General features: G+C 47.2%; 2 protein-coding genes across 4 annotated transcripts; both read left to right on the top strand.

Moving 5' to 3' along the window:
• Window positions 1–21,151: 21,151 nt before the first annotated feature.
• Window positions 21,152–33,947, top strand: RNPEP (arginyl aminopeptidase). 2 transcript variants are annotated; one of them, XM_083510866.1, is made up of 11 exons: window positions 21,152–21,660; window positions 23,523–23,663; window positions 24,301–24,449; window positions 25,001–25,117; window positions 26,224–26,459; window positions 27,718–27,831; window positions 28,023–28,135; window positions 29,310–29,418; window positions 30,599–30,823; window positions 31,851–31,993; window positions 33,474–33,947. In XM_083510866.1, exons 1-11 carry the CDS (start codon window positions 21,265–21,267, stop codon window positions 33,627–33,629), a joined length of 1,899 nt encoding a protein of 632 aa, XP_083366992.1. In that variant the 5' UTR covers window positions 21,152–21,264; the 3' UTR covers window positions 33,630–33,947. The 2 variants fall into 2 exon arrangements, with proteins under 2 accessions (XP_083366992.1, XP_083366993.1); XM_083510867.1 differs by lacking the exon at window positions 23,523–23,663 and adding an exon at window positions 23,333–23,473 and having other exon boundaries at window positions 21,250–21,660.
• A 1,909-nt stretch (window positions 33,948–35,856) lies between these two features.
• On the top strand, window positions 35,857–54,468 carry ELF3 (E74 like ETS transcription factor 3). 2 transcript variants are annotated; one of them, XM_083510869.1, is made up of 9 exons: window positions 35,857–36,045; window positions 47,563–47,733; window positions 49,103–49,324; window positions 49,898–49,987; window positions 50,101–50,223; window positions 50,483–50,575; window positions 51,487–51,597; window positions 52,147–52,342; window positions 53,323–54,468. In XM_083510869.1, exons 1-9 carry the CDS (start codon window positions 35,997–35,999, stop codon window positions 53,432–53,434), a joined length of 1,167 nt encoding a protein of 388 aa, XP_083366995.1. In that variant the 5' UTR covers window positions 35,857–35,996; the 3' UTR covers window positions 53,435–54,468. The 2 variants fall into 2 exon arrangements, with proteins under 2 accessions (XP_083366995.1, XP_083366994.1); XM_083510868.1 differs by lacking the exon at window positions 35,857–36,045 and adding an exon at window positions 45,993–46,137.
• Window positions 54,469–70,614: the final 16,146 nt, after the last annotated feature.

Here is a 70,614-nt window from a genome sequence, read left to right as displayed (position 1 = left end):
ATGCACAGATGTGATTTCTGGTGTCGCGCTGCGCCGGTCCAGCACACGGAGGATCTCCACGGGAGTGATCCAGCCCATGCCTGGTAAGCCTTGCTGACCCCTGGGTTAGAGGCAAATCTTCCATCCGCTAAAGCCACATCTGGCTAAAATTTGGCCAGCCTATCACGCTCAGGACTGGTCCCATCACCTCCTGGCAAATAGAAGGGGAAGAAATGGAGGCAGTGAGAGATTTTACTTTCTTGGGCTCCATGATCACTGCAGATGGTGACAGCAGTCACGAAATTAAAGAACGCCTGCTTCTTGGGAGAAAAGCAATGACAAACCTAGACAGCATCTTAAAAAGCAGAGACATCGCCTTGCCAACAAAGGTCTGTATAGTTAAAGCTATGGTTTTCCCAGTAGTGATGTATGGAAGTGAGAGCTGGACCATAAAGACGACTGATTGCTGAAAAATTGATGCTTTTGAATTGCAGTGCTGGAGGAGACTCTAGAGAGTCCCATGGACTGCAAGAAGATCAAACCTATCCATTCTGAAGGAGATCAGCCCTGAGTGCTCACTGGAAGGACAGATCGTGAAGCTGAGGCTCCAATACTTTGGCCACCTCATGAGAAGAGAAGACTCCCTGGAAAAGACCCTGATGTTGGGAAAGATGGAGGGCACAAGGAGAAGGGGACGACAGAGGACGAGATGGTTGGACAGTGTTCTCGAAGCTACAAACATGAGTTTGATCAAACTGCGGGAGGCAGTGGAAGACAGAAGTGCCTGGTGTGCTCTGGTCCATGGGGTCACGAAGAGTCGGACACGACTAAACGACTAAACAACAACAAAATCACGCTCAGGAGGACATAATCCATGGTGAATGCTTTAGTTTAGGATGACTGAGGTGCTGCCTCGCCAGTCTCAGTCTGCCTTCAGCCAGCCCCCACCTGCCTGCCTTCATACACACAACCAGCCTATGGGGCGGCCCCAGCTGTCAGCATCCTCTTCCCTAAAGTGTTGCCCTTGTAAAACTCAGAAGGTCAGAGGATGAGGACAAAGTTGGAAATAGTTGTCTCCATCTGTCTTTATCTCTGGCTCCCCCTACTGTTGGTCTCCCTGCATTCCACCCCACTGCCTGTTTCTGAATGTCAGTCCTGACATTTCCTGACCAGGGAAGAAGTTGCTGTGCCGCACTGCAGGCTCACCCACTTCAGGTTAAGCATTCCAGGTACCACATGACCGGAAGTGATTTATTCATTTATTTTAAGGAGACACAAATGTCTGGGGTAGCGCAGTCGGCAAAGCGTTATTTATTTTAGTATTTGTTTATTCAATTTATATACCGCCCTACCTCACAAGCTCTCAGGGCGATACACATGATAAAAATACAGGGTAATTTTGAGATTCTTAATCTCAGGGTCATGAGTTCAAGGTCCAAATTGGGCAAAAGATTTATGCATTGCAGGGGGTTGGACTAGATGACCCTCAGGGTCCCTTCCCAACCCAACAATTCTATGATTCTCTGTCTTCCTGAATACCATGCCCTTTGACCCAGTAAGTCCTTTCCCTGAATTTAAGATGAAGATGCACTCACTCAGCGGGAAAGGAGGTGCACTCTGCACATGCTCAGGGGCACTGCTTCACATATTTAGAACTGAGCTCTGGCTTTAAAAGTAGGCAGAGGGGCTTGGCCCAGGCTCTGATTAAACTGTGACTACAATGGCATGAGAACTGGCTAATCTCAGCCCACAGGCAAAGTTGGTTTCTTCTGCAATAGAGCTTCAATGATATTATCAGATTGAACTATTGGTTTCCTGTTCTCTGACTGTGTGCACGTGATCAGCTTAAAATAAGTGAGGTTGCTTTTTATGTGCTACATTTCAAACCACAGTTGCATGTAGCTGTGCACATCAGCACGGTTTGATGTGTATCTAAGTTACCCACTGTTTGGGAGAGAGGAAACAGCAACACATCGTATTTCGTAGTAGGATATATGTGGATTGTGGCTCATGTTGCATGTACGTGACTTCCCAAACCATCAGTGGGAGAGCACTGGGCACAGAGTAAACAGGAGCCTCTGACTCCTGATGCTCAAATCTTGCCTTTCCTGACTCTTTGGGCACTTGCAGGCTGTCTCCATTTCCAAGTGGGATTCAGTCACATTCCACATTCCATGCAATTTAAGTTTATTTGTCACAATTGCACAACACGCCCGCTCCCCCTCAGAAGTGAAGTGGAAAGTGTTCAGGTTGTGCTTGGGAGTTTCCTGCAGGCATCTGATTGGCCCCTGTGGGAACAGGACGCTCGACTAGATAGGCCCATGGCCTTGATCCCTGTTGTTACAGAGTGTGAATACAGTTAAATCACCTCCGTCTAGACCAGGGGTCTACAACCTTTAAGACAAAAAGAGCCACTTGGACCCGTTTCCGAAGAAAAAAAAAACTGGGAGCCGCAAAACTCGTCATTATAAAAATAACTTTTTTGTCACTTTTTTATTATTTCTTTGTTTGACCCCTCAGAATTACTCCTCCTCATAGAAATAAACGTTAAATTAACAAGTTACCTTTTTGTGTGTGTGTGTGTGTTCTTCACTCCCCTTCAAAACAGTGACCAGCGTACATGCCCCCTTTCAATGCAGTGACCAGCGTACATGCCCCTTACAATGTAGCGGGCGGGAAGGTGACGTCGGGACGGTGCGTGACTAACGCACGCACCGCCCCTATGCGACGTCACAGCCAGTACAGCGCCCACCACAGTGGGGAGTGTCGGGGCGCACAATGCGCCTCCTCCCCTCGCTAGTATCCGCCCTGGAGCCGCAGCAAAGGTGTAAAAGAGCCACATGCAGCTCCGGAGCCGTGGGTTGCAGACCCCTGGTCTAGATCATGATGCCTCACTTTTGTTACACACAGTGGCTAACCTATAGCCCTCCAGATATGGTTAGATTCTCACCAGCCCCACCTTGCCTCCAGGGGCGATCAGCATTGAAGCCCAGCAATATCTTCAAGGCCACAGTTTTGCCATCCCTGGTTTGACCACTAGGCAATACCACCTTTTCAAATCCAAAGGCAGGAAGCAGGAGTGTGGACGTCCTGCTTTGTTAGACCTTCAGCTTCATATTCTTCTACCTTTGATAGAGAAAATATAAACCAACAGTTTAATAATAAAAGCAAGAGAACAGCAAAGGCCACAAATGAGATGGGGGGGGGGGTGAGCCTTGATATCTAAACCAGATGCACCTCATTCATCACCATAATGTGGTCTCTGCTGACTCCAGCAAATAAGAGAGAGGCGGAATGATCCCTTCCCTAGAACAACTCAAGGTGTGGTTACAGTGACATCTGCTGGCAGCCTATGCTAAATGCAGTAGTCACAACTTGGTTGTTGGGGGAGAGGGTTCAAACTGGCTGCAGAAACTTTTAAGGGTGGCACAGGCTGAAATCCTGAAGGAGCGTCTCCACCCACATCATTCAGCGTGGACACTGAGGTCCAGCTCTGAGGGCCTTCTGGCGGTTCCCTCACTGCGAAAAGCCAGGTTACAGGGAACCAAGCAGAGGGCCTTCTCAGTAGTGGTGCCTGCCCTGTGGAACGCCCTCCCAGCAGATGTCAAGGCAATAAACAACTATTTTACTTTTAAAAGACAACTGAAGGTGGCCCTGTTTAGAGAAGTTTTTAATGTCTGACGCTGTATTGTTTTTAAGATTTGGTTGGAAGCCGCCCAGAGTGGCTGGGGAAACCTAGCCAGATGGGCGGGATATAAATTATTATTATTATTATTATTATTATTATTATTATTATTATTATTATCCTCACTCGACTTCCCTTTGAATTCAGTGGGGGTTACTTGCGAGTAGAAAGTTAGGATTTCAGCCCTTCTTTCAAACATTAGAACCTGCGGCAAACTAATCCTAACTTCACCTATAGACTGATGGGATCTCAGCTGGCAGTGACTGGCCGGGAAAGAGATCTTGGGGTTTGTGGTGGAGAGCTCAGTTAAATTTAGGAAAATGTCCAACATGCAGTTGCAGTGAAAAGGACCTGCTAGGGATCAAAGCAAATAAACCTGCCAGGATCGTAATGCAAATCTATGAAGAGATCATATTTGGAAGACTATGCATTCACTTCTGGTTGCCACACTTTTTTAAAAAAAACAACCACCCACAACACCAAGATATTTCAGAGCTGGAAAAGGTGCAGAAAAAGACCACCAAAAGGATCAAAGGGCTGGAAGCATTGTATGCTTCTACTACGCAAGGAAATATTATAATGTTTGAGGCTATCTGGTTTAGAAAAAATGCAAGTAAGTTATACATAAGGGAGATGTATAAAATTATGCAGTGTGGAGAAGGTAGACATAAAAGCATTTACCTCTCTCATCCAAGCTATACAGTGGTACCTCGGGTTACATACGCTTCAGGTTACAGACTCCGCTAACCCAGAAATAGTACCTCGGGTTAAGAACTTTGCTTCAGGATGAGAACAGAAATCGTGCCCCGGCGGTGCGGCAGCAGCGGGAGGCCCCATTAGCTGAAGTGGTGCTTTCAGGTTAAGAACAGTTTCAGGTTAAGAACAGACCTCTGGAACGAATTAAGTTCTTAACCCGAGGTACCACTGTACTAGGTATTGGAATCAACCACCAAAGTTGAATGGTGGGATATTCAGGACAGACAAAAGAAAACATTTTGTCACACAGCAGATAGTTCAGGTATGGAATTTGCTACAAAAGACGCAATCATGTCGTCCGTCCCCGTCCCCCCCCGTCCCCCGGCAATCATTAGGTTTTTTTAAAAGGGGATTAGATAAATTCATGGTGGATAAGGCTATTGCCACTATTAAAATACATCTTTTATTGTTAAACATGGTTTTAGTAAGTTGGCAACCCTGATCTAGGGCCAACTTGCGTATTTGGCAACCTGGCAAGTTAATGTTTGTTAGAAACATTTATTGTTGGCATCCATCTCTCTTGGGAGACAATGGAAGTGTTTGTCTTCAGGAGTGAAGTTGAACCACTGGAACTTTGCAGCGTCTGCTGTGGCTGTAGAGACCGATGCGGGAGAGACATGTTTTGTTGCAGCTGGGGCAGATGAAGGTGTCCAGTTGTGCTGCTGCAGATGGACCATGGCATTTAATCCCTCTGTACTTGTCCCAGCTGTCATTCCTCCTCTGGTCACTGCTATGGATACACGGCCTGACTGTCTGTCTCCAGGTACAGTTGGCTTAACTTTGCCATCTATGCTTATGATATATTCATTTATGATGCTTTTTAAAAAAACATCAAAGCTCTTTATTCTACTCTAGCCTTTTAAAAGTCAGGTAGTGCAGTTGGAACATTTTAGCTTTCAATAGATATATTCAGCCTTGAAGCCGTAGTAACTTGTTGGAAACAAAAGATAATAGTTGGAGCTCTGCGAGTTGCTTGGCAACCAGAACAGAACACTTACATTTGTGTGTGTGTATGTGTGTGAGAGTAACGTTCTTTACAGGAGTTCAGGGCTGAATTAGGTGAGGTATGAGATGTAAGCATTGAGCTGGAACTTGCAACCCATGATCGCCTTCAGACGAAGATTAGGCATGGACAAATTTAATGATATTTGGAATGTATTTGTCAAAACCATAGAGACACATGGATTGACATATATTTGTGGGAAACAGTAAGTTTATCCATCTACATATATACCATATAGTTTTATTTAATTTAATTTTATGGTTATTTTGTTATTGCTGCTTTCCTCTGTCTTTTAAAATGTTTTTAATGCATTTTCTCCCCCTTCTATTCTTTCTTTTTTCTTCTTTACTTTAATTTACGATAATAATCTCAATAAAATCATAAATATATAAAAAAGAATCGAGTTTTAAAGCTTACAGAAACTTGATTTAAATGTTACAAAAAAATAAACAATACAATTTTCTCAGTTATACATTTCTCTTCTTACATATACTGATCCGACTATAATGCTCTAGAACGTATCTTTGCCCAAAACCAGCGCTTTTCACCTTAAAATCAAAATGAACTCTGTCCTCCTCTGTTTCTGGCTTGCTTGCATGTTGGGCAATGCCCAGAGGAGATCTGTGTCTTCTTGCAAAACAACTCATGACTCTGAGTGAAGAGGGCTACTTCATTAACCTAAGTAAACACTCTGAAATTCTATCCAAAAACCCATGACTCAGTCATGAAACCTAGCCCACCCCATCTTTGCAATGGAAAAATACAAGCCTTCATCATACATGTTTCACAGTAACTTAAAATACAACACAATTACAATTATGGACCATTTTATGTAACATTAAATAACTTCAACACCAGCTGGTGCATGGGTAGGCAAACTAAGGCCCGGGGGAAAGATTTGGCCCAATTGTCTTCTAAATGTGGCCCACAGGCGGTCCAGGAATCAGCTTGTTTTTACATCAGTAGAATGTGTCCTTTTATTTAAAATGCATCTCTGGGTTATTTGTGGGGTCTGCCTGGTGTTTTTACATGAGTAGAATGTGTGCTTTTATTTTAAATTAATCTCTGGGTTATTTATGGGGCACAGGAATTCATTCATTCTGTTAACGGAAAATTCAAGGGTCCTCTTGGGCAAATGAAGACACCGACCAGAGCAAGTCAGAGCAAAACAGCAGCCAGTAGGCTCGGTCTTTATTTAGAAAGACTGTCGCGACAGGACTCCCACCGCCCACAAGGTGAAGCAAAATGGAAGCCCCGAACAAAGGGAGACCCCAACTTTTATTACCTGCTAATCCCCTAAGCTACACCCTCAGAATTACATCATATTTACATCATGATTATATTAAAAATAGGAGGAGTTGGGGAGGGGCCGCACAGGTAACCCGAGTGTCCTGACACCTGGCCGGAGCCCTCTTCCCCCTCCCCGCATGGGTCATATACGAAAACAAAAGGAAGAGGGCGAAGTTTCCTGCCCCCTGAGGAGAGTCCGATCACAGTCTTTTGTGTGTGTCTGCGCGGAATACACCAAGATATGCAGTTCATTGTGTCTTTGATAGCCTCCTGTCTGAGCCCATCACTGATGGCTATCAAGGTGGTCACGTCCAGCAGGAAGGAACACAGAGTACGTGACTGCTCGGTTAAGGGATTATGGCCGCTTGATTTCGGACCACCCCCCTTCGATAGTCCTCGTAATATCCAGCAGAATAAAAGTGGTCCGGTGAAAATCCGAAGTACGGCTGATTTTTAGTGAATTTATAAAGAATATTGGTTTTGAAGTTCAAAGCACTTTCGCCTTCAGGAAGCGGCTTGCTACAATTTGATTAGATCAGTCACGGTCAATTGAACTCGGAAACTTTGTATTGAGAGCTGTCAAGGTAAAGAGGAGAGCGGCAGCAGCCTGCAGTACCCGCGTGGCCGCCGCAAGGGGCGCTGTTCGATAATGCTGATTGGCTGAGGCGGGCGCCGATTGACAGCAGAATTCGGTCGGCCGGTCTACTCTTAATAAAGATAGGGCGATGCAGAGCGCTATAGCAGGAGGCTGTCAAGCCAGCGCTTCCTTATTTACGGAAGGCTTTAAGGGATGTTCCTCTAAAAGGGACATCTCCAGGGTCAGGAAGAGGGAATGCATGCGTGTGTGAGTGTGGTGCTTGTGTAACACGTGTCAGTGAGTTGGGGGGGGGGTTTTCCGGCGACAGTTCCCCCCTTCGGAGATAAGATTGCGAAGGTAGGAAAACCGCGCAATCCTTTTCTCCGCATAATTAATAGAGGCTTGACATGTCATACCTAGAGTCCAGGGTCCGGAGGTGGTGCAAGGGTCTCATCTCGATGGGAGTTGATTGAGTTTCTGATGCCGGTGGTCCGTAGATGGTGGTCGATCGCGGATGAAGGATAGGAAGACAAGAGCCGCAAGTTTGACAGCACATCGGGAAGCAGTGGATCATGCAGCAGAAGAAAGCAATGCAGATGGTAACAGTGATCAATATTAAGAGGCCGTTCCCCAGAAGTTGCTTTATCCAAGTCGACCCAGGTAGCCAGTTCCAGAGATGGGTGTCTGATAGGCCCTCGTGTTGGATATCCCTGAGTTTATCGGTCAGTTTGTAGATGTTATTAAGGTGCCCTGTGATGTTCAAGGTCTGATCAGTGACGTGCGTGCAGCATTCGGTTCCTATGAGGGCACAAACTCCTCCAGTCGAGGCGAGTACGTAGTCCAAAGCAAGGCGGTTTTGGATCGAATTCTGCCTGACCTCTGTTAATTCGGTTAAGATGGATTGGGTAGCTGCATTGGATTCTTCCATAAAGTTCAGCAGTATGTCAGTCAGTTTGAGGATATCGACGTGGTTGGAGCCGGCTCCATAAGCGGGGAAGAGGGCCCGACCGTAAGTTTCCCCGTTGGCTGCAACATCGGAGAGTTCTGACAAGTCTTTCGCTCTCTTGTTGCGCCTCTTTCCGGGGGGGAGGTCTTGGGTAACACGGACTCCAGGTAAAATTAGTCCAAGGTAACAGGTGCCACGGGAGTGAGGGCTGGCCCATGTATAGCCGCGGTGGCCGCAAATCCAGAACAGCCCCTGCAGGCACGAGTCTATGCGCCCAGTATGGAAGGTGCGGAAGAAACACTGGGAAATCGGGGAAGGGTCCCAGGAGTCTGGCAAGTTCATCACACGTTTCCAAGCGGACAGTAAGGTAGAGTGGGTGGAAGGGTTGCCTTGGTGCCATAGGGTAATCCTGCCGCTTAAGGTGATATCAAGGGTATACTTACAGGTGCTCTCGCCGATAACTTTGTCGTTGCCACTGAACTTCCGGCAGAGGTCGCCTGTTGTGGGTCCTGTCAGGTAGATGTATTGGTGGGTTAAATTGACAGCGGTCAGGTTCCAGGACCGTACATCAGCGGAAAGATGTTGTTCCAAGGTGAGGGGCACTCCAAGGAATGGTATGCCACTGTGGAGGTGTGAAGGAGCGTTGGCGCAGATCCAGCATTCGTTGGTGGTTGTTTGTTTTGCAATTTGGGAAATCAGTTTCACATAGGTGTTGGAATGCCAGGTGGACAAGAGGTCGTTGTTGTTGGGGTCCTGGGACGTTGACAGTTCCCCCCTTTGTCGAGGTGCAGTGCCCGCAGGATGAAGGGGGTCTTGGCGCAACAAGTAGGTCAAGTTTGTGGCAAGGCCTCCACATCTCTGGGGGCCGGTGGTGTCCCATTCTGCTGTAGGGGTTACGGAGTAATGCCATCCTTCTAGGTACATTTTGCCGTCCCAATTGGAGGCTAATCCAATATCCCAGACGCAGCAGTACCTTCGGAGGCAGATGCCTTGTAAAATGGTTTGGCGGGGAGCAGAATCTACCCTTTGACAGTAGAATCCGTGGATCAGACGGTCCGTGGGGTGGTTTTGGTCAGTATAGACTGACTTACCACCACTAGTATCGAGGACAGTCCAGTTCAGCGATTGTTGTGGTGTACCATCGGAGAAAAGTACGTAAGAGCCATTGAGGCATTGGGCACGGTTCCAAGGTCCGTCTCTGGTGAGTATGAATTTGCCCAGGGGTCGGAAGGATGGTGAGCGAACAAAGAGTTCCCAGGTTTGGTGTGCGGAGAGGATCGGTGAAACGGAGTGCCGAAGGAGAACGCGAGTCTCTGGCAGGCAGAATTCGAAATCCCCAAGGCGGTCTAATGTTCCTCTTTTTACCATATCAACGATGCCAAAGTCCAGGTATTTGTATTCAGTTTGTAATCCAGGGCAAGAAGCATGTGTGATCGTGGAGTTCTGGGAAAAGGTGGTGGTGAAATGGAGGAGGAGTAGGATGGGTATGGTGGTTGCCATAGTAGAGCTGCCAAATGAGGGGCGGTGGGCGGTGAAGCTGTCAAACTGCAGAGCTGTCAAATGGGGAGCGGCGAGCTGTCAAATGGGGAGCGGCGGGCGGTGAAGCTGTCAAAAACCGCAGAGCTGTCAAATGGGGAGCGGCGGGCGGTGGAGCTGTCAAACTGCAGAGCTGTCAAATGGGGAGCGGCGGGTGGTGAAGCTGTCAAGCGGCAGAGCTGTCAAATGGGGAGCGGCGGGCGGTGGAGCTGTCAAGCGGCAGAGCTGTCAAATGGGGAGCGGCGGGCGGTGGAGCTGTCAAGCGGCAGAGCTGTCAAATGGGGAGCGGTGTTACCTTGCGGAGTTTCAGGCGGATGGGGGGTTTATCTTTCTGGCTAGGTGTAGTGATGAGTTCGGAAGACCAAAGTGTTGATGTGAGAGGTGAGTCAGGTCCGGTCTGTTGGGCCCGATTCGTGCCCCGATCTGGTCCGGTCTGTTGGGCCCGATTCGTGCCCCGATCTGGTCCGGTCTGTTGGGCTCGATTCGTGCCCCGATCTGGTCCGGTCTGTTGGGCCCGATTCGTGCCCCGATCTGGTCCGGTCTGTTGGTTCTCTTCGTTGCAGTTGTCGTCGTCTGCTGGTTGGCGTGGGATGTGGTAGGGCGACTCGTCTGGTGTGGGTTCAGGTGGCAAAGCCGGCTTGCAGCGGGTGTGGTGCAACCAGGCTGTCTTTTCCGCTACCTTAACAGAAGTTGGAGTGGTTAACAGTACTTGGTAGGGGCCCTCCCAGGTGGGCTGTAGGGGTACCTTGTGATATGTTTTTGCTAATATCCAGTCCCCTGGTAGGTATGAGTGGATGTTTTCATCTAGAGGGATGTTTTGGCTTGAGGCAGCATATCTGTGGAGGCGAGTGAGTTGCTTCTGTAGGTGCATCACATATTGTGTTAGTTCTGACTCGCCTACCTCTAACTCGGATGTTGGAAATTGAGTATTATATATAGGGGAGGGCCTACCAAAAAGTATTTCATAGGGGGATAAGTTTAAATTTCCCCGGGGACAAGCTCTGAGATTATGTAAAACTAAGGGGAGAGCGTTGATCCACTTGATTCCGGAGTCTTTACAAAGCTTTCCTAGTTGTGACTTCAGCTGTTGATTCATTCTTTCAACCTGCCCTGAGGATGGGGGATGGTATGGGGTGTGCAGTTTCCATTTGATCCCTAGGGCTTTGGCGACTTGCTGAACTATCTCTGAGGTAAAGTGGGAGCCCCTGTCGCTGTCTATATGTCTCGGCACCCCGAAGCGTGGTATTATTTCGTGCAGCAAAGTCTTTGCAACCATTTGGGCATTAGCTCGGCGAGCTGGGAGGCATTCCACCCATCCGGTCAATTGGTCAATAATGACGAGGGCATGTTTATAGCCTTGACAAGGGGGCAAATCTATGAAATCAATTTGTAGACTCTCAAAAGGGACAAAAGCCCATGGTCTGGCTCCCGGTGGACTTCTGGCAGTATGCTTAGGATTAAAGGTTTGACAAGTGTGACAGTTCTTTACTGCTGTTTTCGCGGCAAGGGCTAGTCCAGGGGCATACCAGCAGCGCTGTATTGAGTCTATAAGCTTGTCCCTTCCCCAATGGGTGCACTGATGTAAAATCCTTACGTGTTTGGGCACCCATAATCTGGGCATTATAAGTCTCTTGTCGGGAAGGTACCAAATGCCGTTCTCAAAGACGGCTCCGTGTTCTTCCCACCCTTTTATTTCCTCGGGGGTGGCGGTTTTATACATTTGGTCAAAGTTTATGTCAGATGGAACTTGGGGACCCTGGAATTCATTATCCGGAGACAGTGGTTGGAGGGCTGCTTCTTGTGCCATATGATCTGCGCATCGGTTCCCTGTGGATACTGGATCTTTCCCCTTTGTGTGAGCTTTACAGTGGACTACCGCTATTTCCTCAGGGAGGTGTATGGAGTCCATAAGGCGCTGTACTAGGGGTGCGTGGGCGATCTTAGTGCCCGCGGCAGTTAGGAAGCCTCTCTGCAGCCAGATTTGTCCAGTTGCGTGAACTAGGCTGAAGCAGTATTTGGAGTCTGTATAGATCGTGACTCTTTTTCCTGCCGCTAATTCACATGCTCGAATTAAAGCGATGAGTTCGGCCGCCTGTGCACTATACTTGGCGTGGACAGGACGCGCTTCCAAGACATCTGTGTCACTAACAACCGCGTATCCGCTCTTTCGCTGCCCCCCTACTATTCTAGAACTCCCGTCCGTGTACAGTACTAAGTGAGGGTTATCCAAAGGGACATAGTCAAGGTCTTCTCGTGGTTTCTCGGCATGTCGGACTACTTGGCTACAGTCGTGGTGTGGGGTACCGTCGTCGGGAAGGGGAAGGAGGGTTGCGGGATTTAGGGAATTCACTCTTTTTATGGTGACGTTTGATGGACTGAGGAGGATGGCCTCATACCTATTCAGTCTCTGTATCGTGAAGCGTTGGCAGCCTTGCAGGCTAAGGAGGGTGGCCACAGCATGGGGAACGTTTACGGTCAATTCATGTCCCAAAACAGTTTCTTGGGCTTTTTCTAAGAGTAGTGCTGCTGCTGCCACTGCCCTAAGGCATCCCACATTCCCCAATACCGTAGTGTCTAGCTGAAGACTATAGTAAGCAACGGGCCTGTTCTTTCCTTGAAATGGTTGGGTCAGGACTCCAGAGGCTACTCCTTTGTTTTCGTGGACAAACAAGGAAAAGGGTAATCTGTAGTCTGGAAGTCCGAGGGCAGGCGAAGACCTTAGCTCGCGTTTGATTGATTCAAAGGCTTCGAGCGCCTCTGCAGTCCATTGCAATTGATCAGGGGCGCTATCGTGTGTCATTGCAGTGAGGGGCCGGGTGAACTCACCATAACGGGGAATCCATGCTCGGCAAAATCCACTCATTCCAATGAAACCCCTGAGTTGTCTCTTGGTTTTTGGAAGGGGTAGTCTCGTTATAGCCTCGATCCTATCGGTGGCGAGGGCACGGGTACCTTGTCCGAGGATGTGGCCAAGATATTTTACCTCCTTTTGACAGTACTGTATCTTCTTTGGGGATACTTTGTGGCCTTTATGTGCTAATATTGTCAGGAGAGCTATGGTATCTGATTTACAGGATTCCAAATCTCGCCCGCAGAGTAAAATGTCATCTACATAAAGTCTGAGAGCAGAGCCACCCGGAAGGTTCACATCAAGGAGATCTTGGTGTAATATAGAGGAGAAAATTGCTGGGGACTCTACGTATCCCTGGGGTAACCGGGTCCACGTTAATTGGCCTGTGTGCCAGGTAAAAGCAAAAAGAAACTGGCTTTCTGGGTCCACGGGGATGCTGAAGAAAGCGGAGCATAGGTCTATTACGGAATAAACTACAGTTCCCTCCGGGATGGTGCTTAAAAGGTGGTGTGGGTTTGCTACCACGGCATGTCTGGGGATAACGAAAGAATTGACTAATCGAAGGTCTTGTACCAAGCGCCATTTTACGGGGTTGGTATTTGGCTTTTTGACTGGAAGTAGGGGGGTATTGCATGGTGAGGCACAGGGAACTAGAACTCCCATTTTCAGAAATTCATCGATCATCGGAGTGAGGCCGTCGATTGCTTCGGGAGGTAGGGGATATTGCTTAGTGCAGGGAAAGGGTAGGTCTTTCCTATAGTTGACTTTTACTGGGGTTGCGGATTTTAGAAGTCCAACGGAGGTTGATTCAGTTCCCCATAGCCAAGAAGGGACACTATTTAGAAGTTCAGGAGGAAGATCAATGGGTTTGTTGTTAGCTTCTTGCAGGACTCCTTGGAAGTTGAATATGGAGTCGTTTGGCATATGTAAGTAAATTCCTTCCTGGCCGCATTGAATAGTAGCATTTAGTTTACATAGCAGATCCCTACCGAGGAGGTTGACTGGGCTGGAGGTTAATAGGAAAGTATGTTTAACTGACAACGGCCCAACGGAGACTTTTGCAGGTTTGGATAAGGGGCAATTTCGGGGAATCCCATCAAGCCCCATAACGGTCCTAGTTTCTTCGCTCGGGGGCAAATGGCTATTCGTTAGAGTTGAGTAGGTGGCCCCAGTGTCCAGGAGACAATCGTAGGACTGCCCATCAATTTGCATGGTGCACATGGGGTCAGTGGAGGATAATTGCAGGACCGGGCAGAGGAAAGGGAAGGAGGCGGGATCTGCTTCTAATTGTCAATGTGTCTGATACTCTTCAACCACCATTTCGCGAGTTGGATTTGCAGGTCGTCCTCCCTGCACAAAGGGGTTGGCAGCGTCATGGGGTTGGTTTCGTGGTCGCGGCAGGGGTAGCGAGGGTTCAGCGCTGGGTTGCGTTAGATTTGAGGATTGGATAGGTCCGTATGGAGGAGTAGGTTCCCTGAATCTGGGGGGGGCATTCTCTGGGTAGTATGGTCTGGGGTTCTTGTATTCGACCTTTCTGGTTCCCGTTCGAAGGGGGCAATTTCTCTTTATGTGCCCTACTTCTTCACAGTGGTAGCAAATGCGGTCTTCAAATAGTTCGGACCCCCCTGGTTTAAACCTTTGTTTCGGGGTAGGCATTGCGGCTGCATAAGCTAACACCCTCGGGGAATCAGGTTTTTGGTCCTTCCTTTTTCGTTCATCCCTCGAGTTGAAAACAGACTTTGCGATGGAGAGAATTTCACTTATGGTTTTTCCATCGTATCCTAAGTGAGAGTTTAGGGCCTTTCGAATGTCGGCCGTAGCTTGGTCTTTAAAAAACCCTTTTACTATTACCTCGTGTTGAGGGCTCTCCGGGTCAATTCCCCCCCAGGTCTTAATGGCGGAGACTAGTCTAGAGTAGTAATCAGAGGGGTGCTCATCTGGTCCTTGAAGGATAGCTTGGACCTTGGTCCAGTTTACTGTTCGCTGTCCCGCAGCTTTAATACCGTCTAGGATGGCCTTCTTAAAAAATTTTAAGCCCCAAATGCCATCCTCTGTGTTATAGTTCCAGTCTGGGTCGTTGATTAAAGTCTGGGCGGTCAGTGGGGCCATGTTGGTGGGGCGATCTGGCTGGTACCCTTCCCGGGCGAGAGCCTCTCCCGCCTTCGCCAATATCTCTCTTTTCTCTGCCTCGTTAAAGAGGGCTCCAAGCAGCATATGTACATCTGCCCAGGTGGGGTTATGGGTGGAGAAAATGGTGGCCACCTGGCGGTGGCATTTGTCGGGGTCGTCTCGTAGGGAGGGCATCTTGTCGGACCAGTTCATTAGGTCCGAGGTAAGGAAGGGCTGGTGAGTAAAGACCATGCGGGGGGGGTCTCCTGCCCTGACGGGGGGTATTGGTAAGGCCCGTAGTGGAAAGGCACCCTCCACCTCTCCGTTTTGCAGATTATCCCTGTTCCTGGTTCTACTGGAGACGGGTCCCTCTCCTCCTTCGGTTAAAAGTTGTCCATTGAGCAGGGGTCCGAGATTTAGATCTAATTGGTCTCTTGTTATGCTGGATGAGCTTGAGGAAGGGTCGGGGGTTGGTTGTGTATTTGGCGTGCTTTGGGAAGGTGTAGCGGCTGTAGGGCGCGATGTATTCTCCCTTGGCTCTGTGCCTCCCCCACCGGCTCCCCCGGCTCCTGTTCTATCCGCCGCCCCGGGTCTTGGTGGTGGAGGTGCTTGGGGTTCGGGGTAGTAGAAGGGGACGAGGGTCCTATCCAGCTGTTCTTCCTGAGCTCTGATCTCATCGTATGGGGGGGGTCCGGTTGTTTTTAAAACAGCCATTTGTCGAACAATTTGGGCTTGCTGCCGTTGAAATAGTTCGCGGGCTTCAGCGAAGGCATTTAGGTAGTACAGCTGCCGGGGCTTTTCGTCAGCCAGGTAAGTTTTAAGTGCCTGCATCTTCAGTAAGTTAAAGGAACCGTGGGGCGGCCACCTGGAAGCTGGTTCTAGATGGTGGGTGAAGGCAACCCACGAGGTGTTGCAAAGGTCCCTCAACTTGGACTTCGAAAGTCCCTTCCTCCCTCTCAATTCCTTCCAGTTTAAAAGGACAAATTGGAGGGGGGTGTCAGAGTCCTCCATCTGGCGGGAAGGCTTCGCGAAAGCCTTGTCGCCTGGAGGAGTCCAGTTGGAATGTTTAGAAGCCTGGGCTCCCATTCTTCCTATGTAAGGGTAGGGGTAGAAACACACACACACAGGGGAAGAAATGATGGGAAGGGGAAAAAAGAGGGGTAGAAAAATTCCTCAGTGTTTGGAATATCTTTGACTATCACAGCTTTCACCTATCTCCAAGTAGCAGTTCCAAGAAACCTTACACGCGTGTACAAACTACAGTCACGGGACTCCTGGCCCGACAACCTTTACCTCGGGACGCCTGGCCCGAAAACCTTTACCTCGGGACGCCTGGCCCGAAAACCTTTACCCCGGGACTCCTGGCCCGAAAACCTTTACCTCGGGACTCCTGGCCCGAAAACCTTTACCTCGGGACTCCTGGCCCGAAAACCTTTACCTCGGGACTCCTGGCCCGAAAACCTTTACCTCGGGACTCCTGGCCCGAAAACCTTTACCTCTACCTTCCGCGCTGCTTCACAGGACTAAACCCTAGTGTGGGGCCCCAAATTGTGAACCACCCACTTTTCTTTCCACGACAGCCTCCTGCCTAGCCTTGTGACTAAGTTCGGAATTCCCTACTGAACGCTTGCGCAGTGCAATGCCAGATCGGGGTCCGAGAAAAATTCAAAGGTTGAAAGGAAACAAACGACCTTGCGTTCTCACGTACCCGGGTCATCCCTAACAAAGGTCGCCAGGCAGGAGGGGCGGCTTCGTTTGCATAGTTAAGATAGGGAAAAGTAAGAGAATATTTGAAAGACGTCAGGGAAATAGTAGAAGAGCCACGCTTTCCCGGACTCAATTCCAAGACGGAAAACGGGGGAGAAAAGGGAGAGAGGAAGAGATTAAGGCGTTCCTGGACGACTCCGAGAGGTTACGCCGGAAAAACCAGTAAAAGTACCACGATTTCCTTGGCCACTTTCCGAAGGGGAAATCGTGGGGAGAAGGAAAGGTTTCAGAAACGTTCCCGGCCGACTCCGAAGGGCAACGTCAGAAGTGAATGAAGAAAGTCTGGCTGCCGTGGAGATATTCCCTTTCCAACCCCCCTCCCTCTGTATTTCACTTCAAACCATACTCACGTTCGCAGATGTCCCCCGCAGATCCCGGGATCCTTCCTTAGCCGGCTTTACCTCGCCTTTGCTCTCTCTGGTTGGGCTTCTGGTGACGGTTGATTACCGCCCGCAAAGAGGAGGCAGGGAGAGGAAGAAGGATCCCTGGGCTAAGGTTGCCCAGTGGCGCCCGATCCCTTCTATCTCCCCTCTCACCTTTACAGGAGAACCAAGTGTCCCTTCGTGGTCGCCAACTGTTAACGGAAAATTCAAGGGTCCTCTTGGGCAAATGAAGACACCGACCAGAGCAAGTCAGAGCAAAACAGCAGCCAGTAGGCTCGGTCTTTATTTAGAAAGACTGTCGCGACAGGACTCCCACCGCCCACAAGGTGAAGCAAAATGGAAGCCCCGAACAAAGGGAGACCCCAACTTTTATTACCTGCTAATCCCCTAAGCTACACCCTCAGAATTACATCATATTTACATCATGATTATATTAAAAATAGGAGGAGTTGGGGAGGGGCCGCACAGGTAACCCGAGTGTCCTGACACCTGGCCGGAGCCCTCTTCCCCCTCCCCGCATGGGTCATATACGAAAACAAAAGGAAGAGGGCGAAGTTTCCTGCCCCCTGAGGAGAGTCCGATCACAGTCTTTTGTGTGTGTCTGCGCGGAATACACCAAGATATGCAGTTCATTGTGTCTTTGATAGCCTCCTGTCTGAGCCCATCACTGATGGCTATCAAGGTGGTCACGTCCAGCAGGAAGGAACACAGAGTACGTGACTGCTCGGTTAAGGGATTATGGCCGCTTGATTTCGGACCACCCCCCTTCGATAGTCCTCGTAATATCCAGCAGAATAAAAGTGGTCCGGTGAAAATCCGAAGTACGGCTGATTTTTAGTGAATTTATAAAGAATATTGGTTTTGAAGTTCAAAGCACTTTCGCCTTCAGGAAGCGGCTTGCTACAATTTGATTAGATCAGTCACGGTCAATTGAACTCGGAAACTTTGTATTGAGAGCTGTCAAGGTAAAGAGGAGAGCGGCAGCAGCCTGCAGTACCCGCGTGGCCGCCGCAAGGGGCGCTGTTCGATAATGCTGATTGGCTGAGGCGGGCGCCGATTGACAGCAGAATTCGGTCGGCCGGTCTACTCTTAATAAAGATAGGGCGATGCAGAGCGCTATAGCAGGAGGCTGTCAAGCCAGCGCTTCCTTATTTACGGAAGGCTTTAAGGGATGTTCCTCTAAAAGGGACATCTCCAGGGTCAGGAAGAGGGAATGCATGCGTGTGTGAGTGTGGTGCTTGTGTAACACGTGTCAGTGAGTTGGGGGGGGGGGTTTTCCGGCGACAATTCCCCCCCCCCCAAAAAAAATATAGACCGGCCCCCCACAAGGTCTGAGGGACAGTGGACTGGCCCCCTGCTGAAAATGTTTGCTGACCCCTGTGTGGCCAGTGATGATAGGATCTCTAGAAGCATCTCTTAAAGGTAAAGGTAAAGGGACCCCTGACCCTTTAGGTCAAGTCGTGACTGACTCTGGGGTTGCGGCGCTCATCTCGCTTTATTGGCCGAGGGAGCCGGCGTACAGCTTCCGGGTCATGTGGCCAGCATGACTAAATCGCTTCTGGCGAACAGAGCAGCGCACGGAAACGCCATTTACCTTCCCGCCGGAGCAGTACCTATTTATCTACTTGCACTTTGACATGCTTTTGAACTGCTAGGTTGGCAGGAGCAGGGACCAAGCAACAGCTCACCCCATTGCAGGGATTCGAACCATCGGCCTTCTGATTGGCAAGCCCTAGGCTCTGTGGTTTAACCCACAGCGCCACACACGCCCCAGAAGCTTCTCTTAGGTGCTTCTAAGTAGTTGCAATATCCCTCTTTTAGCAATGAAAGTACCTCCCAAATAAATCATTCTGAATGCTTCTGTGTACTGGAAATTGGATAAGCATGATCTCACCTGCTGCATGTTAAAGAGGAATGTGTGACGGATGAGGATTTCTTACTGTAGGTTTTGGAGAAAAAAATCCTAGCCTGCTTTGTAGGAAGTTGCTGGACGCTGCAAGCTGCTGAACACTACTTTGCTGATGAGTCATTCTGTGCATGATTTCAAGGAAAGCAGAAATGGACCCTGCCCAGGGTGAGAGCCTCAGAGACTTACCAGGCGCTGGCTGTGGAGACATTTTCTGCCACGGCTGCACAGCTCCATGTTAATGTCCAGAACTATGTCAAGAAGATCTTGGGGATTAAGGAAACTAAGAGGAAAATCACAATTCTAAAGCTGTCCATTGTTTATCAACTCTATTTCCAGGTTTCATGGGTTAGGGGCAAGGCCCCGCCCTCTTCAGAGTCCTAAAGGACTTTGTTCAAATGCTGGTAATTTGGGGGGCTTCCCAGAAGTGCAGCCCCCTCACAGATACTCTGCTGGATTAAACCTTTTCAGGTTTTTATGAGTTGTAAATGAAAGAAAGAAATCTTGTCTATCTAATTTTATCTCCAGGTATCCAAAATGTGACAAATAAAAAAATAATTAAAATAAATGAGTAACATTTAATCTCCAAGGCTGGGTAAATTAATCTGAGAGACAGTAACTAGTTCAAGGTCACCCAGTGAGCTTCAAGACTAAGCGGGGATTAGAACCCTGAACTCCCAGATCCTGCTCTAACACTCTAACCAGAACACCTTCCTGGCTCTGTTGTATCTCTGTTGCTTTCCAATACTTCACCTAATCCTTGGAACAGTTACCATATAGCAGATGTGGGGTACCTTAGAACAGCCAGCTGTTACTTGACTAAAGGTAAAGGTACCCCTGCCCGAACGGGCCAGTCTTGACAGACTCTGGGGTTTGTGCGCCCATCTCACTCAAGAGGCCGGGGGCCAGCGCTGTCCGGAGACACTTCCGGGTCACGTGGCCAGCGTGACAAGCTGCATCTGGCGAGCCAGCGCAGCACATGGAACGCCGTTTACCTTCCCGCTGGTAAGCGGTACCTATTTATCTACTTGCACCCGGGGGTGCTTTCAAACTGCTAGGTTGGCAGGCGCTGGGACCGAGCAGCGGGAGCGCACCCCGCCGCGGGGATTCGAACCGCCGACCTTTCGATCGGCAAGCCCTAGGCGCTGAGGCTTTCACCCACAGCGCCACCCGCGTCCCTGTTACTTGACTACATCTCCCATTATCCCTGGCCATTGACCATGCTCGCTGGGGCTGATGGGAGTTGTAGTTCAGCAAATATCTGGAGGGCCAAAGGTTCCACATGCCTGCTATGTAAGGTTAGTAATTTATGAAACGTAATTATTTTTTCATATAGGTAAAAACATGAAATCATGCATTATATTGATAAAGCACCTAGAATCACTAGGTGCTGTACACACACACACACACACACACACACAGTGCTTTTTTCTGGGGGACACAGGGGTACGCATACCCCTAAACATTTTGAGAATCTTTGTACTTTTGTCCATTTACTGTATTTATTTTCCCCGATTTGAACTATAAAATGGTGGTTTTCTTGAGTCAGAATGAGAGTACCCCTAAACATTTTTTAAAGGAAAAAAAGCACTCTGTGTGTGTGTGTGTGTGTGTGTGTGTGTGTGTGTGTCTGTGTATGTTTCAGTGTCCGTACCTAGGTCAGTGATAAGGAACATCAGGCTTGAACCCAAATATGTCATTTCAGGCCCCCGCTTCTATCCCTGCAGCAGTGGTGTAGCATGGGTTGTCAGCACCCGGGGCAAGGCAAGTAATTTGTGCCCCCTAACCCGTGGATTTTAGCACTCGAGTCTCTTCCGCGCCCCCCCCCCCAGATGTTGCGCCCGGTGCGGCCAGCCCCCCTGCACCCCCCACGCTACGCCACTGCCCTGCAGGCCACACCTCCTCAGACACACCTTCTTTCACCAGGCCAAGCACCTGCAGTATTGGCTTGGCTTTGCGTCCTCCTGTCTGCTTATTTTTCCACATAAGATAGAAGCTTGAGCGTACATGTAAATTACATCTTTGCTTTTACTACTTGGAAAGAGGGGCTACGCTTCTGCCCACTACTCTATAATTATTAGTAGTACTGCAATAGTTGGGCTTTCTTCAAAGCAACAGGTGTCACTACTTTTTTGAAATGTTTATTGATTTTGAATTTAGCTGCGAAAAGTTAGTAGGATATACAGATCAATGAAAAGGAAATAAAAGCCCATAATAATAATTTATTCTTTGTATCCCGCCCATTTGACTTGGCTGCCCCAGCCATTCTATAAAACACAGCAGAACGTGACCCATTGAAAGCTTCCCGCTGCCTGTTTTCAACAAGAGAGAAGGGCAGCCGAGAAATCCGGTCTGCGGGCAACAGATCCGACGCGAGCGCAGCCCGCCGGGCGCTTTGAAAGCGCTCTGCTCGCTCCGCCCCGTGGGCTGAGCCTCGTCCGCCTTTCCGCCGCTTGGGCTGGCCTCTTTCTCGGCGATGGCGGCGGCCCGGGACGCGGCGTCGGCTTGCAGCGCGGACTCCTTCCAGCTCCGGCACCTGCACCTGGCGCTGAGCGCGCACTTCGGGCCGGCCGGCTCGGGGCACTTGCAAGGCTGCGTCCGCCTGGAGCTGACATGCCTGCGGGACCGCGCCAGCGAAGTGGTGCTGGACTCGCACCCCAGCGTCGAGGTGGAAGGCGCCGGGCTGGCGCCGCCGGGGAGCCGCTGCGGCGAAGGGCAGGGCCCGCAGCCAGGCGCGCTGAGGCCGCTCGCCTTCCAGAGCCGCCCGTTCGCCAGCTACGGCTCGGCGCTGCACGTCACCCTGCCGGAGCCTCTGACGTGCGGGGACACGGTGGTGCTGGAGATCGCCTACCGAGCCGGAGCGGGGCCCGGGGTGAGTCGGGGAGAGAGGCGGCAGGAGCCGGAGGGCGCGCGGATCTGCCCCGGTCCCTTCCCCCAGCCGAGGGCGGGAAGCGTGCAAGGTTCAAGTTCCGCCTTTGGACCCGAAAGCCCTTCCTCTTAATGGGGAGAGAGGTTTGCTGGCAGCAGTAGCTCAGGACTTGGGAAATATACACTCTGCACATGCTCAGGCGTGCTGCCCTCAGTATCATAAGTTTTTCCTTCCTTAGAGCTTCATGGGCTGCGTTCCAAAGCTAAAGGCATGCCTAGGTGTGCCTGGGCTGCAGTGATGCCATTGCTCTGCTATTGCACCACCGATTCTGATTTTCATAATTGTCCCTTTCCCTCATTATTCAGGAGCTTTGGCAAGGGAAAGGAAGTGAACTTGCCTTTCTTGCTCTTGTCCTTCCGTGTGGGATGTTACTTACTGCCTATGGACTGCCTACTTACCTTATGGGACGTAGCTCAGCCTTGCAAGCAGAAGGGTCCAGGTTCAATCCCAGTCATCTCCAAGCCTGCTGAATTTAGCCTGGTGTTTGGCATCCCCCAGACAGTAAAATTTAGCAGAAGTCTCCACTTGCGCAGGAAAATCATCTCACATTAATGGAAGGGAGGACTCTCAGTGTAATAGCTACAGTTCCATGCAGCCAGTAGTACTGAACAAGAGTATTGTATGATGAGAATGCTAAACCCTCCCCATGGTGAGTGAATTGGTAGGCCTGTTCTTACATCTAAATGCATGTTAAACAGCCTTTTGTACTTGTAGTAACAGTGAAGCCCCCTCTCCCCTGCTTTCAAATGTATCTTCAGTGAAGTGAATATTCCAGTCTATATTTTGAGCACAAAACCAGAAGAGGGATGTGGTTTTACTCTGGATGGATTTTGTGAACTGCAAAGCTGTCAGTGAGCATGTTCTCCCAATTCGCAGGGATACTGGGTTGAACTGAACGTGATGTGGGAGACCAATAATACGAATTTCGGATGTTGGAGCCATCAGGATGGTGGGGGTAGGAATCAGGCCTGAGGTTTAGTGCAGGTGAAGGGGGTTTAACCCTCTTTGCTGATCCATCTCCTCAATCTGAATCAACCGCTCTACCTCCTGTTTGTTTTATACCCATTATGGTCCTTGTATGCTTGCTCCACAGAGAAAAATAGGAGCCTGGGAGGCATTTAGATCAGGAAAGCTACATGGAGGAAAGAGTTAGGACTTCCACCTACAGCCATGATCTGATTCCCGCCCCCCCCCGCCCCCCACCTATAATTGCACTGATACATTTCCTTGGATAATTTTTGGATTTAGCATTTCACAAACCACGTAATCGGTTTTCCTCACCGCTTTGTAAAACCTAATAACTGCATTAAGGCTGTTTGTAAGAAGAAGAAAATGCCTTTGTTTCTTTGGACCTCTGCCCAGTCCTGATTACATTAATGTACACCTTGAAGAAGTCCAAGGGCTGCACATTGGTGAGTGCTGACTGTGCACATCTTAGAAATAGTTCATAGGTGCTCTCTTGAAAACCTGAAGACCTGGAACATCCCATGCTGGGAAATCCCAGGGAACTTTGTGTTAGAGTATTTGGGTCGTGTGCGGATTCTAGTGCTTGTTGGCTAATAGCAACTGAAGGCAGAACAGAAATGACAGCTTGATCCTGTACCTCCTCTTATAGATCTCCTTTCTGGATTCTTATCAAACTGCCCAGAAGGAGAAGCCGTTTCTTTACACCTCTGGCTTTCCTGTGCTCAACAGGTCCCTTTTCCCTGGCTTTCACACCCCGGCTGTCAAGATCACGTACTCTGCACACATCCAGGTAAAGTATCCCACTGCTCACGGAAGAACTGTCTTTTGTCTCTTGCTAGGTGTGTTGGCTTACTCCAGAGCAGACAGCAGGGAAGCAGAAGCCCTATATGTACACGCAAGGCCAAGCTGTTCTGAATAGGAGCTTTTTCCCTTGCTTTGACACCCCTGCCGTTAAAAGTACATACTCTGCTCTTATAAAGGTAAGCCAGGGCCGGCACTATCGTTTGGCTGGGTGAGGCAGCGGCCTCAAGCAGCAGAATCCCTGCCACTGCTTCCACAGCCCAAGCCTCACAAGAGCCGTTACCCATTCCACTGCTGCCTTCTCCTCCACCCCCACCCCCTGCCACTCCTAGGGAGGTAGACCCTCTGCTAGACTTGGGGCCCTAACAAAGGCCCAGTCTTGCCATCCTCTGGTCAGGCCTGTCTCCCAGCAGCTTCTCCATCTGTGGTAATGTATTCTGTATCGCACTGGGTGAATTTGAGACAGTTGGTTCATAGAATTGGAAGGGACCATGAGGGTCATCTAAGTCCAGCACTCTGCAATGCAGGAATCTCTTGCCCAATGTGGAACTCAAACCCACGACCCTGAGATTGAGAGTCTCATCTTCTACCAACTGAGCTATCCCAGCTGTCTCTCAGTCTATCCTTCCTCACCAAACCTAACCCAGGACTGTTGTGAAGGTGAAACACGGAGTGGGGGAGGAGGACCATGCATGCCGCCTCAAGCACATTGAAGAAGAAGTGTGATATACTTGAAATAAAGAAAACAAGACCCATCCCCAATCAGCAAGTGCTCCTTTTCATTGCGCAACAAGCCTGCCTTTGTTTGTCTCTTAGGTCCCTGAGGGTTTCACAGCAGTGATGAGTGCAGTTACCCGGGAGAAGCAGAAGGACAACACTTTCTACTTCAAGATGCCTCTGCCCATCCCATCCTACCTGGTTGCCCTGGTTGTTGGGGACATAGTTTCTGCTGAAGTTGGACCCAGGTAAGAGCATGGCTGGCTGCAGGGATAAAGATGAGCCACCGCATTGTTTTTTGTCTGCCTTACTGTTTGTTCAGCTGTATTGTTAGCTTTAAAATAATTCTTCAAAATGACTAACAGTAAGGCTACCAAAAGAATTAAGGCAGTAATTAGAAGTTAAATGACAGAACCATTAAACAAACTAATTATATTCCTCCAGTGTAAGACAACAGGCTCTTGCTGCAAGCTGGAATTTCTGGAGTCCTTGCCTATCTTTGTGTAGAGAGGTTGATAAGCAGCATCTAGGGAAACCCATGGCCTTCCAGGCATTGCTGGACTCCAACTTCCATTATTGTAACTTTTTTTTTTTTGATGTGGAAGAAAGCCCTTTCACTACTAGAATGGCTTCTTCATATGCAGTACAGAATGCCTTCTTATCTCCCACAAGCAACCATGGGAGTGACTCCTTAACAAACTGACGTTAATGAATGTGTTGCTGTTTATGTGACTTAGGGTGTTTTCTTCCAATTTCCAATTTCTTACATTTCCACCCATTTGTTTTCATCCCATGCTAGGAGCCATGTATGGGCCGAGCCCTGCCTGATTGAGGCTGCTAAGAAAGAGTATGATGGTGTGATTGAAGAGTTTCTTAGCACGGGAGAGAAGCTTTTTGGACCATATGTATGGGAAAGGTATGTCTTGCTGCTTCAGGGAAAACTTCCCTTGAAGTCTTTGCCAACAATCACCCATTGATCCCAGATTGGGCATAGAGATGTCATACATTTTATCCTTTCCTTAAGTCAGCTTACCTGAACCAGGAAAAGCTATAGCTCAATGGTAAGAGCACTTGCCTTGCATACAGAAGTCCAGTCTCTGGCATTTCCAGGTACAGCTAGGAAGGATGCTTCATCTAAACCCTGGGAACCACTAAAATAGGCAGCGCTGACCTGGGTGGATCAATGGTGTGACTTGGCTAAGACAGATCATTCATGTTCTTAAATCCCTTGAGTCATACTTCAGTCTTTGGGCTGAGACTAAATTGGTGGTGGGACACATGCATTGCATGCAGAAGGTCCCAAGTTTAATCCCTGGCATCTCCAGATAAAAGGATGCCATAACAAGTGATGTGAAAGACCTCTGCCAGGGAGCCTCTGCGAGTCTCGAGTAATAATGCTGGTCAGTTTCTAGAGGGGAAGTCATGTTAGTCTGCTGCAGCAGCAGATTCCTCCAGGAGACTTGTAGCACCTGAGGGACTAGCACATTATTGTTGCATAAACTTTCATGACCCACAGTCCACTTGCACAGTGCAGTCTTGATGGATATGTGGTCTGGCCTGCTCTAAGGTGGTTTCCTATCTTCTGTGAACTTTTGCTGAAGATGAGCAAACAGCAATTCCCCACTCTTGAGCAAATGTGAATTCTGGTTGATGGCATCTGCCAGTCAAACTGCACTGTGCTTCAATACCCTGAGTATTGCTGAGCCTTTTTGGCAAATTTGTATTCTGGTACCTGTAACCTGGGGGCAAACCACTGCCACACTCACACACAAAAGTGGAGTGGGCAGTAACAGCACAATTCCTTAAATCAGGGACTCTCTAGGTGTTGTTGGGCTACAGCTTCCAACATCCTTTACCAATGGCTATGTTGGCCAGTGCTTTTGGGTGTTGAGAGTCCACAAACGAGGGCTACTGGATTCCCCCATCCCTTCCTTAAAGAAAAACCACTGGAATACTGTCTGGGGAGGCACAGAGCCTCTTGACAGATGTTGTCTCCTTGATCACAAGCTTTGCTTTTGGCAGGTACGATGTTCTGTTTATGCCTCCCTCGTTCCCTTTCGGGGGGATGGAGAACCCCTGTATCACCTTTGTGACTCCATGCCTGTTGGCCGGCGATCGCTCCCTAGCAGATGTGATCATCCACGAGATCTCGCATAGCTGGTTTGGCAATCTGGTCACCAATGCCCATTGGGGGGAGTTTTGGCTGAATGAAGGCTTCACTATGTATGCACAGAGGAGGATCACTAAAGAAATTTATGGTGAGTTACCTGTTGGGCAATATCCATGCTGTTTAGTGCCTTGATATATTCTGCTCTTCTACAATTAGCATTCATAGCAGTTAAATAGAAATATCAATATGTAAATTCATGAACCAGATCAAGAGCTTCTTTTTGAAGAAAGCCCCAAACATAACACAAACACATTCTCATAATAAGGATAAGGGTGATGATGGTAGATAGATAGATAATTTACTTGGAATAACACAATAAAAACAGTGTTCATAAAGATAAAATATACAATCAGAGCAGATTGTAGCAATAGCTCATGAGTTAAAATTGAGGTGATGGTGGTATACATGTGGGATATGTATAAAAAAAAGTGTGGAATGCTCCTGTTCAATGTGCCAGCCAAGCCCTTTTCTGAGCTACTCCATTCCAGGAGTCATTTCCTCTTGAATGCTTAGTAGAGGAAGGATGAATTCAGTATGGGTGATGCTACTCAGTGCAATTTTGAATCCGGCTGTCTCCCTGGGTAGTGAGAATTCTTAGCATGAGATTGACTGTGAGGATGAGTTGATCATCCTCATCTGTATTAAAGAAGAGTTAGTTATGTTAGTTCAGAATGCCAAAAAGACCAAACAGGTTTACTGTGGTCGGAATTCGCATAGGCAGCAGGCTGCGTTGTCACACTGAGAACACATATAAAGTATTCTGGTGGGATAAAGCTGAAAACTAAAGTTATCTGTAGCACTAACTTCATATGAATATACTACTAAAATATTTTTAAGTTCTCCTTTTGCCTTGGTGCCTATTGTACTATACACCCTGCAGTCTTCACAGTATTGTACAACTTCAACTAAGGCATTGTTTTGTGTAGCTAGGCTGAAGAAACTTTCCACCTGGCATTCACTTTCCATGTGCAGAGAGAGCTTGATGCTAGGAATGCTGTCAGATGCTCCCATCTGCGTTCCTGAGGGGTGCAGCTTCCTGACAGGAGTGTCCCATGTGTCACCCTGAATAATTTGAATTTCCTTTACAGAATTCCATTTGGAAGGAAGACAACACACCCTTGCTAATGGTTAACAGAAAAGGTTGCTTCTGTTGTGTTTCTAGTGGGATCTACCTGCAGGTCTCAACTGTGTTCTTTTTTCTCCAGTAACAGTGATGCTGTGCTCCAAATAATCTTTACCACATATTCATGACTGATCCCAGACAATCAAGCAGGCAATTTGGTTTGATGGCCAGGAGCTTAAAAACACTAGCTCAGCTTCTTCCTTTGCTTGTCCCCTAAACTCAGGTGCTGCTTATACTTGCTTAGAAGCTGCCACAGGGAGGGCTTTGCTTCGCCAACATATGGACAACACCGGAGAAGACCACCCCCTCAACAAGCTCAGAGTGAAAATAGAGCCAGGTCTGTATTGGTCCAGTGCCTATGGATTCAAGTCACATCATTGTTTCCTTGTGTTCAAGAAAAGAAATCTGAATAATCAGTTACATACAGAAATTTGGGTTGTGGCTGAATCATTTCTAATAAGGCTTTTCCTTTTGCAATACTGGCAACTGGGTGTTGTAAATCTTATGCTAGTTGTTTCTTCTGCCCAGGTGTTGATCCTGAGGACACCTATAATGAAACCCCTTATGAAAAGGGCTACTGTTTTGTCTCCTACCTTGCTCACCTTGTCGGGGACCAGAAGAAGTTTGATGCTTTCCTCCAGGTACTGTATGTTAGCCTGGGACTTGTCTGTGCTTCATGGGAGTCTTGGGAAATTGGCTTCCTCTAGGATAAGAATGCGCAACCTCTGGTCCACAGGCTGCATTGGGACCATGAGGATGTTTTCTGCAAATCATGCCCACCTCTCCTATATGACATCAGATGTGGGGCAGGTAGAAACATGGCCGGATTGGGTGTGCAGCTACTTTCCCAATGGGCAATGGCACCAAATTGGGCCCTACACTGTGGGTGCCCAGCACGACCCACCCACGCCGTGACATCATCATGCACACACCTTGACATCATGACACACACGGTGGCATCATGACATCATACCATGGGGCGGGGTGCAAACTCCAGCAGTGCAGCAGTGACTGGACCCTTCCCGCCCAAGCTCCACGCTCTCTCTTCCACCACCCCCTGCCTGAACTTTGTGCTCTTTCCACTGTGTGTGGTGCTTGCATGGCTGCCCCTGCATTTTGTGGGTGCCTGGCCCCTATATGGGAAAGGAAGCAGTTTTTCCAGCCCTTTTCTCAGCACTTTGCACTGCACAAGGGACTTTGACAGTGAGCAGAAGAACCCATCTTTCAATCATCTGACATCATGATGATGTTAGGTGGGCTGCCCCGCACACTTCTCAAAGATGGCCAATGGGGTGGGCCCAAATAATGATCAAGTCCACTGGGCCAAAAAGGATTCCCTGTATGTTTGCAAGGGATGTTCCTGGGCAAGCACTGATGATAACATCAGAAAGTAAGCTGTAGCATCCCACGTTGCTTGGAACTGAAACATGAAGTCTTGGAAGCTGAATAACTTGTCACAGAGAAGCTGTTTCTGAGAGATTTATCTTAAGCTGTAGCATTCCTTAAGTGGGGAGTATGGACAAATGAAATCTTACTGAATCAGGAATATATGAAGCTGGCATAAAACCTGGGGGGGGGGGAATCAGGTATTGAAGGGGGATATTTGTTCCTTTTTTAAGCAGACAGGTATCTCAGCCTTTAAAACCTGGGGTGCTACGACCCAGGCTAGTTGGAGCAGGTAATTGCAGGCTGAACATGAGCTGAAGTTCTTTGCTGAAAGAGTTACTCATGAGTGGTTGATTAAGTAAAGGTGAAATGTTACAGGTGCACCATTCAGACCACAGTTTAATTTAGGGCAATCTCTCTCTCTGGCAGGCGTATGTCAACCAATTCAAGTTTCAGAGCATCACAGCAGATGAAGCACTAGAGTTCTACTTGAATTATTTCCCAGAGCTGAAGAAGAAAGGGGTAGATACCATTCCAGGTCAGCAACACTTCCTACTTTTTAGATATTTGTCCATAATTTCAGGACCAAGCACGTAACGTTTATGTAAATCTTGGAGGTAGCAAGTGTCTCTCTTTCCCAGTTCTCCAAAGACACTTTTTAAGATGGCGAAAACATCCATCCTTTGCATACTCTCCTTACTCTGCAGTTGCAAAAAACATCTCCAGAATATTAGCCAAGTATAACTGCTAGAGAAGCATCATTCTGAATTGGCACAAAGCTTTGGGCAGCAGTTCTTCTTTACAGTCACGGTGATTAGGAGTGAACATTCCTCCCAGTGTTCCCCATGCTTTCATGCTGCCTTTTTTCTAGATTCAGATCACCATGTTGACTATCTCCACCCATGATTCATTGCCTTTATTCCTTAGGTTGCATTTCCAAAGTACACATCTTGTCTGTTAGTTTTGAAGGGCCAAAGTCTGGCAGAGCTCCTGCTACCTTTAAGAGATATTGCATCTGGTTACTAGCCAACAGCATTGAGGATGGTAATAAGAGAACCAGTTGCAAAACATCTGAGCTGGGCTTCTAGCTGGAATTCTGCTACCTGGGGGATAGAAGTCATATGAAGCTGATTGTCAATAACTGTCTTCAGTTTCTGGCAAAGAGCTGATGCTAAGGATCAACTTAATACATTATGCCTGTAAGACTGGGGTGAGGGATCTGCAGACCTGCAGATTTTATTGGACTCCGACTCCCATCAGCCCCTGCCAGCAGGGCCAATTGTCAGTTTTGATGGGAATGAAAGTACAGCAATACCTGGAGGGCCATACATTAGCCATCACTGCTATAAACCATGCACACTCCCACTGACCCATGGGTCCTCTGGTCATCTTTCCTCTGTCCAAAAGTGAACAATGTTTTGCAATCCAGTGGGGGGTTCTGCCAGACATTTAGGTAACTGCTGGCAGGAGCATGGAGACTCTAGATGCAGTGAAAGTAACGTGTGCCCTGGCTCAATGAAGTGAATGCTGTTGAATGCTTATAGTGGTACAACCACTCTGTAAACAATTCAGAACAAATGCTCAGTAAAGAGTAGACCTAGTCTAACCACCATGTAAGCTTTGTGCAAGCAAACCAGGATGAATAAACAGGTTGTTAGTAGCTTAAGAACTTCCAGTATTGAGTCCAACAAGCTTCTCTCTTCTTGTTTCCATGGCAGGCTTTGAGTTTGATCGGTGGCTGAACACACCTGGTTGGCCCCCCTACCTTCCTGACCTTTCACCTGGGGAGGAGTTGATGAAGCCAGCAGAGAACCTGGCAGAGCTCTGGGCATCTCCTGACTGCGACATGCAGGCAATTAGAGCAGTAGATATCTCGACTTGGAAAACCTTCCAGGTGGTCTATTTCCTGGATAAGATCTTGGCGAAATCCCCACTGCCAGATGGTAAGATTACACTTTGAGCGTGGCAGAGGGAATCGTTGCACTGTGAATAAATATTGCTGACATTGAGATGCAAGCCAGGTGACTCCCAAGAACTAGAGATTAGAGCATGGGATGGAATAACTTGGAGCTTTTGGGGGTGAGGGTAGAGAGTACCATATTTTTCCGTCTATAAGACGCCCCCATGTATAAGACGGCCCCTATTTTTTGAACCCAATTAAGAAACAAATATTTTAAACATTCCATGTATAAGACAACCCCCAATTTTAAACTTTAAAAATTTGGGGGGAAATATAGTCTTATACATGGAAAAATACGGTATTTATGCATGGACGGACACCGCAGCAATGAGATGGCTTGTCCACTCTCAAGCAAACATTCATGCCTTTTATTATACACGTCACTTTGGCTAGTGCTCCCCATTGCTTCCCTTGACCACATGAGGGAATAGGTGGCAAATACCCATATCTTCAGTTAGTTCCCCTTTCGGACTCAGAGCCCAGCACCTCAGGCCCACAGATGAGGATAGCATCAAAGCAAACCAATTATATATGGATTCACAGTTACAAAACTACCTATTAATTGTGGGGTTATCTTGACTACCAAGATGGTGCTTGCAGAGCTTCCAGAAGTGTTCATCTTTGGTTCAAGACACTTTCTGTGGGCATAAAAGCATGTGATCATGCCTTCCCTCTGCCTGTGGCTAGAAAAAAATACAATACAATAGCTTCCAGAGGGGTACCTTAAAAAGACAGTGGAGGAAATTTCAAGTCTGAAACATTTTAATGCAAAGCTCATGTATACAATTGCCTTTGCATACTTTGTACCCTCCAGATTTTGTCATCTGAGGCTGATGGGAATTGTAGTGTAAAACAGCTGGGTGGCACTGGCAAAGGCTGGTGAACAAGATGAGCACAGTGACCATTCAGAAAAAGAGTAATTGGAATATAGGGCTGTTGCCTACTTTTGCTATGCTAATTTCCCTTCTGTTGTGGGAGTGAATGACCCTCCGCTCTCATTTCATGCGAAGGGAACATTGAGAAGATGAGTGCCATGTACAGCAAGATCTCCAAAGCACGGAATGCAGAGCTGCGCCTCCGTTGGTGCCAGATTGTCCTCAAGAACAACCACGAGGCGGAGTTTGGCAAAGTGAAAGACTTCCTTCACAGCCAGGTTTGTGGTTGATCTGTCTGTGTGATGTTGGTTCAGAGGCATGTGGATCCTGTAGTGTTTACAAACATACATAATTGTATTTCTATGCCCCCTTTCCATAGTTCAAACCATGCTCAAGGCAGCTAGCAACATGAATAAAATACAAAATTATAGACATAACAAAAGTAGTCATAAACAATGAATAAAACATCAAAAGTATGCAACCAAATTAAACAATTTCCGCCTAAATCATAATAAGGTCTAAAATAAAGATACAAACATTAATAACAGCAGCAAACCCTCTACCTCCAAACTATACCACAGCCCAAGAGTCTGTTCAGCAGCTTCAGCTTTTGTAGCTGGAGTCAGTCCGTGCCCTGCCCTCTCAGACCTGGTGGGAAAAGGCCTGCAAGACGGGGAGCAGGTCTTCTGGGACTCATAGCCAAGATAGTATTTTACCCACTGAATAGTAGATTGATCCCTTGTCTTGGTTGGAAGCTGCGGGACAGGCTTGGCGCAGTGTCAGCCAGCCCTTTCCCCGCCATCTCCTTGGTCCAGCCCATCCCAGAACTAACAGTTCCTCCTTCTCAGAAACCAGTGGTGAAAGCTGCCTCTTGCCGCAAAACAGGGAGTGATACTTTCAGCACAGGGGTGGAGAAACTTAGGCTGCCCATATGCTGTTGGACTCCAACTCCCATCAGCTCAACTATTGTGGCCCAGTGGTCAGGAATGAGAGGATCTGTAGTCCACCAACGTTTGGAAGGCCACATATATGGTCATCATTAATATACTACTAAACTGTCAAAGCGCTTCTAAGCAGCAGCAGCAGCCCTGGTTTAGCCACAAAGGCCTCTCCCAAACAACAGCCATTTTGAATGCTTCTGTGTACTGGAAAGTAGATAAGCATGATCTTGCCTGTTGCATATAAAAAAGGAACGTGTTGCTGATGAGGATTTCTTTCGCAAGTTTTGGAGAGAGAGAAAAATCCTAACCTTCATAGGAAGTTGTGGGGTGCTGCAGGCCACTGAGCAGATAGATTATATCCACTATAGACTACAAGTAACATGGGATATCTATTTGGTAAAGATAAAGGGACCCCTGACTGTTAGGTCCAGTTGCGGACGACTCTGGGGTTGCAGCGCTCATCTCGCTTTATTGGCCGAGGGAGCCGGCGTACAGCTTCCGGGTCATGTGGCCAGCATGACTAAGCCGCTTCTGGTGAACCAGAGCAGCTCACGGAAACGCCGTTTACCTTCCTGCCGGAGCAGTACCTATTTATCTACTTGCACTTGCATCTATTTGGAAAAGCAGTCAAAATTCAGCATATATCTTTCAGCACACATGATTTGTTTCTGTTTCATCTTTGCATCAAAACCAGAAGGAACTCGGGCATTACAGAATGTTGCGGTGTGAAACCTAAGTGAAACTGAATGGCTATTGAGTAAGCACTGCTTTGGTGGTGAGTCGTTCTAATGCATTGTCGTTCTGTGCTTGATTTCAGGGAAAGCAGAAGTACACCCTGCCCATCTATCGTGGCATGGTGAGCGGCTCGGAGGCTGCACAGGCGCTGGCTGTGGAGACATTTTCTGCCACGGCTCCACAGCTGCATGTTAACGTCCAGAACTACGTCAAAAAGATCTTGGGGGCGAAGAGTTAAGGAAACTGAGAAGGAAATCACAATTCCAAAGTAGTCCATTGCTCAAACTTCAGCAGATGTCTGTATGCCATGCTGGGGGGTGGGGTGGGAGTCCCCCCATCTTTGGAGTCCTAAAGGACTTTGTTCAAATGCTGGTAATTTCTGCGGCTTCCCAGAAGGCGTAGTTTCCTCATGGATAGCCTGCTGATTTAAACTTTTTTTCCACTTTTTTTTAAAAAAAAGGTTTGTAAATGTAAACATAAAATTATATACACAAAATTTCTATCTCAAAGTTTCCAAAATGTGATATATAAAATGTAATCAAAATACATAAATATGTTTTTTTCTGTAAATAATAGTTGCCAGTTTTCATTATATCAGTTACATTTTTATCTGCCGTCTTTAGTTCTTTAAAAAGGGTATGAGTTTATCTGCTGTTATTATTCATGCAACCTACTTTCTCATGTTCCTGTTTTGAGTATCTCTGTTCCCTTCCAGTACTTGGAACAAATTATCCTTGCAACCCATTACTATATAGCAGGTGTAGGGGGAACTTTTGACCCTCCTGATGTTGCTGGACCACAGTTCCCATCATCTCTGTCCATTGGCCATGCCAGCTGGGGCAGATCGGAATTGTAGTTCAGCATATATCTGGAGGGCCAAAAGTTCTCAACACCTACCATATAAGATTGGTAATTTATGAAACACAATTATTTTCTCATGTAACTAAAAAGATGAAATCAACCCATTATATGCCGCCTTTAAAAAAAATGAAAACTTGGGGGGGGGGGTTAGATATTTGAGAATGTAATAAAGAAGAAGGAAGGAATTTCAGTTTAAACATTGATTCCCTCTTTTAAAAATCCTGTCCCGATTCCCTAATTCACATCCAGCAACCCTGCATAAAAATGTTTTTTCTTAAGGTACATGAGCCCTGCAAGTTTCCAAGGAAGGCAGCAACACGAAGAAAAGGCCAGGGATGTGCAGCCACACCTTCTCTATCCTTTCCTATTCCCACAAAAGTGTGTGTGTAATTTTTAAACAGAAAAGGGCCCAGGCAAGGCATGAGCAAGTGGCCAACCACAGAGCCACCATACTCCCACCTTTGCAATCCGATGTGTGTGTTTTTTACGTCATGATGATACCTTGTCATCTGAGGCTCCGACCACAGACCACATTCTCTGTCACGCTCCTTGTTGATAATTATACTTCTCAAAAACAAGCAAGATGCAAAAGCATCCCTACAGGCAGCTCAGGCGGCAACAGAAGTGGATTCCTGTCCTGTCCCTAAAAGTTGCAGCCCAGAAAGAAGCAGCACTGCACACGCCTTGTGATTGGGCTGCGGGCTGCCATAGTCCTACTCTACCTCTGTTAATTTAATGTGCTGTGCTCCTCTTCCATGTAAAATTATGTTGCCTCAGTTCAGAAAGGGGGAAGCCAGACTATTGCTGCTGCTTCTGAGGCGCCAGGCACTCAAGTGAAATGCTAATACAACCGTATGTTGTGCTCATGTGCTTACTCTGTTTCTACCCTGGCGACGTCGGATCATGGGGCCCTCACCATAGCAATGGTTTGCTGCTGGAGTTCAAAAGTGTGGTTTGGCTCTTTTGAGAAGATGGCTAGAAACCAGTAGAGGAATGAGGTTTCCATTCTTTATCCATTATTCTGTTCTGCTGTTATCAGTTGATACAGAGGGCGGTGGGGGCACAGAATTATAGGGCAGCGCTACAGTCGGCCTGAGTGAAATCTCCACAGCAGTGGCCTAAAAGTGCCCCTCCTTCTCTTCCACAGCTCTTTATACCTCCCTCAACCATATTCCCCTTCTTTCCTCTCAATGCACCATCTTGCTCCTCTGCAGCACAGTTAATACCTCCTTTAGCCCCAGCTACTTCCACCTGCCCCTTCCCCAATTCCCCCTCCTCTCCAGCATTCCTCCCCTCCCGCTTCCCTCACTCGAGGCCTAAAATTGCCATGCACACAATGTTCCTGCCCTTCCTCCCATATGCCCTCTCATTCCTCCCTATTTCTCTCTTGCAGTAAGCGATTGTGCCTTCCCGTTATGCAGGTTATTGTTGAGCTTTGCAGCACAGTACTGTATCTCTCTCCTCTGCCCTGCTGCTGCCTCCGCCCCTGTTCCTAACCATTAGCCGGTGACCACATGTTGGGCGGGCCACTTGCCTCTTGTGGTTTTCCTCTTCTGTCTGCAGCTCTCGGTTGCTATCGCAGCCAGCTAGCACCAGACAGGAAGGTTACCTCCTTGTGCAACGGAGCAAGGCTGCTTCAGCTCTTTCTCTGTGAGTGGCTTCTTGTGTCTACGCAGCTTAGTTTCTTGGGGCTTCTGCTTTTGCTATGGGAGGACTGGACTGCTAGAAGCTGTCGGCAGCCAAAATGGATCCAGAGAGAGACGGCGGTAGTGAAGAAGCAGGCAGACGATTGGGTAAGGAAAGGGAAACTTGACTCAGTCTGGCCCATAACCTTTGAACGTAAATGTGAGCAACGGGTCAGCGTTTCTAAAGGGTTTCTTACACGACTGCTATGCACAGTTATGGGGAAGTGTCATAGCTCAGTGGCAGAACCTCTGCTTTGCATGCAGAAGGTCTCAGGTTCAATCCCCGACATTTCCAGGTTCGGCTAGGAAAGACCCCTTGTCTGAAATCCTGGAGAAATGCTGATGGTCCTGTGTAGACCATGCTGAGCTAGATGGACCAAAGGTGTGATTCAGTATATGGCAGCTTCCTATGACAGGTCAATTATTACTCTGACATTAAAATGCAAGAGACCTGGAGGTTTACTTGTTGGTCGGTGCAATTTTTGACTAGACAAAGCTTGTGTTCTGTCCCTTTAAGGCAGTGGTTCTCAACCTGTGGGTCCCCAGATGTTGATGGACTACAACTCCCATCATCCCTGAGCTTTGGCCTTGCTAGCTAGGGGTGATGGGAGTTGTTGTTCAACAACATTTGGGGACCCACAGGTTGAGAAAGGCTGCTTTTAGCTGCTGTTAGATATATAGTCTGTTACTGGACTACTTCTGTCTAGACTAGCCGTGGCTAAAATGGGGACTGAGCAATAAGTAGTATGGCTCATAAGTGGGTTGGTTTAGCACAGGCATCCCCAGACTCGGCCCTCCAGATGTTTTGGGACCACAACTCCCATCATCCCTAGCTAACAGGACCAGTGGTCAGGGATGGTGGGAATTGTAGTCCCAAAACATCTGGTTTAGCACATAGTAGCTAATTTCCTGGCTATTTCCATTCGGTGCAGCGGGTGGCGATACATTGCTTAAGAGAGGCAGAGACTTTTTCTCTAGCTGGGGGAGGGCAGAAGGTAGATCTGAATCTCCTGGTGCTTCTGCGGGTGATTGGTAGCAGAGAGAACTTGGGAGAAAGCCAACAGTGGCTTTCTGTGTGAAAGCTGGTACTCAAAAGACAAATTCTTAGGCCAAGAATGTGTTCAGATGTGCTCAGTCACTGAATATTCGGTTGGCCTCCCTTCTGAGTTGCTCTTTCATACCTGCTTGTGGATCTCAGGGTTCTGTTTTTAAAACAAAGCAAAAGTTGCTGCAAACCTGAAGTCTAACGTAGCTCAAGACCGTGGTTTCCTTGTTCTGTGTGTCGCTTATTCCTGATGAGCGATTAGTTGGTATATGTAGAAACTGAAATGGCAAAGGCCTAATACCGCTGCAGATGTTTTGGGGAAGGGGGTTTGGCACTGCTTGCTTCTCCTAGTAATCTGCAGTTCCAGAAATCACAAATGATAAACCTCACCCTCTGTCCCAGAATGCACCTTGCCCCTTCTGTGTGCAGGCCTGGCCCCCGCTCCATATTTTTTTATGGTGCGTTTATTGCATTCCAGCAATTGCTTTCAATATTTTATAGCCTTTTTTGGCCTGAGAAAGTGGAGATTCCCATATTATTAAAACTCGCAGTTCCATGTCGTTGGCAAGTCAACATCAGAAATCCAGCATAATGCAGACACCAAGACCACACAAGCATGTCTCGAGACACAGTTTTTCTTTTCTTTTCTTTTCTTTTCTTTTCTTTTCTTTTTGAATATTTTTTGAATATTATAACAAATATTGGTACAAATCTCATTCATCATGTTATTTACAATTATTCTCCCTCCCCTCCTCTGGACTTCCCTCAAGTCCCCCTGGGCTGAGTTATTTAGTTTTATTTATCGTCTCCTGCTTTTGCTACATGAAAATAAAATCCCAAAAATTAAAAAAAAAAGATTTCTCTGAAATATCTGTTACTCAAATGAAATTGTGAAAATTTATTCAAATCCTGCCAGTGAATCCGGTCCATTCTGTTGTTTCGGCAAATAAACTGTAAATGGTTCCCAGACTCTTTTGAAGTCCCTTTTCTCCTTCTCTCGTAGTTTATCTGTTAGCTTAGCCAATTATGCATAGTTCATCAGCTTTTCTTTTTAATTTTTTTATTCAAAATTAAAACAAGACATATTATCCAAAAACATATCATCCTTGTCCCCCCCCCATTTTTCCTCCTTCCCCTCCTCCCACACAGAACCCGCCCACACCCACACCCACACCCCGACTTCCCTCAGTTCCAGTCTTTGGTTTCTCTGAGACTGCTGTTTTCTGCATGTTACAAAGTTGTATAGATCCTCAAACTATTTAGCTGATTATTATCAATAAAAAGTTTGTGAATGTTTATTCAAAACCTGCCAAGGAGTCCAGTTCTCTTTGTTGCGTCTTCAGATACTTTGTGAAGGGTTCCCATTCATCCTTAAAGTCACATTTATCCTTGTCCCGTAGCTTACCGGTATATGTCAGTTTTGCCAGTTCTGCATAGTCCATCAATTTTTCTTGCCATGTTCATCAGCTTTTCTTGCCATTGGTCCTTTGATGGTATTTCTTCCGTCTTCCAATATTGTGCAATCAAGATTCTTGCCGCTGTTGTAGCATACATAAATAATGTCCATTTTTCTTTTGGTAGCTCTTGATTTCAGATGCATAAAAAAAAGACTTAAGGGTGTTTAACAAAATTCATTTTAAATATTTTTTTCAATTCATTGTATATCATTTCCCAATATTTTAAAAATGCATTTGCATTCCCACCACATATGATAAAATGTTCCTTCCTTTTCCTTACATCTCCAACATCTTTTATTTCCTTTCCTAAACATCTTTGCCATTTTCACTGGTGTGATATACCATCTATACATCATTTTCATGTAATTCTCTCCTAATAGTATGCAACCTGTGAATTTTATATCAATTTCCCCCAGCCACAGTTTGACTCTAAGTCAAGATAAAACTTCTGCAAGTTATGATGGCTGCTGTTGGAGGGTACAGATCAGATCAGCATGAGGACAATTCTGATTTAGAGCCATGTGTCACCTGTGACAAATGCATGGCAAGAAAATGAGCATATGGGCCCACCAACCAATTGTTTCTTTGGCTACTAAACATATGTGGCATAGAAATGTCTCGGGGAGGCTAACGTGGGGCTGATTTTTGGCTGTGTGGTAGCAGAACTAAGAGCCTGTGGAGCTCAGGCTAAATGAATGTAAGCAGTTGCAAGTCTGAAAGATTGTATCAATCTGTCTGGATGCTTAAGTGGTTAGAAGATTATGAATATTTAGATTATGAGGTAAATGTCTATATACACAAACAGCTAAAGCTTATGAGTGACTGGGGCCAAAACCAAACTCTGCTGTAAGGAATCGCTGCGTATGGAGGCAATGACCAGTCTCTTGCCCTGGTTTTGCTCTGTATACTCCCCTTTTCCTCAAATGAATCTTTGCACAAATGACCCAAATCTGCACTGGCATATCAGGTGCCTTCTGAGCTGGCCGTTCAGGTTCTACCTGCAGAGACAGTTTGTTTTGACTGCAATCTGACTGATGTAATTGAACAAAATGCTTTGATGTAATTGAACAAAATGCTTTGGGAGTCACTGAGCCATAGGATCCGTTGGAGCCACCCTGCAGAGCAGCCTTGTTGTCAGGCTTGTCAACAATACTTTGGTGCCACAAATAGGAGCCCGAGGCCACAGTGGAGCATGAAGGGGTCTATGATGACTGCTGGGTAATTTGTGCCACGAGGGTTGCTCCATAGACCCCACCATACAATAAATAATACCAAATGACTCGGGAGCAATCATGCCCTCCAGTTATCATTGGACTACAACTCCCATCATCCCCTCACCATTGTTCATGCTGGCTGGGGCTGATGGGAGATGGGGTCCAACAACAACCAAAGGGCACCTCGTCGGCAATCCCTGCAAAAGTAGAACATGGTTGCTAGGCAACTGCAACATTTCTCCCCCCCCCATAGAATAGGCCACATAGCCATTGGATGGCAATAGATGGGCTGTGAGCCTCCTGGGGTGCATAGAAGGGGCAAAGTCAATTTCAGGATGTGTTGCCAGCATTGTCCCACATGTTAGACTTCTGGAAGAGAACTAATGATTTGCTTCATTCTAACACTCCCATCTGAAAACATTTTCTCTGAAGTTAGACCTATTGATTTGGATTGAGTTAACGTTCAAGTAAGCATGCATAGGACTGGAACCTTATTTTAATTCCCAGATTATGACTATGTTATGATTTGCATGTGAAAAGTGTCTTCCCTTCAGGTAAGCCCAGGGGCATAAAGATGATGGGGGATAACTACTTCGGGGGGGGCATGCACCCCCACACACATGCACCCCAACAGATTCCATTATTTGCAGTGAGAGAGTAGAGGGGGAACCCCGTAGACACATGCTTTATTGGGTAAAAATGCAAGTTACAGAGGCCCTTCCCGCTTCTGCATGTTACAGATCTCCCCTTTTTCTACATGTTGGTTCCACCTGGTCACCCAGGTGAAAGGAGCATCCTTCATTCCCCTGGATAGCTCAGCCAGTAGTGCATGAGACTCTTAATCTCAAGGCTGTGGGTTCGAGCCCCACGTTGGGCAAAAGATTCCTGCATTGCAGGGGGTTGGACTAGATGACCCTCGTGGGCCCTTCCAACTCTACAATTCTATGGTTCTGTGCCGTCCACAGCAGAGAAGAGCTGTCATGTTGCAAGGTGCAAGCTTAGATTTCCCTATCTAGTGTTGCTATCCATAGTTCCAAAATAATGAAAATGTAAAATCTGCAGTCTTATGAAATTGAAATACACCACTGAAGGCAGTAATTCCCTCCAGGTTTCCTTGGGGCCTGGTTCGCCACATGTTATTTCTTACTCAAAGGCACAGTGACAAGTGCCCAATCTCCCTTCCTCACAATAGTGATTTTGCAGAATGACAAGGAAACAGGGCCACAGAGCTCCTGCCCAGATATGGCCAGGACTGATGTGTGTTGAAGCTCTTTAAGCAGTAGGTAGAGATGCAGGAGTGGGGAACTTTTTTCTGTCTACATCCCCTCGTAGGATACCTTGCCAGTGGTGGGCAAAAGAAAGCAGAGCAGTGGATGTAATACGATAATGAAATAATTATTTACAGTGGATGTAATGCAATAAGCAATAGGCATAGCTAGAGTTTCCAGGGAGTAAATTTGTGCATGCTGCTGGTATTTCTTCCCTGTTCCTCACTACTCTTATTCTCAATAGAAATATCAGTATTTGTTACAGTGGCAATCTGATCATCATCACCAAGTACAGGACAGTTGTCATTTGCAATTTATTCTCTCTCTCTCTCTCTCTCTCTCTCTCTCTCTTTTACAAGTTTAGTTTGTGCATAAAGGGAACATGGTCTCTTGCAATCTATACTGGCCACTAGAGGACACTCATGTCTAAGTTTGCTTTGAATGGAGCACCTGTTTCCTCAGCAAACTGGGTTCTCAAGAGGGAGGGCATTTCTTCTTTGGGTAAGTAATTGACGAAGCTCAGACTGTGGTCAACCCCCTGGATGTTTATGGTTCCATTAAGCCCTTCACACCTGGAAGGAACCAGAAGTATTGGTGGGTTTTTGTTGTTGTTGTTGTTTAGTCATTTAGTCGTGTCCAACTCTTTGTGACCCCATGGACCAGAGCACGCCAGGCACTCCTGTCTTCCACTGCCTCCTGCAGTTTGGTCAAACTCATGCTGGTAGCTTCGAGAACACTGTCCAACCATCTCATCCTCCATCGTCCCCTTCTCCTTGTGCCCTCCATCTTAGGACATACATGCACAGAGGCACATGCAGCTGCTGCCCCAGCTGCTCCTTGCAGATCACCTCAGGAAGAGGGCTATTGCTCCCTCCCTGCTCATCAAAAGATAGATCTGATCCATCACTGGAGAATCACTGGTTGCATTTCTTCAGGGTTTGGATAGATACCTTTCCTGGAGTTGTCCAGCTGGAATTTTTGGATCATGTGCTCAGCCACTGAGGTATGGAAAGCACTCTCGCAGGGACTGTCAAATTCACATCCAGCAACCCTGCATAAAAATGTTTTTTCTTAAGGTACATGAGTCCTGTTAAAACTATGTCCTGTAAAAAATAGTCTATTGTACAAGTAGATACTTCATAAATAAGTTTACATTATCAATGTAATTCCTGTTGTGCAAAACTTAAAAGATTAAGTTAAAATGATTAATATTGATTATTCATTATTTTCTGTCTCATTTCAAAAATCATGTGAATCTAAAACCTGAACTAGTCCTGCCATTTGAAAATCATGGGTTAATTCTTTCAAGGAAACCTTGGTCCTGGGTGTCGTAGGCCCAGGCCCCATTTGCACCATACATTTAAGGTGCTATGATGCCACTATAAATAGTCATGGCTTCCCCCAGAGAATTCTGGGAACTGTGGTGCTGAGTGTTCTTAGAAGCACCCTATGCCTCTCCTAGAACTACAATTCCCAGAGCTCCCTGTGAAGAGGAATTGACTGTCAAACCACTTTGGGAATTGTAGCTCTGGGAGGGAAATGGGAATCTCCCAACAACTCACAGTGTCACCCTGCACAACTGTGACCTGAACCCCTTAAAAATGGGGCTTTCCTCCTCCCTGTGAGTAGATCACAGTCGTTTGGGAGTTGGCCACCCCTGATTTAGGGGAAGCCATGATTGCTTAAAGTGGTGTCCCAGCACCTTAAGCTGACAGCCACACACCCCCTTCTTTTCTGAGCCTGCCTGATTAGCTGCAATTGTTCAGGAATAATTTCCCCATGGTAAAACCATTGGGATAAGCCTGACTAAGCCATGAGAAAACCTCTGAGATAAGCCTTAATAGGACTATGATCCTAAGCATATTTACTTAGTGATTGGCTACAGTGAAAACAAGTGGAATTTGGAAATAATAGTGCCATCCTCTAGTCAAAAGAAAGTCCCATTGACTTCAGTGGGTTGAGCTCTCAGGCAGGCATTTGTGTGTAGGATTGTAGACTCAGTTGGGAGTAAGCTCTATTGAACTCCAAGGCACAGTTAATGTGTTTAGGAATGGAGCCTAAGTGCCTTCTTTCAGCTTCTTTGTCCTCCTTCCTCTCACCACACCAAGGTCAATGTTTGGTCTTTGGGGCATTTGCAAATTACAGGAACAAACAAGAAATTACAGAGAAAAGATATTACAAAGACTCTAGGCTGGGCTGCTGAGAGGGACCCACCCCCAATGGCTCCTGTGACTTAATAGCAACCACATGACCCACAGAAAATCAGTAGGTGAAGCTTTCTCCATTCTGCCATCAGCATCCCTTGACAAGCTGGACCTGCTGAATTTCTGCCTTCTGTGCAGCTGCCAAAGAGGTTCAGGAGCTCCACTAGGGGGAAATGGGTGTGTGCATGGGACTTATGTATTAATTCTTTGCCCTTGTTGTTGTCGTTTATTTACTCACCCTTCACTCTAAGGTCCTAGGTGTAATAATGCTGTCTTGGTACAGACAGAAGAAATATTGCCAGTCCCAAAGAACTGCGTCTTAGTCATAAAAGCACAGAGCAGGTCCAGCATGATGTGTTATTTTGTCAGGGGAAATGCTGGAGTCCAGTGGGAGAGTGAGCCATCCTGAACTGGTGCCTCCTAAGCAATGGTGGCATCTGACCAGGACTTTGGGGACAGATGTCCAGAGCCCAGCAGAATGACCTAGAGCCCCTCACAAATGCAGCAGGGCTGCCTCACCCCCTTTCAAAGCTGGTGAAGGAACACCAATTGCCATCTAAAGGGCCACTACAGGACCAGTCCAGAGTCCCAAATTGCCCAACCCCCACTGTCCCGAAGTGGCGTGTGAGTACTGGGGCAAACCCTGTGCCTGGCAACCTTCTCAGAAATGCCTTTGTACTAGAGGTTGACGTCAATGAGGCATGACGCGCCCGTTGCCTGTGGCTGAGCCAGCTAGGCAGGTTGGTGGCCCGCTTAAAGTTTCCACGAAGCTGTTAGCTGCTGTGAATGAGCAGCTCACCCACCTGGAAGCACCAGCAACCATCCTGCAATTAGAAAAGGGGAGAAAGAGAGATCTGCCCAGCTCATTACAATCTCTGCGCAGTAATCCCTCCTCGATACACACCTGCAAGGCAGGGCTGTGTACAGAAAGGAGGAGGCCCACTGAACTGAATGGTTTTTTGCGAGAGATGCTGAAGTTTTTTTTTGGGGGGGGGAGACGAGCAGGGTTGTTCCAAAATGAAAAACCCACATTGACTAGCATGTGTGTTCCTTTGCTTTCCATACAGCTCTCTTCTAGTTTCTTGCTTCTGCTGAAGACATCGGCATGTAAGGCAGTACGCCCCTACTGCAGTTTGTGTAAACTCCCTCAGGTCTTGCCTCCAGTAACAGAAGGGGGCAGTGGCAGAGCAGAGGACAGTGCAGTGCTCTCCCAACGCTGGTATTTCTGCGCTGACATCATAATAACAGGCTTGCTCAATCAGAACAAAGGTCCATGCAAACCAGCGTCCTGTTCCCAACAGTGGGAAGCCTCTGGGAAGCCCACGAGCGCCCCGGTACCCTGTATCCAGGGGGCATCTTGGGCTCTAGATCACAAAAGCCTATGCCACAATAAATCTGCCTGTCTTTAAGGTGCCGCAAGACTCTTTTGTTTGTGACCAAGCAAAAGCTTAAAACGCAGCCACTCTTTTTCTCTGCTCGGATCAAAGCTGGTTTGGGGAAAAGTGGCATAATGGTCAGAGCTTTGGACAGGGACCTGGGAGAGCAGGGTTCGAATCCCCACTCAGTCATGAAGCACGCTAGGCGACCTCAGGCCAGTCGCCATCTCTTAGCCTAACCTACCTCACAGGGTTGCTGTGAGGATGAAATGAAATGGGGAGGAGGAGAACCATGAACACCACCTCGAGGTCCTTGGAAGAAAAAGGGGGTACATAAATGTAATAAAGAAATATATATTTTATAAGAAATGACAGGTTGTGGCTAATGTTGTTTGTGTGCCGGTTCTCAAATCGGTAGGTGAGCAATGGATGCAAAGATACCTCTCTGTATTTTGCCTCTAAATCAGAAAATTTCTACGTATCTCAAAGTCTTCCTCCATGGAGCTCTACCCTTTCTTTCTTTCTTTCTTTCTTTCTTTCTTTCTTTCTTTCTTTCTTTCTTTCTTTCTTTTTGTATTAGTTTCAGAGGAGAAAGCCCATACTATGTCTTTAGTAAGCAGCCTTAATAATGAATTCTACGTATGTTTATTTGTGAGTAAGTCATTTTGACTTCAGTGGCACTTGCTTCTGCGTAAACATGGACAGGATTGGGGGTCGTGTGCCACCCAAAACAATGGAATAGGGTGAATATAAGCGAAATTCAGTTGCCTTGCAGTGCAAACCTACCCAGGTTTGCTCACAAGTAAGCTCCGCTAAGTTCAAAGGGGTCTGTCCCCAGGTAGGTGGAAATAGGATGACAGCCTTCCTAGTGACCTAACTTTGAAAGGGTTGCAGTTGGTTTCTTGTAGGCAGCCAACAAAGAAATCCCATGGCACCTTCAGGAGAGATTTGTTGTGATGGAAGCTTTCGTGGAAGCTTTCGTCCACTGAAGCAAATGCATGAATTGTTGCTTTGATGATGTTGCATCAAAAGCCGTAGCCAAATCCTGGCCTCAGCCTGAAGGGGGTCACAGAGAGGAGTGTGGAGTCCGCTGGCCATATGAAAACGTTTTCCGTTTCTGACCCACGGATGACACTTGCTTCACCTTCACCCAATGGAGCAGCAGGTGGCAACTGCCCCCATCAGACTCATTTATATGGGCCTATTCTTGGCAGGTGAGGGAGAAGCAGGCTGGTTTATCTGCTTTGATGAGCAAACAAACACTAGTGATATGAAAAGGGAGAAAAACAGCGTCCTGGGTGAAACTGGCACAAGCGCTGCCAGCTCTCTGGTAATAATTAAACTGTCAGCCCAGATTTCCCGTCAAGGTAGGCTGGCAGAGTCCCAGGTGGCACATATTATGCAAATTTCCTGGGGCGGGAGCTGAGTACCTGTTCTAGGAATTCCCCTAGAGGTGGAGATCAGGTTACTGAAGAACGCCCTATAAAAGGGACAGCTATGGGAGGGGCTGAGCCATACAGGGAGTGGAGTCACAAATACCTGGGCACAGGTGAGCAGGAGCTGAAGCGTCCAGGACTCTGCCTTAGGAGCTTACTACTGTGTGGATTGATTAACTGCTGTCAGAGTTACCTGCCTGGTAGGTAAAATGGTGGGGGCGTGAAAGGGGGAGAGGATGGATGTGGAGTTGCTGCGCCTGATCTGTGTTGAGCTCAGTTCTCCTTAAGGATGCTGCTGTGGTGCACTTTCTTAGCTGATCAAGTTGCTGCCAAAAAAACAAGCAGCCCCTACCGCCACGTTACTGATGGAGACTAAAAAATAGGATGTCAGTCACTTTCACTCTCTGCTTATGAGCTTCCAAACGCACCTGACCGACCATCACTGGAAACAGAATGTGGACCAGATGGATTTCTTGGTCAGGACCAGCCAAGGAATTATTATGCTTTTTGAAGCCTTGGAAAAGCGAAAAACGTTTGCCTCCAGTGCCCGTCCATTGGGCAATTTGTAGTTATCTGGCAAAAGAAAAGGAAAAACATGCTGAGTCTGGGCTGACTTGCTCTCACCGGTTTTCTACTGTAATTTACTAGTTGCATACCTCCAACTTTGCTGTGCGGCTCGCAGATCTGATGGGATCCCTATCCTGCTCAGAGGACTTATAATCTATGGCCATGATGAGGAGGGGAGGGAGAGACATTAGGGATTGGCAGGGATGAGTGATAAATGGATGAGCATGTAAGGTGAGGCTCTCATGATTCAGAACAGGCTGTTTTCACAGAGCCAACAGAGCTTTCTCTCCAATAGCCTGGAGCATCGAGTGGGGGCTGGTGAAGGGCAGAGGGGCTTCTTGGACACACAATGCAATAGCAGGAGCTGGAAGCTTCAGAAGTAGCCTGAGAGTCAACATTGACTTTATGGCTCCAGCCTGAGCCTGGAAAGAGAAGGCAAAAAACAAATTTAAAAAATGGGCTTCTTGGAGGTGTTAGTGAGTCCCAGAGCTGATTAAAGGTTGATGGGCAGGGGACCTTTGTGAAAGTAATAAGCATGAAATCTCTGTTTCTTGTCTCTTTGTCCGTTGCTGTATCGGCCAAGTTTGGGGGAGATGTAATTTCCCTGCCAAAGCAAAGTTGTTGGGACTGTTCCTTTTTATTTCAAGCCAAAAACTTAACAGTGGGCAGTGGGAAAATGATATTTAAAAGTAAATAAATAAAATGAACGATAAAATGAACTAGAAGCGTACCTTGATTTGTTGTGGGAATTCTTCCGCTGCGGTCCATGGACCTACACAATAAATGCTATTCTATTGTGGGAATTCCTTGGTTAGAAATCAGTGGCTTTGTACTTTGGGATCCTGGCTCAGATATTCATGAATCTTGGACAGATCCCAATCACAAGGGGCTTGAAGGACAGGTTGAGAATATGAAGGAGCAGCAGTATGCTGGGAACTAGGTGTACTGGAGGGGTGGAGGGAAAGGCCGTGTTTGATCAAAGCAAGCTCATGGGGGAATGGGGCTGGTGGAGCCGGCTGGATCCATTCCCAAGTCTAACAACTCCAATCTTCTGGCAGAAAATCCCATGGCAGGATCCTGTGAAATCAGCAATCTCATCTCAAACTACTTCAGCGCCATGTACCAGCCAGAAGAAGCACCACCCGACCCAGACCTACTGACCCACCTTGGAGATGATGATAACCTTTCTCTCACTTTGTCTAACACCCAGATGGCCACAGAGACAACAGGTAGGTGTCCACAGCTTATTGCTGCAAGATGCGGGTACAAAATATATATAGGGAACAATGGAGACATCAGGAATAACTTTCTGACAGTAAGAGCTTCTTTGACAGTGGAGCAATCTCCCACAAGAAGTGGTGGACTCTCCTTCCTTGGAGGTTTTTAAGCAGATGTTGGATGACCACCTGTCATGTGTGCTGTAGTTGAGATCCCAGCATTGCAAGGGGTTGGACTAGATGACCCTTGGAGTCCTTTCCAGTTCTACAGTTCTGTGATCTCTGAGGGCTCTGCTTCCTACAGCAGCAGGACAAGTATTGTCTATCAGCAAGCCTACTGGAGTAGAGGTTGGAGACTCCTTCCAGTGTGATCTCACCCCCACTTATATAGGTTGGACCCCTGATATTCTATGGGGCGATGGGGGGTGCCCCCATAAGATGTCTCCAGTATTAGTTAAACTTAAAGTAGACTCATTGAAATTAACAGGTATGACTAACCTAGGTCCATTCATTTCAGTGGGTTTACTCCCAGTAAAACATAGTTGGACAAAACCCCAACTCCCATCAACCCTGGCCATTGGCCATGCTGGCTGGGGCTGATGGGAATTGTAGTCCAACAACACTTGGAGGACATCATGTTGTCTACCCCTGCCCTTCACCAATGCTGGGTGGATGCACATGGCAGTGGGGGCTCTGTGGCCCTCCTGCTGTTGCTGGACTCCCATCATCCCTGGCCATTGGGCATACTGGCTGAAACTGATAAGAGCTGGAGTCCCAACAGCATCTGGGGGGGGGGGGTATCAGGGTCCTTACCTCTGATTTACATGAAGTGCTTTGAGCAATTGAACTGTGCCATATAACACTGATAACACTGCCACTCACCTTATTTAAAGATTAGACCCTGCAGAAGATAAGAGGCTGAGTTAAATCCTTGTAGAGAAGTGGAGCTGAGTAGTTTTATACAAGGTGCCCTACGTGAAACTCAGGGGACTGTGAAAAGCTACAAAGGGTGGCCATTTTGCAAGGGAATGGCCGCTGGGGCATAAAATAGCTCTGCATGCATTGCTGTTCTTGGCTACATACAATACGATATTCTAATGAAGTTGTGGCTGCTTGAGCTGGGAGCGGAGAACTGGTGTCCTAAATGACCTCACCCCAGTGGGGAGGGGCCTGCCCAGAGATAAGGGAACAGGTGACAGGTGTGCATGTTAACCCAACCACAGTGACTAAGCAAGATAAACGCTGTGCGTAAGTGAACTGGCCACACCCTGTGCTGCTCAGCCAGCAAGAGTGTTCCAGAGGCTGACTTGGCCGAGCAGAATCCCATGTGGCGCCTGCCCCACTGAGCCCCTTCTCTCCTTCCCTCCCCACCTCTCTGCAGGCAAGCCAACATGGTATGGCGAGATGCCACACTGCTGGAGCAGGGCTCAAGTGCTGGAGTGGATCAGCTACCACGTGGAGAAAAACAAGTACGATGCCAGTGCCATTGACTTCTCCTGCTGCAATATGGATGGCTACACACTTTGCCAATACACGCGGGACCAGCTGGGACTCATCTTCGGGCCCCTTGGCGATGAGCTCTACGACCGCCTGCACGAAATCAGTAAGTGCAGGGTGCCCTTCCTTTGATGCAGAAGGACTTGAGGGAATTGCATTTGGGCCCCAAGGCTAGAACCATATCAGCTCACAGTGGTTGGCTCAAGCGGAGAGGCTTTCAGAAAAACAGGCGCTGGTGCAAAGTCACGATGCACAGCAAAAGGGTTGCAATCTCGTGTTACTGGCCCCACGCTTGGGCCTTTTCACACCAGCCACACCATGTTTACAAATGGCAAGCTTTTGCAATGGCTTTATCCTCATGCCAGGAAAATCTCTTGCTTGCTAAGTTACTGTGTGTCCAGCTGTTTCTCAAACCAAAAGAGCAGGACCTGTGAAAAAGAGTGGCAGCTCTATCTAGGCAGCATCCCATGACCCAATGGTCCCTCTTGACCAGGAGGGGCACTCCCATATTACTGGTCCCAGTCCTCTGTAAATCAGTGCCACCATTTTACCCCCAACACCAAGGGTTGAGAACGTATCTTTTAGCTTGTTCCTGAATCAAGGAAGAAAGCAGGGGCAGTACAGAGTAGCGCTTGGTCTTGTTATTCACAAAGAATGTACTTTTCTCCCTCACTTGTAGCATCTGTCCCAGATGAACTTGGCTGGATCATGTCTGTGCTAAGGAGCGAAGATGTCTCTCAAGAGGCCCTTCTGGACTCCAGCCCATTAGGTGAGGGAAAAAATGTATTTGTTTGCTCTGCTTTGTGGTTAATTGCCTATGGTCTCTCTCCCTGTGTGTGTGTACACATTTAACCCTCAACTTCTCCCTTTATTTGTTCCTAGAACTGGGAAATTCCTACAATCAGGATTACCTGGAAGAGATGAAGTTAGCAAACATCTTCTCCCAGTCCGACCTTGGCTACATCTCTGGGGCCATGTCACCAGACAGCTCAGCTTCTCTAGCAGGTATAGCTCCTCCCTCCCCCAATTCTGTCTTGGCACCTGTAACAAACTACAGCTCCCATAATTCTTTGTGGGAAGCCAGGGCTGCTTAAAGTGGTATTATAGTACTTTAAATGGAATGGCATGAAAGTGGCCTAATATTTTCTCAGATTCTAATGGGTGCCCATTGAGGGTACTTGCTGAATCCCACAATTACAGTTAGAACATTGGTGACTTCAGGGCTCTTAGAAGAAGCTGACCTTCCATTCTTCTCCTTTCTCAGGGACGATGTCTCAGAGCCCTCAGTCTCAGGACTCCGGTGGAAGTGACCTAGATCTCGACCCCATAGACATGAAGCACTGCCACTTTTCTGATGGTAAGATATAGAGGGGATTATCAACGGGAGGTCTGGATTTTGGGAAAGTACAAGTTTGTGTTTGTGCACACATTTGCCTTAGCAACTTCACCAGTACAGCAGCTTGCATTGTCAAAGGCAAACTAGTTAGATGGAAGACAAAGATTACTGACTCACCATAAACAACAGTGGAGAGATGTAGGGCACAGTTTGTGTTGAAAGGGGAAATGAGAGTGTGTATCATATTGGGCTTGGCAAGGATAGTATTGGGTTTTTTAAAATATAAAATCCTGACTCTGCAAAAGAAGGGACAAATTTGGAGATTAATCAGAGTAGCTCTGACACAGCTTAACTGCAAAAAAATGTATTTATCTGAAGCATTTATACATTGCCGTTCAGCCAAAAAGGCCCCCAAAGTGGCTTTTTAATGCTAAAGCCGGGTATACTGAAATCAATCACTACAACAGAACTGGGATATAAACACTTCTGTAGGCAGAAATGGTTAGGCCCAATTTTGAACTGCAAGTTTGTATCATCCAGAGAGAGAGAGAGAGAGAGAGAGAGAGAGAGAGAGAGAGCTGATTTTATCCATTGTTAGAAATTCTGGCTCTCAAGTGCTACACCCCCTTTTAAGGTGGGTGCTGAGAGATCCCAGTTTAAGGATTGTGGTCTTTCAATCTAGAAGAAGCTTAGTGGTAGAACAACTGCTTTGAAGGAAGAAGGTTCCAGGTTCCATCCCTGGCTATCTAGGTAGAGCTTGGAAAAATGTCCTGTCTGAATATCTGGAGAGCTGGAGCCAGGCAGTGTAGATACTGAACCAGATGGACTAACACACTGACTCAGTATAAGGCAGCTTCCTGTCTTCCTGTTTAATCTCACTTCAGGTCCTCTGGGGGATAAGGCTAAGCATGTCCTCCTCCCCTTTTCTACAGGTGACTACGCAGAATATAAGAAAGAAGATCTCAAGAAGCGGAAAAGGGGACGGCCCAGGAAGGTCAGCAAGGACAGCAGAGACTGCCTGGAGACCAAGAAAAGCAAACACTGTAAGTGAATCTCTCACACTTGGGCAGGGACAGTTCAGGGATATTTTGCTATTGCATGCAATCCAGGTGTTTTGCCCCCAACACCTTCTGCACCACCACACAGATTAGGGGCACTGAAGGAAGATACAAATGTCTTGCTGTGCTGTGTAACCACTTGACAAGACAGCTCCATGGCAAGGATTCTCACACCTAATCCATTAGAACAGTCAGAGAGGCTGCTTGCAAACCAATGCCCTTTATTCCTCCTGAGTAGGGACAGGGGTCATACAGCTTATCAACTTCATGCATACTGAAATGTCCCCCTTCATAACAGTTCCTCGGATGCAGGGCTGAGCGACTCCAGCTCTGCTATTGGCCAAATATTCTGCCTCCTTGGGAGGTGTGCAGCCTTCTCAAAGGGACAGCCAAGTTTCTGGTGCCATGACGCTGCCACGTAAACTGATTTATGCCCTGGTTTGGCATTCAGTTGGCCTCAAAGGCTAGGGACTGTTCTCTTCCTCCAGATAGTTTGAATAATATGACCTCCCTGCTCTCTTTTTTCATGACCAGCTCCAAGAGGGATCCACCTATGGGAATTCATCCGGGACATCCTAATTCACCCAGAGATGAATGAGGGGTTGTTGAAGTGGGAAGACCGACGAGAAGGCATCTTCAAGTTCCTGCGCTCTGAGGCAGTGGCTCAGCTCTGGGGGCAAAAGAAAAAGAACAGCAGCATGACCTATGAGAAGCTGAGCAGAGCCATGAGGTATGTACTTGTGCATTTCAGTCTGGAGTGGAGAACCTGAAGCTTTTCTGATATGGTTGCCAGCTCTCAACAGCCCCAGCCAGCATGGCCAATGGACAAGGGCTGATGGGAGATGGGCATATCCTTGATTTGTGGATATTTTAAAACCACCCTTCAGTCCTCCTCCTCCTCCTCATCCCATGGCAGTTTTTCATGGAAATACAAAAACAATTAAAATCAAATTAAAACAGATAGCGGGGCTGAAACGATGTCTAAAGAGGTCTGGAGAAATACTATGATCTCTGGCTGACATTGAAAGGACAGCAAAGAAGGTAGCACTATAGTCTCCAGAAGCAATTCTGGTGTTGAGGAAAATCAGAGCTAGAGAGATCAAGGGGAGCAAATGGACACAGGGGTAGGAAGGGGTGGAAACATGAGCAAATGCAGTTGCTGGAGGCTGGCCTTGGCCAGCCTGATGACCTCCAGGTGTTTTGGACTACTACAACTCTCATCAATTCCATCACTGGCTGCAGAAAGGTTCCTTGGTAGTAGGAAACAAGTTTAACCCCAAACTGCTTCACACAAAGTGGGCTCTGAGGATGGGTTTGAAGAAGAGAGAAGTGGGACCATGAAGAAGATTTGGGAGGGAGCCCCAGGCACTATGGGGCAGGGAGCACAAGAGAGCACAAAAAGAGTGTTTTGATTTGGATGACAGAAACCTTGCGTCTAACTCCTCACTCTGCTCCAAAGCTTTGTTGGTCAGCTATGAATAAGTCACTACCTCCTATGTCACTGGGCTGTGATGGGAGTCAGCTTGGAGCTCTGTGTTCAAGGCAATCTCATATTTGATGGTGTACTATGTTATTCCACCCTTCTTGTAGCAACTACTGTACCATAATGAGTTGCTAGTCCTCTTTGTTTCTCCTAGGACTGCTTTTTTATTTTTACTTTTTAAAAAAAATGTAGCCCTAACACTGTCCTTCCTTCCTTCCTTCCTTCAGGTATTACTACAAGCGGGAGATCCTTGAACGAGTGGATGGCCGGCGACTGGTGTACAAATTTGGGAAGAACTCCAGTGGGTGGAAGGAGGAAGAGGTTCAAGACAGGAGCTAAGAGCTGCAAGAGCCACACACGGACTTGGACATGGCCCATCCTTGCTCAGAGGAGCATCTCTGAGCACAGTATGCACTGACGTGGGCTCTGAGCCCCTTAAACTGCTATCTCCAGCAGTGTGTGTTAGACTCCAGCCCTTCTATGGGGCAAAGTGTGTGTTCTGGCTCCTAGCTGGGAGCTCAGGTAATTACAGCTGATATTTTGGCTCAAGTAGGTTATTGTGAACCATTATTACTTTGTTGCAATTGGACTCTGGCTGACATCTTGGCTCTGGATAGGATTACAACGCCTTTGGCTGTCTGCTGCACCACACAGGGCTCATCAAGGCAGAAGGAACTGGGTGTTCTCAGCAATTTGCTTTGTCCCAGGAGGCCATTCACAGGACATTCAACGGTCTGCTGATTCACAGAGAATGCCATGGCCAACTGTGCATAGGGAAGGAAGATTTGCCACCGTGCCTTCAGAATATGGGAATGCTGATACCCAGTTTGGAGTAGTAATTGGAAGTGAAGCTTCCCACCCAGATGCAGACTAGTTGGTGGCTAATGTTCCTGTTTAACAGGCAGAACTTAGCTGGTCAGTCTTTGAATGTAGGACTCCAATAATTATGGATTTCACATTGCTTTGGAAGGCAGAGTTCAGGAGCCTCTTCATTGGCTCTTCCCCAGTCAAAACATTATGGGGGGGGGTCTTCTTCCCAGAAAGCACAGCAGCCTTCCCTATGAATTGCATCTTTTCACTCTTAATTTATGTGATATATGTAAGTGTGTTTATATAATGTACATAGATATCTATTTTTTTCATAACTAAAGTTGTGTGATTGTATCAGGAAGCACTGGGCATTTTCAGAACCGATGATTGTTGTTGCTAATATTCAGCTGGGCTGAACGAAAAAGGAAATCTTTTATTTTGAAATCAAAGTGTTTGTAGGGTGTTGTACTCGCTCAGTGACTCCAGGAGAGCCCTGCGTGATGTACAGGCCTCCTGCTTTTTAATAATAATTAACCAATAAATCATTGTTTGTTGGTTTTTAATCTCTGTGTGCTGCATATTGACAAATGTTCTTAAGGGAAGAGAATAGATGTTCATCAGGCTTGGATAGAGAGGGATACCCTTTTCTTCTATCCAGCATGTATCTCTCATGTTCACATCATAGAAACATGTCCCTCATTGAAAGACGTTCCTAGCTCTCTGATCAGAGATGGGGAAACCTGGAGCCCTCTAGATGTTTCTGGACTAAAATCCCCACCATTCCTGACCTTTGGTCATGCTGGCTGGGGCTAATGGAAGTTGAAGTCTCACAAAATCTGGCAGGCCACAGTTTTCCCATCCATTTTCAAGAGGTGCAAGAGAATGTTAACTTTAATCCATTCCTATCCTACTTTGTTCAGTAAGGAAATAATACACATGAAAAGTCCTGTTAATCGGACCATAAATTCCAGCAGTAAGACATGAAGGCAACAGATGTCCTTCCTCTGCTACCACAATCCACAGTTGCTCTCTGGTCTCTAGAAAACACAGCACAGCAGTGAGCACTCAAAGATCCTTTTATGTAAGGTAAATCACTGAATGGAGGGAGACACAGGTCAATTATATTGCACATACATTGCATGCTGAAAATCCCTGTTGCAATAATATTCCTCTCTCAAAAGCCGTTCAACCTACCATATTTTGGCTGTTGGGTAGAGGAAGGTTCTGTCTGCTTTATCATCTCATCTCTCCTTGCAAGGCATCCAGTCTTCCACTGCCACACACACATTTGTGCTTTTTGAACACCCAAATTCTCTGAGAGAGGTTAGAGGGACTGAGTTTCCCATGTCTAAACAAACAGCAGTTTTCTATTTGCCTCATCAGTCTTCAAAGTTCTCTACACAGATGTTATTTACACCACACACACACACACACACACACACACCGTCCCGATATGCAAATACTACCTCAGAAACTGCACAATACCATTTCCACTGCTAAGCATTCAGAAAACATCCCTTGTGACTCAGAAACACACAACCACCCAATTTATTTTATGACTCAGGTGCACACAATTACCACTATTTGTGTTTTAGGGACTTAAGATATGAAGAGTCATGATTCCAGTTTCATGGGTTTCTCCAGACAAACAACTGTAGGGCCCATTTTGTTCATAATCGAGGGAGGAGGTAAAGAGTTGAATCAATGAGGCATGAATAGATACTACCCAGTTTATCCTCCCCCCCCCATGAGTAAGTAGCCTTGTCAATGCCAGCCATGAATTCAAAACACTTAAGGCTTTCTTTGTAATGTAAAGGTTGGGGGGGGGACACTTCTCCCACTCCCCACTCCAAGTAGGGGCTGTGCAAAAACTCTCAAACTTCCCAAAACAGTGTTTGAACTAGAGCACACGTTTGAAGCATGGAGAGATGGTGTCTTGGTGTGAGAGTGTCAACATGCTAGCACCAAGCAATTTTTTAATAAAATTACATCAGCAAAACAAACATTAACACCCAATATGAACTTTTAAATCCAATGACAAATGAAACTTTCTGAGTTATTTGCCTAGTGCCAATTGAAACTTTCTGAGTTATTGCTATAGCAGCTACTTTTCATACCCTGTTTAGCTGCGGCTGAAGGAGGATTTAAGACTCTGGTCAGCAACTAGCTGTACTTGCTGCACGATAGCTTTGAGAAATGGGTGGGCTGAAACCCCTGTTGTCCCTCACCAAGTGGGTGATTGAAGTGGGTGTGGGAATATGTGATACAACTATAAATGGTCATGGCTTCCCCCAAATGATTATGGGAGCTGTAGTGTGTTAAGGGTACAGTGAGTTGTTAGGGAGACCCCTATTCCCCTCACAAAGCTACAATTACTTGAATTTCCTGTGAAGAGGGAATCATTGTTAAACCAGTCTGGAAACTGGTTGTAGATAGGTAGCCGTGTTGGTCTGCCATAGTCAAAATAAAAAAATTCCTTCCAGTAGCACCTTAAAGACCAACTAAGTTAGTTCTTGGTGTGAGCTTTCGCGTGCATGTGTATTTGAAGAAGTGTGCATGCACATGAAAGCTCATACCAAGAACTAACTTAGTTGGTCTTTAAGGTGCTACTGGAAGGAATTTTTTTATTCAGTCTGGAAACTGTACCTCTGGGACGGAAATAGGAATCTCCTCACAATTCTCAGCATCCTTAACAAACCACATCTCCCATAATTCTTCGGGGGATTGTTTAAACTGATATCATAGCAGTGGCGTAGTGTGGGTTGTCAGCACCCGGGGCAAGGCAAGTAATTTGCGCCCCCTAACCCGTGGATTTGCGCCCCCTAACCCTAACCCCCAGATGTTGCGCCCGGTGCGGCCGGCCCCTCCTGCACCCCCCACGCTACGCCACTGTATCATAGCACTTTAAATGTATGGTATGGATGTGGCCCTAGTTTCATTGCTTCAGCTGCCTCTCCTTCCAAACTTCTCTTTTTTCTTGATTAATCAACTGAAGGAATCAGGCATCACTCTTCAAAGGGACAGATGTGGCACAGGAGGCCTGTTGCTGACTTTAATCTGATTTCAGAGAATGGGTTTGGGAAATACCAACACAGTGCATTAAAATTCGACTGTATCGCTTTGCCAGGGGATAGTTGCCAATCACCTGAAAACACGTAACCAGGTTTTCCAGTCAATGATGGAGATTTTGTTTCCCATCATTCCTCCAAGAAGCTCAAGGTGGATTACAAGGTCCAGAGTCCACAGACACACCCTTTGTTATCCTTTTATGACTCCGAGAGATAGGTTGAGCCAAGAGAAAGAAAGAAAGAAAGAGAGAGTAACTGGCCCAAGGTCATCCAGAGAGCTTCAAGGCTCAGCAATGATCTTAACTGGGCTATTTCTACACTCAGTCCAGTTCTCTGCCCACTGGACTAAACAGACATTTTCACCAGGTAAATCAATCCCATATACATGTCACAGAGGTAGCAACTATGGTTTAAAAGGTAGATCCTTTTATTTTCTTAGCAGAAAACTGTTTTCAGGCTTCCCAGAGGCAGGAGGCTCGGCACCATAGCTTTTGGCCTGACCCAGTTCTTGTGTACGGTACTAAATTATAATAATGTTTGATATTTCCCAACATCCAAATCTTTTCGCCAGAAGTAAGCATCTGCCCTCCCCCAATATTTATGTTTGAAATCACATCTTAAATGACACTCCTCGCCAGCAAAGTTCAAGGCCAAACCTTATATGACAAATGGGAGGTTTGGGGTTTAAGCTTGCCTGGAAATCAACTCTTTGGACCTGGAAGCTCTGTTGCCAACTCTGAAGATGCTCAAAAACACTCTCCTTTAGCCAGCGGGCAAATGCAGAAAAAATAAAAGTCCTGGTTAATCCATAGTCTGTGTCACTGTCAGTTGCCAAGGTGGGGAGGGGCAAGACAGTGGGGAGCCTCGCATGGTTCAGGCACAGCAGTGGGAGCCGCCGATTGACTCTGCCACTGTGTCTGCTCCAGGTTGATGTCTCTGCCACCTTGGCCCTCTCCCTGTTGATAAACAGCAGCAACACCTGCCATTGAGAAGCCAGGTGAGCAGCACCGCTTTGGCCGCACCACCAGCCACGGACATTTTGAACAGCAGCTTGGCTACACGTCTCGTCTTCACTATCTCGTTTACAAAAAAGTAACCAGACATAGCAGTGGTGAGGTGATGCTCTGAAGGAGGGAAGCAACAAATCTACTACATGGCACAAAACCTGGAAGAACAAACGTATATGGTATACCACACCCAATCAAAACGCAGCCCATATTAACATCACAGTTATGTCGTGCACACGTCATAGTTGTGACAAAGACAAATGTGCTCAGAATATTTCTAGACTATTTTCATGTGAGATTCAATCAATCCCATATAGGCAAATTGGGTTGATTCAGAGGCATTAAACAACAAATACACTCTTTCTTTCTTTCTTTCTTTCTTTCTTTCTTTCTTTCTTTCTTTCTTCCTTCCTTCCTTCCTTCCTTCCTTCCTTCCTTCCTTCCTTCCTTCCTTCCATGCTCCCAGGCTTTGGAGTTCTCATTTTACTTCTCCCTCAGGTGCCCAGCATTGTATTATTTATTTGGTGCTCCCAATATCCCTGTCTAGTATCTTCCCTAACTAGTATCTTCAGGGTTAAACAGAGAAAAGGGGGGGAGTTCTGGGTAATGGAAGAGCATGTGACCTTTTATATGTTGTTGGACTACAACTCCCATCATCCTTGGCTCTGCTAGCTGGGGTTTGTGGGAGCTGGAGCCCAACAACATCTGGAGGGCCACAGGTTCCCCCTCCCTGCTCAATAACGTCTGCGTGACTTTAGGGTTTCCCATTTGTCTGCACTTAAAAGTGGGTTACTTATATAGGCATTATGGTCATCACAGATGAGCTGTGACTGGGACTGCCTATGGATTTGGAGCCAACATACGTCAAAGGCTGCCTCCTCCCAGATGTCTCATCTTAAATTCTATAGCTGACTGACTAGCACATCACTATCTATGGTGATCTAGTCTGGGGAACAAAGGAACAACAGGGCAGCCTAATGATGGATGTTCCACAGTTAGGGCATTCCTCCCCCTTGAAAACCTGCCAAAAGTCAAGTGTGAACATTGTTTAGCAGTGCCAGCCCTACCATTAGGCAAAATGAGGCAGCCAGGAAGCAGATACTCATTCAAACCCCACAACAACCATGTGAGGTAGGGTAGGTTGAGAGGCAGTGACTCGCCCATAGGGACTTCATAGCTGATTGGGGATTTGAAGCCTGGCCTCCCCGGTCCTAGTCCAACCCTCTAACCACTACACCACCCTAGCTGGAGTTCAACCTGCCTGCAGAAAGCAAGGCATTCAGTTGCTGGTCGATTATTCCTCTGCTATTAAAAAGTGAAAATCTGAACCAACTGTTGTTTGAACATCTTGGTACCTGTCCCAAAGACCTCACAACAGGGTGTGCTTATACCTTTAAATAAACAGCCTAAAGCTTCAGGCACTGGTTTCTTTGGAACAGGCAGCATCCTTGCCCTCTATGCCACTTGAGCTGGGATAGGTTGGAAGCGAGGGAGAAGGAAGCATAGTTGTAGCATGAAGTAATGACGCTCAGGCGAGAACAGGTTGAGGGGGGAGAGAAGGGCACAGTTGGGGTGGGTGAGGTATTTATTTTCAGTCAATAGGTAACGCGGTAGGATTGGCAGGCGGGCAAGAGAAGCTTGTCATGCATCCTGCACTCTGGCAAGCTCGTCGTGTTTGCCGAGGCTCCGGCTTGGTGGATCTTGTTACCCAACAGGGCTGGGAGAATGTTTAACCAACTCGGGTTGCAGCAGAGCAACTCCTGCCTCCGTTCCAGCCATGATCCACACTGCAGTAGCAGCAGCAGCAGCACCCTGGTCTGCAGAGCAACAAAGGAAGCAGGGGGATGAGACTGAGAGTGGACTCTTGTGCAATTTGGGGGTGGGTGGGATGGGACTGGAAAGGCCTGTGGCATCAAGGCTGGGGGCAGGCGAGCAAGAGTATTCAGGGATCCTTAACACACGTCCAAGGAAAGAGGTTGCCTTCAGCCTGATTTGCCTTATTAAGCAGGGGTGTCCCAGGGCGATCTTCCTATGAGCAAATCCTAGACAGTTCACGCTCCTAGAAGCAGCTGTTCCTGGAAAGATTTCCTCTGGGGGCTGGGAGGGGAGAAGTTGCTCAGGGAGGGTGTGTCCTTCTCTGCCACGGAGGTGCTGCTGAGGTGCAAGATCAACTGGTAATTCTAGGGCCTCATTTTCCTCCAGTTTGCATCCTGCCTCTTTCCTCTCACAGAGCCTGGAGCTAATAAATCCACCATTCCAGTTCTGGCTTACAGCGGCCTATCTGTAGCAATGAGTCCCCAACAATGTGTAGGGCACGTGCTGCAAGCCACGATGGCTTCCCTCTGCCTCCGCAATTGGAGGCAGCAATGTTTCTGAATGCCAGTTGCTGGAATCTGCAGAAGGGGAGAGGGCTCAAATCCTGCTTGTGGGTTTCCCACAGGAATCTGGGTAGCCATTGTGAGAACAGGATACTGGACTTAGATGGACCATTGTGCTTGCTCCTGCAGGCTCATATTCTATTCTTATGAGAGATGCCGACAGGGGCCTTGGGGAACACCAGGCAGCACGCTGAGTGCATCTGCCTGGTGTTCCCCTGGTGCATCTTATTTAATTTATTTTGCAAAACATATATACCACTTGCTTGTTAAACGAAGCTGAATGGTGGTTTACTAAAAGAATGGTATTAAAGCAGTTTAAAATAACTATTTAAAACATTCACAAAATAAAACCAAGGACAAGCTAAAAACAGATGGAAAACACATGTCAACATTTGTGGATAGGCTTCCCTAATTTCCGCCCTCCCTTCCCCACATGTGGGTGGGGTTTGCGGCACCGAGTGGGGCTCACCTGGGCAGGTGCCTACCACCTGCTTGGGCCAGCCTTTGACCCACCCTCGGCCAGGAAGGACGATGGACGGACGGCTGGGGGTGGGGCTAAGGCTAAAGAAAATAGACTGACCTGCTGTCCAAGCCTCTTTTGGTTTTCTTTCTTCCAGGAAGAATAAATAAGAATGCTTTTAGCAGGTGCTGAAAAGAGTACAGTGAAGGGGCCTGCCTAATGTCAACAGGCGGGGGTTCCAAAGTATGTCAACTGACCTGGGAAGGCCCGAAGCAACATTGACCTCTCTTGTCTCTGTTGGTGCCTGGAATAGTGACATCCTATAAAAGGAGGGGGTGTGGACAAAAGGGGGGGGTTCCCTCTGCAGCCCACACAATAGTTGACTGGCATAAGGGAATCTCAGGGGAAGTGCCACAGTTGCCTTGAAATGCGTAGTCCTATGAGCCTGGATCAAGACAGGAGTGCCTGGCGTGCTCTGGTCCATGGGGTCACGAAGAGCTGGACAGGACTAAACGACTAAGCAACAATGAGCCTGGATTGATGCTGGGTGTGGGAGGCAATGAGAGAGGAGCCGTTCTGCAGCTGCAAGGAGAACAAAGCCCATTGTCCTGGGATCTGACCTAGAAAATGTATATGGAGCACCTGAGTGTAAGGGGAAAGTGTGCTACCAGTTTTAATGGGATGGGGCAGCAAAGGGATCATGCCCCAGGTATCCAAAGATTGGAGAATATTTATGTATAGCATCACAGATTCACCCCCCCAAAAAATCCCTTTCAGGGAACAGTTTTTGTTTTCGCATGCATTGGATGTGATTCCCATGTTTGAGATGTCCCTGAAGGGAGATGGGGCGGTGACTCCCTGGACTCCCTGGCTGCTGCAGCAAAAGAGATTATTATTACTTGTTCAAGCCAGCGAAATTTAGTCCTAAGGTTTCTTGCCTAACAGACACCTCATTTGCTCTCTGCTTGTGGGACATGTTATCATTTGGAAGATGCAGTGTGTTAGCATATTAGGCGTGTCTGCAGATAGTGCTCGCTGCCTTGGTGCAGGAGACAGACCAGATGACTTTTAGATCACCTGCCAGGGACTTTGAGGCCGCCAGGAGATCCACAGGTATAGCTGATCCTGTCATGTTCCTATACTGATGAGAAGGAAAAGCTGAAGCTGCCACAACTCTCCCTGTCCCAATGATTGAGAGCAAAGCAGCCCCATCCTGAAGACAATCTAAGGTTGGCCCCATTAACTACGAAACCCAAAATTTGTGGGTTTCCATATCTGTGGCAAAGTTTCCCCACTGTGATGTTTCACTTGCTCAGTTTGTGGGGTGCCGCAAAACATGAGGGGTTTGCTGGGAACCCCCCCTGCAAAACTTTGGCACAGGTTTGGAGGGGATCCCAAATTTTGAGGTTTATCGTTAATTTTCCTTCTAAGGATGAGAACCCCTCAATCCTGCCCTATGGCAGGACCATCTCTACTTGCAGATGCAGGCAGAGCTTAGCCTAGACCTGCCAAGGTGAGTGTAATCCACCAACTGGGCATTTTATTTGCTATGTTTTCATCCTACCTCTCCCACCAAACACTTCACCTCAGCAGCCTATTTCAGATTACCTTCTTGAGATGACCTGTTTATTGAGCAATCATCCTGCGGGTATAGGGCGGTATACAAAACTAATAATTAATAATAATTTGCTGGCACAAAACCTGTGCAGAGGTTAGACGGTACCCAGTCTTTATTAAGTATTCAATTTGATTGTGCGGAGGTTGTAATTCCTCCTGCGTTCATTCTCATTTGCTTGTGAGATGTTTATATGTCTTCCCCTTATTGGTTCATTCCACATTAGTCAATTCATTTCTCCATTGATTTCCTAACTGCAAAAGCTCTGCTTTTTCCCCCCAAGTAGATGCGCTAGGGAAACAAAGCACTTTAATTGTGCAGACCTGAACTTCACAGTACCTGCTTCAAAGCCCTCCTGCAAAGTGCTGGCTGTCTGGAGGCACCTTTAGAAGGAAAACATCCCTTTTGTTGCTGTTGTTGAAGCAAAAACCGGGGAGTCAAAATCCTTACTAATCTACTGCAAATCACTCAGAGATTTACAAGTAGATCCCAGGCTGTTTACTTCAGCTCCAGAGCACTCCCATGGCTGGCGTTCAAGCCAAGTACACATGACATTAGCCACAATCCATGTGTATCCTGTCACCTCTTGAGAAATATGGTTGTTTGATGTGTTTCCCCTCAAACCAGATCCCATCTGATTTCAAAAAATCAGCCTGATTAAGCTGATGTTAAGCAGTTAAGATGCCCATGCACAGATGACGTCTTCACTGAATTGGGGGTGGGGAGTGGCAGGCACAGGGAACAAATCCGATACACTGCATTGGGTAAAGACATCTCCATTCCCTCTCAGTTATGTACAGTAACATGAAAATGCAACATGAAACGGGGGGGGGGGGATGACAACCTCACAACATTTCAAGTCACTATAATGTACATGGTCCCAATCTACCTTTTCCCCACTGCATTGTGGCTAAGAGGCTGAGATCAGGAAGGTGACCCTTAAGCAAACCACTCTCATTCAGTTCCAGTCTTCCAATTGGCCATATGGGGGATGACGACTTGCCTTGTGGGATTGCTGTCAAGGGTTACAACTCAATAATGAAGGTGAAGTGTTTGGAGATTTGAAAGAGTTAAGCTATTGCCCTATAACTTCTAGACGCTGCAAATGTGATGGTATTATGTAGTTTCTGCAGTCCCAAACCCACTTCAGGAATGGTATGCAGCAATAGCAGAGCAAGAGGAGGTGGTGGAACATATACGATGGAAGAAAATAGGTGGGAGAATCTGAAAAGCCATCTCTTCCTAGCAAGTGAACCTTAACCATATCACCTTCCTCCTCTTGGCACCAGGCGATGCTTAAAGGTAAAGGGACCCCTGACCATTAGGTCCAGTCGTGACCGACTCTGGGGTTGCGGCGCTCATCTCGCTTTACTGGCCGAGGGAGCCAGCGTACAGCTTCCGGGTCATGTGGCCAGCATGACTAAGCCGCTTCTGGCGAACCAGAGCAGTGCACGGAAATGCCGTTTACCTTCCCGCCAGAGCGGTACCTGTTTATCTACTTGCACTTTGACGTGCTTTTGAACTGCTAGAAGGCGTTGCTTGGCAGAAGGCAATGCTTACAGACATCTAAATTACTAAACAGATTTGAAGAAAGAGAAGGGGAACATGGGGCTCCTTCATATTTGGGGTGGCCTGCCGAGATTGTGTAGAGCTCTGCCTCTTGGTCCAATCAAAATATTGCACGCTCTCCTTGGGTGTGCCTTTTCTTACACTGAAGCTCTAATTTTCTGTTTTGGGGGCTCCTTGGGTCCAATTTTGCCCTCTTTCTGTTTCACTAGCATGCCACATACAGGAGTGCCACCTTTATTTCAGTTTAATCCATGCTGCTCTTCACCCTTGCCCCCATACTTCACCCACACAGAGACACTGAAAGAAAGCAAACAATCCACCTTTTTAATGACTCCTTAACCACCCTGCATGCCCATTAAGTGATTGCGAGTCTGTGCACTCTAAAAGCCATCTCCTAGGCCTTTTCTCTTTTTCATCACCTTGTGTTCTTGTTGACAGCCTTGTTTGTTAAGCCATGCCAGGTTCTGCCCCCACTCACTAGCAACACCCTTGCTAATTATATGGGTAACATAATCAACTAGAGCGGGTGGCAGTTGGCACGTCTCTATTCACCAGGAGCTACCACTGCTGGGAACTCCTCTAGTATAGCCACGCATTGTTTGATCATTAAACAAATTCGCAGCCACAGCCTCCATGCAGGGGAGACACCATGGAGATTGTCATCTGGATCCCAGAGCAAAGGGCAAGCTGAAGGACAAAACAAGCTAGGCTAAAATATAAAGACACTGCAAATCCTGCCAGCTTGTGTCGCCCGCTGACTCCCTTACGCCTGATGCCATTGGTTGCTGTGGGGCAAGCCTGTACATGCAGCCTTCTCTGTCTCTCAACAGTCCCCCAACTTAGGGACACTTTTCCTGACACCATCCAACAGAAAAATCTCTCTCATTTCTACCAACTGTACTTCTCCTTACCTTTAGCTCAGGGCTTGGAAAGCCCAAGAGAGAGCTCTCCGCTCTGACCTATGACAATGGAATTTCCCCAACCGATCTTTTGCTAAGGCATGTCTTTTGGGATGGCGCCAAGACCCCGTTCCAAAATCTGTAGACACATGTGCAAGATCCTACTGGATGGATGCAATGAGACTTGTTCATGTATTTGGGATTGCGGCCTGTGTCTCAGTTTGAGGGAAACCACTGGCAGCTGCCCTCCCAAAGTTGGGTGATACTCTCTGGCTCAGATCGGCTCAATCAGCAATTAATGCTACACAAGTTAGAGACGCCCTCTCATTCCACAGGAAGCCGTGGCGCCATTCTTTGGAACCCTGAGGGCCAAATGCAATGCAACGGTGGCAGTTCAGGGTGTTTACATGGAACCTGCTTTGAATAACAAGACACACGTGCCGGTGAGGAACATAGGAAGCTTTCTCATTTCACACCAGAATGGGGCTATTTGGATACCCAAGTGTCCCAGAAAATAAACAGAACATTCCATTTTCTACAGCGGCCATTTTGGTTGCTGTAATCTTGTGTGATTTCACAGCATGATTCCTCCCCCCCCCAAAAAAAACCACTTTTTTCAGGGATATGATGTTGCATGGCACCCCAAAATGCACATTTTTTGGCACCATGCCTGAAAAAGCACTAGGGGGAACCATGGTGCAAAGTCAGGCAAGATCATGGTAACCCAAATGGCCGCCATGCTCTTGCGATTAAAAACAGGAAGAGGGTGTCCTGGATTTGGGCTTCAGAGTGATGGAAGGTATGTATTTGCCCACTTAGTTTAATATTGTGTATCAAAAAAACGAAGATCATGGCCACTGGTTCCATCACCTCCTGGCAAATAGAAGGGGAAGAAATGGAGTCAGTGAGAGATTTTACTTTCTTGGGCTCCATGATCACTACAGATGGTGACAGCAGCCACGAAATTAAAAGATGCCTGCTTCTTGGGAGAAAAGCAATGACAAACCTAGACAGCATCTTAAAAAGCAGAGACATCACCTTGCCAACAAAGGTCCGTATAGTAAAAGCTATGGTTTTCCCAGTAGTGATGTATGGAAGTGAGAGCTGGACCATAAAGAAGGCTGATCGCCGGAGAATTGATGCTTTTGAATTATGGTGCTGGAGGAGACTCTTGAGAGTCCCGTGGACTGCAAGAAGATCAAATGCATCCATTCTTAAGGAAATCAGCCCTGAGTGCTCACTGGAAGGACAGATCGTGAAGCTGAGGCTCCAATACTTTGGCCACCTCATGAGAAGAGAAGACTCCCTGGAAAAGACCCTGATCTTAGGAAATATGGAGGGCACAAGGAGAAGGGGATGACAGAGGATGAGATGGTTGGATAGTGTTCTCAAAGCTGCCAGCATGAGTTTGATCAAACTGCGGGAGGCAGTGGAAGACAGAAGTGCCTGGCATGCTCTGGTCCATGGGGTCACGAAGAGTCGGACACGACTAAACAACAACAACACTCTGGCAGTGGCTCTCTATGGTTCCCAGGCAGAGAGATGTCTTTCCCATCACCTTATGGAATCCTTTTCACTAGAGATGCCAGAGCCTGGACTTGATGGCTTCTATACGCAGAGCAGCTGCTCTACCACTGACCTATGGCCCCTGCCCATAGGAAGCAGAACCTTCCTTCCATCCTGCAATGGACCTCTCTGAAGCTTCTTTCCCTCCCTCCCTCCCTCTCTCTCTCTCTCTCTCTCTCTCTCTCTCTCTCTGAAGCTTCTCTCATCGGTCAAGTTCTCATACCAGAAGCCCCCACATCTGGGTGAAACACACAAGGGCAGACATCCCCATCCTGGTGCTTTCCAGATATTTTGGACTCGAACTCCCATCAGCCACACCCAATATGGTCAATGGTGCATCTGGAGGATAACAGGTTGGGGAAGGCTTGCAATGCAAGAGAGGCTGCAGGGAAGCAAATGGGGAACCCAGAGAAGGCTCAGTGCTCTGAAAGCAGAGGCCTCATTGGGAACCACACACCCTTCTTTCTACATGTTAGAGCAGTCAGAACATTTTGTCCTGAGACACCCATACAATTACCTGCATGGGCTAGGAGATGAAGAAGGATGGCTCCATTCCAGTGCATGATTGCTCAGTGTGGACTGTGTGGGGCAGCTCCTCCCTGCAGGCACCAATTAGAGTTCAGACAGTGTTTCAGCCTATAGCCTTATACCAATTCAACCTCCAGTCTTCTGCACCATGGCCACTGTCAGTTAAGTAGACAGGTTTCCTTTACTGCTGTTGCATCCTCCTATCGAGGTACTTGTAATACTTTAAGGAAAACTCATTGCATGTTGGATTCATAATGCCATAAAGACCTGACGCCCCAACATAGGGGTTTGTCCACGTTGGGCTTTACCATGAGTTTGAGGCTGTTCAAGTCCAGAATTTGGGGGCACCATTCATACAACATTGCCCTCAACCAGAGCCCATCCCACTTTCTTTGTAGAGAAAATTCAGATTTCCCCAATCCTGAAAAAAGCAAAGCAAAACCCAACCCCAACTGCTGCTGCCTGGCTACCAGTCAGGTGCCTGATGTTTGATCTGAGGGAAAGCTGCAGGGGAGGGAAGGGTGACGGGAGGGCATGGAATCCAGAATTTGTGTTTCTTTGCAGACCAGAAGGAAAAAGAGGACCTTCTTTTTGCTTCCTCACTTCCAGCCACTAACTGAAGACTGGAGAAGAGACTCACATAATATTAGGTGGAATGGCATGGCTTTTATTTTGATGGAGGATGGAGATTTGTTTGTGGAGCCACCTTAAACTCAGGGCGGCTAACCTAAAATGCACACAAATTTAAAAACAAACTCAAAGCCACAATACAAAAATAATATACAGTATGTGATGCAATCTGAGAGGCAGCGATAAAACATGCAAATGGTGCAACTTGCATTATGCTGCAAAGGCCTGCCAGAACAGATAAGTCTTAAGTTGCCTCCTGGTGAGACAGCCTGATCTCAATGGGGAGGGAATTCCATAATTGCATACAGTGGTACCTCAGGTTAAGTACTTAATTCGTTCCGGAGGTCCGTTCTTAACCTGAAACTGTTCTTAACCTGAGGTACCACTTTAGCTAATGGGGCCTCCTGCTGCTGCTGCACCGCCGCCACACGATTTCTGTTCTCATCCTGAAGTAAAGTTCTTAACCCGAGGTAGTACTTCTGGGTTAGCATAGTCTGTAACCTGAAGCGTTTGTAACCCAAAGCGTTTGTAACCCGAGGTACCACTGTATGCATATTCACACCATACTGAAACAATCAATTGGCCATAGAGCTAGGCAGAAGCCTACACAGCCTGAGGATTTGGTAAAAGGTGCCATTGCCCATGATGCTCTATGGGTCCAGAGGTATCTCTCTATCCAGTGGCAGTGAAAACTGTATATATTTTGTACTAGGAATTAAGAGTGGGAAACCAGCCAAATATGGGACAGGAAGTGCTAATAAACTGCAATGATGTGTGACCCTAATCTTTTCTTTCTCTTAAAGAAATATCTGTGGAATTAAGCAATGAGACTTTGTAGAACCCTCCCATGTAGATGGGGCACTGAATGCTTGAGTGCTGCCCATTAAACTTCTCTGCACATTCGAAACAAACGTTTCCAAGAAATAAGACTTCCAGAGGTTAACAATGAACTTGGTTTCCAGAAGAAGATCTCCATTTTCCATGGGTATAAAATAATGCAGTATTCACTCAACAGAAGGTGCTACTTTGAGAAAAATATGCCTTGGTCATTTGCAAGAAATGAGTAGCCTGACAAATGTATCCTAAATATACATAAAGAATAATAAAGAATTGCTGCTCATTCCTCAAGCACAAGCAATTTCTGTCCATTGGCTTTCTAACATTGGCAGAGCCATGGGCCAGCCAAGGGGGGGACAGAGGGGCAGCTGCCCCCCCAAATCAGTAAAAATCAATAAATATATTTACCTAACTGAGGTTCTGCCCTCCCCCACAAAAGCCTGCCCCCCTAAAAAAAATCCTAGCTACACATATGGGCAGAGGTGGGAACTGGGAGCTGTCCAGAGAAGGTTTGGCTCAGGTTTATGCTGCCATGGGAACTGCTAACTCTCCCTCCCACCCCCACCCCCCAAATCCCTTTCGATTCTGCTTTGTCATCCGTGATTCCTGGGGAGCTAAATGGAATTTTACAAGACTCTCTAAAGTACAGCTCAGCCTCTTCCGAGCCCCCAGGCAGACAAGTCTGCTGCACGGTGTGCCACACCTGACCCTGGGAAGGGTGTGTTCGAGAAAGGATTTTGTATTGCTCCATCTCTCTCTCTCTCTCTCTCTCTCTCTCTCTCTCTGAAGCAGATGAGTAAGATTTGTAAACACACAGCAGAGCAACCTCTTTGGCTGCTGTGGTTACATAATGAACAGTTCACGTATTTCCAACTAAAACCATTTCCCCAGGGACAGCGACAAATAGTTTTAGCGGTTGCTGCTCCAGATCAGAGCTCAAATTACTCAGATTGGAGGCCATCTGCCAATCTCCCATTCCCACCACCCTTCTGAGTAATACCCCTCCCCACCTTCTCTCTATATAGAAGGATCTGGCAACTTCTGTTTCAGTGTATCTGAAGAAGTGTGCATGCACACGAAAGCTCATACCAAGAACTAACTTAGTTGGTCTTTAAGGTGCTACTGGAAGGAATTTTTTTATTCAGATTGGAGGGTGAGCAGAGGGGTCCTGAGCCCGTATTGGTGATCACTCTCTTACAGTTTTTAGAAGGTAATTGTGGACGTGATTTGGTTAAAATGGCTGGGAGTCAACGGTCAACCCACCTGCCAATCACCGGGTGAAATCATGTTGTTAGCTGATTGACAGGTGGGTTGCCCTGCCCACCTGCCCAAGTCCTTTGTGGAGCACTTTCCAAGGATTCAGCAGATGGCTGACAACCATAGGGTAAAGGATGTTGCTAGTACTATGCTCAGTGAAGTTCTGGGTATAGGGCTGCCAAAGCTGCTTTCTGCAGGGATTGGCTGCATGGTGAAGCTCCATGGCAAATTGAGTTGCACAGCTGATCCAACCCCTGTGTGGGACCAGTGAAGACAGTAAACGACTTCATGAACCAAACTGTGACTCTTGCTAGCACAAATTTGACCTGTGAGCTGCAGGTTCCCTCCCGCGATCTAAAACTTGCTTATGGGGTGTGTGTCTATTTCTTCCTACTTCTGTGATGAGAAATCCTCCCAACTGGATTTAAATTACATCTTTTGAACTGATTGTTGGAAGGGCCCAGGTTCCAGTGTGGACTAGGGAGGGAATACAGAGTGACCTTTCCTCTCTTTTTTAAGGTTAGTTAGCTCATGCAGAGAGAAATCCATATTTAGTACATATTTGCAACGTAAACGATAACAGCTAGGCAAAGCTTTTATAGAAACACATAATTGTAACATAAATGCAGAGCTTTTATGGGGCAAACTTCCAGGCTGATGGAAACAGAGTGTTGTCCCAGTGGCGATGCTTGAGAGACAAAGTGGCTGATTTGGGGGCTTTGAGTGGTGTCACTGCTGAGAGCTGATGTGATCAAGTTGTGTGGGTGTGTGGGTGTGTGGGTGTGTGGGTGTGTGGGTGAGAGAGAGAGAGAGAGAGAGAGAGAGAGAGAATCACAGATGGATAGAAGTTCCAGAGTTGTTCCTGTGAGACAGTCTCATGATCTGCTCCCAAACT

Source organism: Podarcis liolepis (genome assembly GCF_965112155.1).
Source record: "Podarcis liolepis genome assembly, chromosome: 6".
NCBI lineage: Eukaryota > Metazoa > Chordata > Lepidosauria > Squamata > Lacertidae > Podarcis > Podarcis liolepis.
The sequence above is the reverse complement of the archived record's forward strand: the minus strand, read 5'-3'. Positions and strand labels throughout refer to the sequence as shown.

What these genes read in the sequence shown, in the direction of transcription:
- RNPEP (XM_083510866.1), top strand. Translation starts at nt 21,265, where the DNA reads ATGGCGGCGGCCCGGGACGCGGCGTCGGCTTGCAGCGCGGACTCCTTC. An exon ending in GAGCCGGAGCGGGGCCCGGG is followed by an intron (nt 21,661 to 23,522) that starts GTGAGTCGGGGA and finishes GTCTCTTGCTAG; the next exon opens with GTGTGTTGGCTTACTCCAGA. An exon ending in AGGGGTAGATACCATTCCAG is followed by an intron (nt 29,419 to 30,598) that starts GTCAGCAACACT and finishes TTTCCATGGCAG; the next exon opens with GCTTTGAGTTTGATCGGTGG.
- ELF3 (XM_083510868.1), top strand. Translation starts at nt 45,999, where the DNA reads ATGGGAGGGGCTGAGCCATACAGGGAGTGGAGTCACAAATACCTGGGC. An exon ending in GATGGCCACAGAGACAACAG is followed by an intron (nt 47,734 to 49,102) that starts GTAGGTGTCCAC and finishes ACCTCTCTGCAG; the next exon opens with GCAAGCCAACATGGTATGGC. An exon ending in TCTGGACTCCAGCCCATTAG is followed by an intron (nt 49,988 to 50,100) that starts GTGAGGGAAAAA and finishes ATTTGTTCCTAG; the next exon opens with AACTGGGAAATTCCTACAAT.